The 71790-nt window shown below is 45.2% G+C and overlaps 1 protein-coding gene across 1 annotated transcript; it reads left to right on the forward strand.

The window, feature by feature from the left end:
• Positions 1-28484: 28484 nt before the first annotated feature.
• On the forward strand, positions 28485-58136 carry LOC127222640 (histo-blood group ABO system transferase 1). The gene is made up of 6 exons (XM_051184914.1): positions 28485-28563; positions 47553-47622; positions 48183-48242; positions 50835-50870; positions 51373-51507; positions 57180-58136. Exons 1-6 carry the CDS (start codon positions 28551-28553, stop codon positions 57868-57870), a joined length of 1005 nt encoding a protein of 334 aa, XP_051040871.1. The 5' UTR covers positions 28485-28550; the 3' UTR covers positions 57871-58136.
• The last annotated feature ends 13654 nt before the right edge of the window (positions 58137-71790 follow it).

Raw genomic sequence — 71790 nt, forward strand, 5'->3', positions numbered from 1 at the left:
GCTGAGATTGTTAATTGGGAGCAGTCTTGTAGTTCCCTCGACCTTTCTTTGTGTTCAACTTTATCTTCAAACCAATATTGGCTCCCTCTTTTATGTTCTCTCTCTCTGTCTCTGTCTCTCTCTCTCTTTCCTATTTTCCATTCCTAACCAGGCTCAATCCTCCTGGTCGCACATGCCTTCCCTCTCCTCCCTCTCATTTTCTCCTACTTCTCTCTCCATTAGCTGTCCTCCCCCACTATACCTGAGGTCTGGGGGACTTGTCCCTTCCCAGTTCTGTGAGGGACTTTATATGAATCTCTTAGAATACAACTTGTATCCTAGTTCCTCTGGTGATGTGAATTATAGGCTGGTGATCATTTGATCTAGGTCTAAAATCCATATATGAGTGAGTACATACTGTGTTCCTCTTTTTGTGACTGGGTTACCTCATTCAGGATGGTTTCTTCAAGTGCCATCCACTTGCCTGCGAATTTCAAGATACCATTATTTTTTTCTGCAGAGTAGTATTCCATTGTGTAGATGTGCCACATCTTCATTAACCATTCTTCAATTGAAGGGCATCTAGGTTGCTTCCAGGTTCTTGCTATTACAAATAGTGCTGCTATGAACATAGTTGAACAGATGTCTTTGTTGCATTGATGTGAATCCTTTGGGTATATGCCTAAGAGGGGGATTGCCGGGTCCTGTGGTAAACTAATTCCCATTTTCCTGAGGAACCGCCATACTGATCTCCAAAGTGGCTGTATGAGTTTGCACTCCCACCAGCAGTGGAGGAGTGTTCCACTTTCTCCACATCCTCTCCAACATAAGTCATCACTGGTGTTTCTAATTTTAGCCATTCTGGCAGGGGTAAGATGGTATCTCAAAGTTGTTTTGATTTGCATTTCCCTGATAGCTAAGGATGTGGAGCATTTTCTTAAGTGTCTTTCAGCCTTTTTGATTTCCTCCATTGAGAATTCTTTCTTCAGTTCTGTACCCCATTTTTTAATAGGGTTATTTGGTGTTTTGTTGACTAGTTTCTTGAGTTCTTTGTATATTTTGGAGATCAGCCCTTTGTCGGATATAGGATTAGTGAAAATCTTTTCCCAGTCAGTGGGCTGCCGTTTGGTCTTGTCAACTGTGTCCTTTGCCTTACAGAAGCTTCTAAGTTTGAAGAGGTCCCATTTATTAATTGTTTCTTTCAGTGTCTGTGCCCCTGGAGTTATGTTCAAGAAGCGGTCTCCTATACCAATTTGTTCAAGGGTACCTCCTACTTTCTCTTCTAAGAGGTTCAATGTGGCTGGATTGATGTTGAGGTCTTTGATCCATTTGGACTTGAGTTTTGTGCATGGCGACAGACATGGGTCTATCTGCAGTCTTCTACACACCCTCATCCAATTGTGCCAGCACCATTTGTTGAAGATGCTGTCTTTGCCCCATTGTATAATTTTAGCTGTTTTGTCGAAAATCAGGTGTTCATAGGTGCGTGGATTAATATCAGGATTTTCAATTCGATTCCATTGGTCTACCTGTCTATTTTTATGCTAATACCAGGCTGTTTTCAGAACTATAGCTCTGTAGTAGAGCTTAAAGTCAGGAATGGTGATGCCTCCTGATGTTCTTTTATTGTATAGGGTTGTTTTGGCTATCCTGGGTCTTTTGTTTTTCCATATAAAGTTGATTATTATCCTTTCAAGGTCGGTGAAGAATTGTGGTGGGATTTTAATGGGGATTGCATTGAATCTGTAGATTGCTTTTGGTAAGATTGCCATTTTTACTATGTTTATCCTACCTATCCAAGAGCATGGGAGGTCTTTCCATTTTCTGGTATCTTCTTTAATTTCTTTCTTTAGAGTCACAAAGTTCTTATTATATAGATCTTTTACTTGTTTGGTAAGCGTTACACCAAGATACTTTATGTTGCTTGTGGCTATTGTAAAGGGTGATGTTTCTCTGATTTCTTTCTCTGCCTCTTTGTCGTCTGAAAAAAATAGGGCTACTGATTTTTTTGAGTTTATCTTGTATCCTGCTAGTTTGCTGAAGGTGTTTATCAGCTGTAGGAGTTCCCTGGTAGAGTTTATTGGGTCGCTTATGTAAACTATCATATCATCTGCAAATAGAGACAGTTTGACTTCTTCCTTTCCAATTTGGATGCCCTTGATCTCCTTTTGTTGTCTTATAGCATTAGCTAGAACTTCTAGTACGATATTGAAGAGATATGGAGAGAGAGGACAGCCTTGTCTTGTTCCTGATTTTAGAGGAATTGGCTTAAGTTTCTCTCCATTCAGTTTGATGTTGGCAGTTGGTTTGCTGTATATTGCTCTTATTATGTTTAGGTATGTTCCTGTTATCCCTGACCTCTCTAATACCTTTATCATGAAAGGGTGTTGAATTTTATCGAAGGCTTTTTCTGCATCTAGGGAGATAATCATATGGTTTTTCTTTTTCAGTTTGTTTATATGGTGGATCACGTTGATAGATTTTCGTATGTTAAACCATCCCTGCAATCCAGGTATGAAGCCTACTTGATCATGGTGGATGATTTCTCTGATGTATTTTTGAATTCGGTTTGCCATTATTTTATTGAGTATTTTTGCATCGATGTTCATCAGGGATATTGGTCTGTAGTTTTCTTTCTTAGTTGTGTCTTTGTGAGGTTTGGGTACCAAAGTTATTGTGGCCTCATAAAAAGAGATTGGCAATAAACCTTCTGTTTCTATCTTGTGGAACAGTTTGAGGAGTAGTGGTATTAGTTCTTCCTTGTATGTCTGGTAGAATTCTGCACTGAATCCATCTGGCCCTGGACTTTTTTTCGTTGGAAGGCTTTCGATGACTACTTCTATTTCATTTCGGGTTATAGGTCTATTTAAGTTGTTTGTCTGTTCTTGATTTAATTTTGGTAAGTGATAGTTATCAAGAAACTTGTCCATTTCCTTTGAATTTTCAATTTTTGTGGAATACAGATTTTCGAAGTATGACCTGAAAATTGTCTGGATTTCCTCTGTGTCTGTTGTTATGTTCCCCATTTCGTTTCTGATTTTGTTAATTTGCATGTTCTGTCTCTGCTTTTTCGTTAATTTGGATAAAGGTTTATCAATCTTGTTGATTTTCTCAAAAAACCAACTCTTTGTTGCATTGATTTTTTGTATTGTTTTCCTGGTTTCTATTTTGTTGATTTCAGCCCTCAAGTTGATTATTTCCTGGCGTCTGCTCCTGTGGGGTGAATTCGCTTCTCTCTGTTCTAAGGTTTTCAGTTGCGCTGTTAATTCATTTATGTGACTATCCTCTGTTTTCTTCATATGGGCACTTAGTGCAATGAACTTCCCTCGTAGCACTGCTTTCAAGGTGTCCCATAAGTTCGGGTATGTTGTATCCTCATTCTCGTTGAATATTAGAAAGTCTTTAATTTCTTTCTTTATTTCTTCTTTGACCCAGGAGTGGTGCAATTGCACATTGTTAAGTTTCCATGAGTTTGCAGGTTTTCTGCTATTTGTATTGTTGTTGAATTCCAATTTTAAAGCATGGTGGTCCGATAAGATACAGGGGACTATTTCTATTCTCTTGTATCTGTTGAGGTTTGTTATGTCTCCTAGTATGTGGTCGATTTTAGAGAAGGTTCCATGTGGAGCAGAGAAGAAGGTATATTCTTTTGTCTTTGGATGGAATGTTCTATAGATGTCTGTTAGCCCCAGTTGAGACATAACTTCTGTTAATTCTTTTGTTTCTTTGTTGAGTTTCTGATTTGTGGTCCTGTCTAGTGTTGAGAGTGGTGTATTGAAGTCTCCCACTATAAGTGTGTGAGGTTTTATATGAGCTTTGAGTTTTAGTAGTGTTTCTTTTACGAATGTGGGTGGCTTTGTATTAGGGGCATAGATGTTCAGAATTGAGACTTTGTGTTGATGGATTTCTCCTGAGATGAATATGAAATGACCGTCTTCATCTCTTTTGACTAGTTTTGGTTTGAAGTCTAGCTTGTTAGATATTAGGATAGCTACGCCTGCTTGCTTCTTATTTCCATTTGATTGGAAAATCTTTTCCCAACCCTTTACCCTGAGGTAATGTCTATCTTTGGAGCTAAGATGTGTTTCTTGTATGCAGCAGAAGGATGGATTCTGTCTTCGTATCCATTCTGTTAATCTGTGTCTTTTTATAGGTGAGTTAAGACCATTAATGTTGAGGGTGAGTAAGGTCCATTGATTGTTGATGCTTGTTTGGTTTAGGTTTGTTGTTGGCAGTGGTATTGTGAATATATTTGTTCTGCTTCACCCTAGGTTTCTGGTGTAGTTGGATTATCTGTTGCCTACATTTTTGTGGGCGTAGTTACCTTCCTTGGGTTGGAATTTTCCTTCCAATACTTTCTGTAGGGCTGGATTTGTAGATACATATTGGGAAAATCTGGTTTTGTCATTGAATATCTTGTTCTCTCCATCTATATTGACTGAGAGTTTTGCTGGATATAGTAGCCTAGGCTGGCATCCGTGTTCTCTTAATACTTTTAGAACATCTATCCAGGACCTTCTGGCCTTGAGGGTTTCCATGGAGAAGTCAGGTGTAATTTTGATAGGTCTGCCTTTATATGTTACCTGTCCTTTTTCCTTCGCTGCTCTTAATATTTTTTCTTTATTCTGTATGCTAGGTGTTTTGATTATTATATGTCGAGGGGTCTTTTTTCTTTGGTCCAGCCTATTTGGGGTTCGGTATGCTTCTTGTACTTTCATGGGCATGTCCTTCTTCAGATTTGGAAAGTTTTCCTCGATGATTTTGTTGAATATGTTTTCAGCACCTTTGAGCTGGGCTTCCTCACCTTCCTCTATGCCTATTATTCTTAGGTTTGGCCTTTTCATGGTGTCCCACATTTCCTGGATATTGTGTGTTAAGTATTTGTTGGATTTATGGTTTTCTTTGGTCGATGAATCTATTTCTCCTAGTTTATCTTCTGCGCCTGAGATTCTCTCTTCCATCTCTTGAATTCTATTGGTTATGCTTGTGTCAGTGGTTTCCGATTTTTTGCCCAGCTTTTCAATTTCCAGCTTTCCTTCCATTTGTGTTGCCTTTATTTTCTCAATTTCGGTTTTCAAATCTTGAACCGTTTCCTTCACCTGGTTAATTGTTTTTTCTTGGCTTTCTGTACTTTCCTTAAGGAATTTGTTCATTTCTTCCACTTTTTTGTTTGTTTTTTCCTCTATTTCTTTAAGGGATTTTCTCATATCTTCTTTGAGGGCCTCTATCATTTTTATGATGGTGATTTTTAAGTCGTACCCTTCTGCTTCCTCTGCTTTGTTGTTGTGTTCCATTCTAGTTGGTGTAGATTCCCTAGATTCTGGTGGTGTCATGTTTGTCTTTCTGTTGTTAGGTGTTCTCTTGTATTGCCTTCTTCCCATAGTTTCTTCCTGTAGGTGTTGGTGGTGTCTCTTCCCTCTCTCTATGGTCCTTCCCAGATGGGCTTATGTGGATCAAAGATTCAATGTCTGTATCTCTGTGTGGTCCAAGCTCTCTAGGAGGCTTCTCTCTGGCCAATAGCCGGCAGAAGAGGACGAGGGCTGGACTGGAACTTGAGAAGGTTTTGCAGGGTAGTGGGATCTCACTGGAAACTGGCGCTCTCCAGCTGAGACCTCGTTCTTTGGCAGGGGCCCGGATTTGGGGGTCAAGGATCTTGCCTGCAGGAACTCCAAGTGGACCCGCAGAGATAGGCGGATCTCTGGGAGGGGCCTGGGACTCCAGCAGAGGGCTGGAGGCGGGGTCAGGGACCAAGCCGGTGGAAATTACAGGTGGTCCCACGTGGATAGTCAGGTCTCCTTTGTTCAGAGTTGCTCCGAGAGGTCTCCGAAGTAGGGTGGACTGTTGGCTCCACCCTCTGTCCCAGTGCTCAACCAGAGCGTCAGGACCGTAGGTGGGGTAGGGCACCCATAAGTGACCTTTTTAAATTTTTTTTTTTCTGATGTAATTTTGAGAGCAACCTTTCCAAGACAACTAATAGCACACTGGAAATCTTTGAACAGTGGGATTTTTGTTTTATAAGTAAAAAGAATACCATTCATGTAATTTATAATATAAGCTTGAAATAGTTTTTGTTTCCCTGGCAACAAGGCTTCTGCCACAAAATATTGACACATGTGGGAGCTGTTATTATTCCCTGAGGAAGAAATTTCCACTGATTTCCCTGTAGAGGTTCCTTATTGTTCAGTACAGATATAGAAATGGCAAACTTTTCTTTATCCTGGTAGGCTAAATAGCAAATATAACAATTATTTAAATTTCTCACAGTAAAGGGCTAATCTGTAGGAATGTCTGTGGTTGAGTGCAAACCTGGTTGCAAAGGCCCCAGGGACTGCATGTAAGTCTTGTAGCAACTGCCATTTTTCTTGTCTTACTGTTATACCGAAAGTAGGAGTATTTCAAGGACCATTGGAGTGTCATATATTCCCCACATCCAATTGTTGCTACAGCAATATTTTAAGATGTTCCATTTGCTCCTTTGTTGGTGAAACCAATCAACCATATGATAGGAAAAGCAAACATCTAGGTTGGTGCATTATCAGTGACCATTCTTAAAATTTTGGATATCCTAAGCAAATTGACCATTTTAAACAAAAGTCTCAAGCTATGACACTAAACCACCTTTATTTATTCCAATCTTAGGGGCATAGGTACCTTAATTCTATTAGAAGAGACAGTAACTTCTTTTTGAGACAACAAATCTCATTTTTATTTGTATTAGTCAGAGTTCTTCAGAGCAATGGCTCTTAACTTGTGGTTCATGACCTCTTTGGGAGTTGCATAGCAGATATCCTGCATATCAGATATTTACATTACAATTCACAGCACTATCAAAGTTTCAGTTATGAAGTAGAAATACAATAATTTTATGCTTGGGGGGGCACTACAACATGAGGAACAGTATTAAAGGGACACAGGAAGGTGACCCCTGCTTTGGAATAACAGAATTTATAGAATGAATATAATAAATAAATAAAATAAATAAAATAAATAAAAGGGGGATTTAGTAGAATGACTTACAGACTGTGGTCCAGCTAATCCAGCAATGGTTAGCTGTGAGTGGATAGTTAAAGAATCCCATAATTGCTCAGTCCACAAGGCTGGATTCTCATCCAGTCTTCAGTTCACGCTGGTTTCCCAAAGATAGGCTCAAATGTCAGTGAAAGAGTGGACTTGCTAGCAACTTGAGAGCAATCTGACAAAGGACAAAAGATTTCTTCTATGTTCTTTTATAGGCTTCCAGAAGAAGACATTGTCCAGATTACATCTATCTCAAAGATCTGGATTAGAAGTGGATCTTCCTACTTCAAATTAAACAAAACTCCCTCACAAGTATGCCCTCCATTTTGGAGTTTTAGTTACAGATGTAGTCAAGTTGACAACCAAAAGTAGCCATCACAAGTCCACCCCTTATTAACCTGACACATAATCTTATATCTATATGCCACGATTAATTTCCAAATGGAAGTAATACCCATGCTATAACTATGCCTAACATGATACAACCAACCCCTGTATAATTATAAACACATTTATATTTAACCAGGTCATAATTACACCCACTATGACATAATTATGTTGCATATAACAAAAAACATTATAAGTTTAGAATATGTCCCTTTATGGACATAATTTAGTATCTCAAGCTCAACTATAAAAATTATTGTTATTCTCTTAATTGATGTCATGTCACATGAAAAGAAATTGAAAATAGAAAATACAAAAATAGATACAAAAGCATTCTTGTTTTTTGTTTGCTTGCTTGTTTGGCTTTGGGTGTTGGCTTTTCTAGACAGGGTTTCTTTGTAGCCTGGTTGTACTGAAACTCACTCTGTTGAGCAGGCTGGCCTCACACTCAGAGATCTACACTCCTCTGTACCTCAATACTTGAATTAAAGGCATGCACCACCACTGCTCAGTCTGCTTTCTTATGAAACCTAGGACCACCTGCTCAGGGGTGGCACAACTGACAATTGGCTAATAAATTACTAATTAAGAAAATGGGCCAGATATAGTGGTACACACCTTTAATCCCATCACTTGGGAGGCATTGGCAGGTGGATCTCTGTGAGTTTGACGACAGCCTGGTCTATATAGTGAGTTACAGGACAGCCAGGTCAATATAGTGAGTCTCAGAGGAAAGGGGGAAAAAAAAAAAGGAAAATTCCCTAGAGGCTTCTCTATAGCCTGATCTCCTGATCTAATGGAGGCATTTTCTCAGTTGAGATTCTGTCATTAAAAGGATGAAAAAATACAGCCTAACTCTCCAATGACCCCAGGAATCTAGAAGTTTAAACCTTAAATTCAAGACCCTGCTCTCAGCCAGTAAATAGGCGAAAGGTCACATTCTTTGCTGTTTAAGGCAGGGACTGTGAGTAGGTGAGTACAGTAAATGAACTTTGTCACCCCACCCAGGAGCTGGAGCATGGGTCTATAGAAAACTGATTGATCTATACTGGGGTTTGGATGGTTTAAATTAATTGGTCCATACCACACAGGCTCTGGATGCTATGAGATGATTGGTTTACGATGAGCAGGCTTTGTTGTAACCCTATAAAAACTCCCTCAATTCTGTACTCTTGGTCCTCAGTCTTCTACCCCTGCGTGGTACATGACTGTGAACCCCAGTGCACTTGGAATATAAAAGACCTCATGCTTTTACATCAAGACCGCTGCTTGTGAGTGATTTTGGGGGTGGACTTTGGGGGGTGTGAGGGTTCATACTCTGCGGGTCTTTCATCATGAAGTATGAAGGAAAATTAATAACTAAAAGGTATGGGACTTAATTGCAAGAAGGGAAAACTAGAAAGAGCAAGAGTTTCTGCCAGTACACAACTCCCTAACTGGAGAGTACAGAGCCCACATGCTGTTCTCAGGAGGTAAAAGAATAAAGCAGGAGCTCACCACCAACTATGCAGACATTCTCCCTGCCCACCTCATTATCTTAAGGACAAGGGCACTGAACTCATAGGTCCTAGAAAAAAATAACCTTGCAGGTGCACTAAACAATTCTGCTTTGTAAAAACTTGTAGTCTATGAAATCTCTGTAAGGTTGGAAACCTTTGCTTTGCAATTGTAAGTGCTCACCTTATTCTTCCCATAGAGTGAGGTCCCAGTGGGTTTGGTTCTTAGCAATAAAAAAGCCTTGCTTTTGCAGTCAGCAGTCACTTCCTTGGAAGCTGAGGAAACCCTGTAGGCACAACACTCAGATGACTTTAGCTTGTGCCAGCTAACATAAAATTAACCAGGACAAATGTCTACATATCCCTACCTCAAGGTACAGGATCCGTTCTTTACCAATTTTAGTACCCTTACCTTAACCACTGACAACCTCTGTGGCAGGCATGTAATTCAGCCTCCTTATAATGAGTACTTTGGTTTGATTTTCCACAACTTGAGCTCTGTGGTTTCAGGAGAGAAGTTTCTCTTCCAGGGCACACTTAGAAACCTTTAGACTGTGTACATCTGGGACCAATCAAGTTTACTTACCACTGAGTTCATTGTTGTCTTTCACTAAATTATGAGTTGCTAGAAGTTGGTTTGAAAGACCCGTGGAGGGCATGGACCCTCACGCCCCGACTCAGGAAAGGTGCCCCCCACCCAAATCAATCACAAGAAGTGGTCTTGATGCAAAAGCATGAGGTCTTTTATATTCCAGTGCACTGGGGTTCACAGCCATACTTCACATGGAGTAAATGGGAACCCTGGGTACAGGGTTCAGACAGCTTTTATAGGGTTACAACAAAGCCCACACATCACAAACCAATCATCTCATAACATCCAGTGCAGACCAATCAATTTGAACTATCCAAGCTGGCTCTTAGCCCAGGAAGTCTGCTTTAGCCAGGGCGTCTGGGTAGTGTGGCACGGCTCATTTCCTGTTCTCATTTACTCACAGGTGCTGTCAGTAAACCGCCCTGTCATTAACAGTCAAGAATGACCTTTTGCCTACTCACTGCTAGGGGGCAGAGTCTAGGGAGAATTAGGCTAAATTTTTCCACCCTTACAGGTTGATTTTTATCTTTAACATAATCATTTTCCTTCTTTTCCCCAAACTACCCAAACTTTCAAATACAGGATCATCAAATCCATTGCTGTGAATCAGGATAATTAAATGGATTCATTTCCTTAAATTTGTATTATCATTCACATCACAAACTTTCAGTATTACCAGAGATCTCAGGAGTGGCTATAGTAATTGGAGAGGCTTTTGTAACTGTAGGTGTTGGAGAACTGCCAGATTCTTAAAGGATCCATCCTTATACTTTTGTTGCTCTAGAAGCACACTGGTACCAAAATCTGCATGTCAGGGTTCTCTAGAGTAACTGGATTTATATAAATAATTTTTCTCTATGTATAGAAAGGGGATTTAGTAGAATGATTTATAGGCTGCAGTTCCGCTAATCCAACAATGACTGGCTGTGGATGGAAAGCCCTAGAATCCCATAGTTGTTCAGTCCATGAGGATGGATGTCTCACCTGGTCTTCAATAGATGCTGGGAATCCTAAAAAGTAGGTCTGATGCTAATGAATGAATGGGCTTGCTAGCAATTTGAGGGCAAATGGGCAAAAAGCAAAAGGTTTCTGTTTCTGTGTCCTTATATAAGCTTCCAGCAGAAGGCATGAGCCAGATTCGATCTTCGTTAAAAGTCTGCCTTTTCCCAGATCAAATCATCTGGATTTAAATTGTCTTTCCATCTCAAGGTCTAGATTAGAAGTGGATCTCCCTGCTCCAAATTAAGCAAAAATTCCTCACATGTGTGCCTTCAATTGTGGGTTTTAGTTCCAAATGTAGTCACATTGGCAACCGAGGATAGCCAACATACCATATATTCATGGGAATATCTGCCACAAAAGGCTCTTTGGATTTGGGATGTCCTTTATGACTTCTGTATTTTAGTATCTCAGAACTCCTTGTTTTCACCCCAAGAGGAACCAAAACTAATCAAAATGGAGGATGGTGTCAGAGTAGGCAATTTTCATAGACAAAAAGGAGAAGCAATTATAGTAACATTAGCATCAGAATGGATAAGACCAGAACAGGTTTTTATCATCTAAGTAAAGAGGTAAAGGCCATTGTTCCCTATAATACACTATGACCACATGGTATGACATTTTCCTACACTTCCAGCCCCTTGGTTTCCAAGGCAAAGGCAGTTATTTTGTTAAGGCTTAAGGGTCTAAGGGACATGATTAGCAGTAGGCTTATTAGAGGTCCTAATAATGGTAGTAAATAGGGTAAGACTCCATTTCAGGCACTCCCCCGGGGGTTCAAATCCCCCATGAACATTAGGTTGCCTGCACCACAGTACCAGTTGGATGGCCAGAAGGAGAATCTTCATGTTGATTTGAGTTTCCTGGTGATCTTGAGCTTGAGCGGGTTCCCAGAGGTCTGGGTTACTGGTGGTCTGGACTTGCCAATGGGGAAACATCAGTGGAGCTGGTTTTACATGAGAAGTGTGAACCCAGGATGAGATCCCCTCTACTTTGACTGCAATCAGGGTAGGGAGCAGGACCAGGTAGGAACTTTTCCATTGGGGTTCGAGAGTCTGAACCCTATGTCTCCTTATGTATACAGAGTCTCCAACCTGGAACTGGTGAGGTTCTTGTAGGTCTCCAGGCTTGTAGGCCTTGGTGAGTTGCATCCATACCTCCTTCTGTATGGTCTTAAGGCATAAAGGGAGGTGTTAGAATAACATCCCTGCTCCGTCAGACCTACTAAGGGAGCCACAGGAAGGGATGTCCCCAAAAGAATCTTATAGTGTGTGAGGTCCAACTGGCCAGGGTTATTTCTAACCCTAAATAGGGCTAGGGGCAGGAGGACTGTCCAATCTGTGCCCTTGTCTCCAAGGATATGTTAGTCATGGTCTCTTCTAGGGTTCTAGTCATCCTCTCTACCTGACCTGAGCTTGGGGGTCTACAGGTGCAATATAGATTCCAAGTGATTCCCAATATCTTGGCCACACCCTGACTTACCTGGGCAACAAAGGCAGATCCATTATCAGACCTGATTACCTTGGATATGCCAAATTGAGGCAGAATTTCTTCTAGTGTTTTTTTGGCCATGACAGTTGGAGTCTCATTCTTGGTGGGGAACGCCTCTACCCATCCTGAGAAGGTGTCTATAAACACCAGAAGATATCTGTTACCATACCGAGCCAGTTTAACTTCAGTGAAATTGACCTCCCAGTAGACACCTGGACGATCATCCTGGAGGCGTTTGATGGGCCCCAGCTCTTTGGGGACCACATTAACCTTTTGGCATTGGATACAGCCCATGGTGATATCAGTGGCCAGGTCCTGTAGGCTGATTATATAGTATTCTGTGGACTTTATTAACTGAATTAACATTTTAGTCCCTAAATGGGTGAGTTGGTGGAAGTGTTTGATGAACTCGATGGCTCCTTTCCTGGGGAGCACTAATTTCCCTTCCATAGTCTCCCTGGCCTCATATGGGGAATCTAGTTGAATACCCAATTGATTCATGAGTTTATGGTCTTCTTCTGAATACTGGAATGGGGGTGATGACATCCCCTGTGTAACCAAGGCCATTAGATTAATACCCTGGGGCTCCCTCTTGGCTTCTGTGTCTGCTCGCTGGTTTCCTAGAGCTATGGGTGAGTTTCTTTTCTGATGGCCTGGGCAATGGATGATAGCAACCTTCTGCAGCTGGTGAATGGCCTCTAATAGGGCTCCAGGATTTCTTCTTTATTTTTAATGTCTTTGCCTGCCGAGTTCAGCAATCCCTGCTGCCGATAGATGGCTCCATGAATGTGGGCAGTCGAAAAGGCATATCTGCTATCAGTATAAATGTTTACCTTTTATTCTTCCACCAGACGCAAGGCCTGGGTGAGAGCAACCAATTCTGCCTTTTGGGCTGAAATTCCCTCTGGGAGGCTGCTGGCCCATACAGTGTGTTCTAGATCCACAACCGCCGCCCCTTGACACCCTTTTACCCTGAACGATGTAGCTGCTCCCGTGGGTGAACCATGTCAGCTGCGCATCCAGCCATGCCTGGTCCCTCAAGTCCCGTGGTCCCCCGTCTCTTCAGCTAGGACCACTTGACAGTCATGGGAGACCGTGGATTGGGGGTCCGTATCTGGCAGTAGGTGGCAGGGTTGATCACGGTGGGGCGTCAAACTGGATACGATCCCCATTTAATAGCAGGATCTGGTAGTGGGTCATGTGGGCATTGGATGGCCAGTGTTCGGGTGGCTGCCTGACCTCGCTCTCAAGAGCATGAGAGGCCACGATGGTCAAATTTTGACCCAGTGTCAGTTTATCAGTGTCCTTGACAAGCATTGCCACTGCAGTAATGGATCAGACAGGCTGGCCATCTGCTGGCTACAGGGTTTAGTTTTTTTTTTTTTTTTTTTTTTTTTTTTTTAATAGGTATGCCACCAGTCTCTTCTGTGGCCCCAGGGGCTGACTGAGCACTCCCTTAGCAATCGTTTCTTTTCGTCCACAAAGAGGACTAATGGCTTGTTGACATCAGAGAGAGCCAGGCTGGGGCACAGCAAGGCTCGCTTGATGTTGTCAAAAGCCTGTTGTTGCTCTTGATCCCAATTAAGAGGGGGCACTAGTGTTGGTCAGTGGGTAGAGGGGAGACGCCAGTGAAGCAAACCTCGGGATCCATAACCTGCAGTGACCGGCAGTCCCCAGGAATTCTTGCACTGGGCAAGCCATCCCTGGTACCAGTATCTGAGTCACAGCTTGTTTTCTTGCCTTCATTAACTATCTTTTTCCCCCTTTGAGCAAGTATCCTAGGTAGGTTACCTGCTGTTGGCAAATCTGTGCCTTCTTAGCAGAGGCTTGATACCCCAGCTGAGCCAGCTCTTCTAGTAAACGTCTTGTTCCCTGGCAGAAAATTTCTTTGGTGGCATCCGCAAGGAGAAAATCTTTTACATATTGAAGCAGAGTTACCTGTGAGTTGGTGGCTCAAAAATGAGCTAAATCTTGATGTAAGGCCCCATCAAAAAGAGTTGGAGAGTTTTGAAACCCTGTGGTAATCTGGTCCAGGTTAGTTGTCCAATGGACTTAGTGTCCAGGCCCCTCCATTCAAAGGCAAAGATGTTCTGACTGGAAGGATGGAGCCTCAGGCAGAAAATGCATCTTTTAAATCTAGGATAGTATACCAGATATGATTAGATGGCAGGGAGCACAGAAGGTTGTAAGGATTAGGCATGGTAGGGTGTATGTCCTGCACCTGCCTATTCACCTCCTGTGGACAGGTGGTTTGTGGACAGGCAGCAGAGGGGGGTTCAAAGGTGACTGGCACTTAATCAGGATTCCCTATTGGAGGAGATGTTGAATGTGGGGGATCTGAGACCCTCTCTAGCACGTTTATAGTGAAAGACCAAAAAGTAAAGTTAATAAAGGACCATCTGACCTGGAAAGCTAACCAATATCTGTTCCTTGGAATTTGCTAGCTTCCTCTCACCAGGCCCTGAGATGACAAAAATTCACACTGCCCCTCCTTTCTGCCCCTCCTTTCCTGTGAGTCAGCAGGTGGTAAATAGGGTCCTTAGGAAACAAAGAGATAGCTGCAACTCTGGTTTGCCCAGACAAAATTAATTAGCACACCCTGAGGCTCTAAGGTCTGTTGACCCTAATAGCAGACCATCTGGCCTCCAAGGGTCACATACTCAATGGACAGAGGGTCCCACCCCCTCCCTAAGCTTGTGGGTTTGCCTTTAAAAACACCTGGGCCGGGGGAGAGGGCTTCTCTCTAACCTGCATACTGGAGGAGCCCGTTTGCGCAAACGTTTCCTGTTCATTAAAGCCTCTTGAGTTTTGCAGCAACTGGACTGGACATTGAGTTCTTGGGGTATCAACCGAATCTGGAAGACTCCTCATCCTGAGGGTCTTACATTTTGGGGGCTCGTCTGGGATTTGGTGAACCCCCCGCCAGACTCAATTCCATTGCTAGTTGGAGGTAAGAAAGAGCTCGCAACGTATATGTTTGATGTATGTCTGATGCGTCTGATGTTACGTGTTTTTGACTCGAGTACTTGAATCTGTGCCTGGCCTGCACAGGACTTGTATAGGACCACAGGGGGAGACAGACGTGTCCTGAGACCCTTGGTCCCGTCCTGAACGAAAGTCCCGGGTTGTTTGGAGGAGGGAAGAAGACGAAGTTTCTCTTCTCCAGGGGACGGTTGGCCTCTGGACTTGCTTCCCTCCCGCTTTGTAACTTTGGTTTGGGTGCCGTTTGTCTACCGTGCAAATTTGTCCTCTTTATCGGATTGTTCTGTGTTTTTTGTGTCCTTCTGTTCCTACTGTTTGTGTCCATTTCTACTCTCCCCATGGGTGAACAACTAACTACCCCACCTAAGTTTGACTTTAGATCAGCAGGAGAGCAGGGCTGGGAGACCCAGCTAGACAATGAGCACACTTGTCCCCTGCCCTCAGGATTGTGGCAGGGCAGCCAGAGCCCCTGGGGCTGAGCTTCAGCAGAATGGCTGAATAGCCATGGGCTGGGCGCAGCCTGGGCAGAGCCATGCCGGAATGGAGGGACAGGGTTATGACTTATGGCCCTGCCACCGCACATGTTTGGCTCCCCAACACCAGCCTCCAGGGCTGACCCTTCTCCCCAGATCTTTGTAATTGGAAAACTAACCACCCCCTTTTTGGAGTTCCTTATGTTCTCTCTCCAGGCTATTTGAGATGATTATCAACAGTTTCTGCTTGAGGCTAGAAAAATATCCCTGGGGCCGATGGGTGGCCAGCGCAGATGAAAAAACAAGATTCCTTTTTGACTCACCCTAGTTGGGACTTCAACACTGCTGAAGGTAGGGAGAGCTTAAAAATCTATCGCCAGGCTCTGGTGGCAGGTCTCCGAGGTGCCATGAGACGGCCCACCAATTTGGCTAGGTAAAGAGAGCACTTTTTGACCCTACTTCAGAAGCCCAGAGAGCTTTGGTGGCTCTGGTCTTCATGGGGAAATTGGGCCCCAGATATTAGGAAGAAACTCCAGAGACTGGAAGGGTTAAGAGACAGAGAAAGTGTATTGAAGGGACAGAGAAGAGAAGGAGAGGAAGTTAGCAAATTCCAAGGAACAGATATTGGTTAGCTTTCCAGGTCAGACCGTCCTTTATTAACTTTACTTTTTGGTCTTTCAATAGCAGCCTCAAGGAGAATCCTTTCCCTCTCTTCAGTGGTGAAGAGAGTCTGGAACAGCTGTTGGCAATCGTCCCAAGTTGGCTGATGAGAGAACATCGAGGGCTCCACAAGGCCTGTTAGCCTCTGTGAGTCCTCAGAAAAAGGAAGGTGATTAGTTTTCCAATTGTATGCAGAGGAAAAGGGCCAGTACTACAGCAGTTGGAGAGGCGCCTGGCCATTGGGCCATAGCTCAGTGTGTGTGTGGGGTATAGGCAAGTCCCGTGAGGCTTCAGGAGTGCCACCTCATCTACTGTCCCCTGTGTCGGCCCTGGGGCTGGCTCAGGGTCCTCTTGGGTTGGAGGGGCAGAGGATCTCATCTCCTCTTGGGCTTCTGCCAGGATTGGTTGTGAAGTCAAGGTTGGCAGATATGGAGGGGAAGGATCTAGGAGGAGGAGGTCCTCCTGGATTGGAGTGTAAATATTCTTTGGAGGGGCCAAATGGGAAGGCCCCTTCAATTGATCATGAGTCTGGAATGCCAAAACTCGGGAGCCTGGATGGCCATAGGGCCAATGAACCCATGGCTTAACCCAAGGGGGGTGGGTTCTGGGCTAGGTCCTACAAACCACAATGTAGGGTTCTTGGTCTGGGTGTTCTCCTGGGCCTGCCTGAAAAACAATGTCCTTAACAGCAAGAATAATGGTCAGGTCAAGTGTCCCCACAGGGGGCCATCCTACATTGAAAGTGGACCATTCTGAGGTGCAGAAAATTTGCCACAGTCTCTTTCAGACCTCAACGAACAGGTTGTGGGCCCTGCATTTAATTTCAGTCCAATGGTTGATAATCAGACTAAGGGGTGGCTATTGAAAGACCCCTGTAGGGAGACCCTCACTCAAATCTCGGGAATAGCGCGCACCCAGTGAGACACCAAGACCGAACTTGCTACAATCACAAGAGGAAGTTTATTGAAAACGGGATTGAATGAGATCTCAGGCCAGCATGCTGGGGTCGAGACTCATACACCACGCAGGGGTAGAGGAGTTCGACCCCGACCCAAACTTGTGACAAGCTTATAAAGGCAAAAACCACAAAAGAAAGGAGGGGGACTGGGGAGGAAATAGGGGAATTCCAAAGTTACACATTTACTCAACAGTTAAACTATGTGTTAGATTAAGCAACACACCTGGGGCGCTGGAACATTCCACAGAGGTCATTGGGACATCCTGTGGTCACTCCGGGAACTGTTTTTCTCAAGAGAGTTCTGGGAGCGGCCACCTGAGGGGGATGGGGGCCCCAGGGTGACGAGTCTATGCCCTTACAGACAGCTAGTAATTTTTTCTACTCTTCATTCCCCACTTCTTCTTGTAAATGGCTCTAATCTTAGAGCGATCCCTCAGTTTCTTGTAGTATCTGGTACTGCTGCCTTAAAACCATTACCTGGACAGCACTCATCCTTTCCTTTATAAATGTCACCAGCCTATTGAGGATACATGGCCTGAAGGTTAGGATCAGCATCAAAATGATTATAGGTCCGGCCAAGGTGGAGACCAGAGTAGAGAACCATGGTGACCGATTAAACCAATTTTCATACCATCCTTGGTATGCTTCTCTTTCTCTTTTTCTGTTTTCTAGCCTTTCTCTTAGCTTTGCCATGGAATCTCTGATGACACCGGAATGATCTACATAAAAGCAACATTCTTCCTTTAAGGCCGCACAGAGCCCTCCCTCTTTAAGAAAAAGCAGATCTAATCCCCTTCTGTTTTGCAGCACTACCTCTGATAATGAAGTTAATGACTCTTCTAGTTTAGTTACAGACTGCTCCAACGCTCCCAGGTCAGCATCCATAGCCGCTCTAAGCTCATTATAGTAGTAGGGCTGCTGGATAAGAGTGGCCACTCCAGTTCCAATCCCTGCTGCTACTCCTAGTCCTAACAAGACAGCTAAGGTCAGGGTTACAGGTTCCCTCTTGTAACGAGTACGCTGATCAAATTCATCTATGAATGAACTATCATCATGATAGATGACCCTAGGCACCAGTTGGACCAAAATACAAAAGTCCCTAGTACTGTTAAAAAGTGAAGTACGCAGGCAGAGGGTCAGGCCGGTGCCAAAGGCCCACCAAGTGTCTGCGGGGGGGGGGGGGGGTACTAGATATTGATTTGGGCCATCAGTCAGGGTGTTGATAGTTACGTTACAGAGGGGCTGGTGTCTGGTAGGCCCTTTGCCTATGCATAGTCCAGTGCCTGATACCGCTGAAAGGGTCAACTTTCGTTGGCTCCCCCAGGGGCAATGCGAATGATCAGAAGTAACATTATAGCTCTGCATTTGAGCTATTCCCTCATAATAAGGGGGAATTAGAAGCAAAGCACAGCCAGCAAGATTGGGTAGCAGTGGGGTTTGTGCAGTTTAAAACAACAAACGCACTATGGAGCAGATTGAACAGGCGATCCTCGGTCCTCATAGGTGGGTGGGAGGATGGGATCAAAGGAGGGAATGGATTAAGGCTGGAAGAGGAACTTTCCCTTGGTGATGGGGTGAGACTAGGAAGTCTCTCAGGCTTGGGTAGGGGGTTATCAAGCACCGGATTGGGGCTTACTGGTCGTGCGGGCGGACTCTCTATCTTCATCCTGATAGCGAAAATGAACCCTGGGTCTCCCCCTCCAGTATAGAATCTCCACCCCCAGCGGTTACCTTTTACCCATTGGCGATCTTGATTTCCCTGTGTTGTGAAACTAATATTCAGAGGGTTGCAATAGTTGCCTTTGCATGGCCCCTGAGGGCCACCCGAGGCCCCAGGAGCACATCCAGTCTTATAAGACGGGTACTTAGATGTGTCTCTCTCTCCTTTTTCTGGCTCTTCTGGCTTATGACCCTTTTTTACTATAATCAGATCCCAGGAGGAGGAAGGATTGCAGTAGGCTTCTCCTGTGGTCTCACATCCCCATTTACCACAAAAGTAACCTGATGCCCCTCCACATCGTCTCTTCAACTCTCTGTTATGTCCCTGCCTGGGGCAGACGTAGAAGTCTGCTGCCTGGAGGTTGGCTCGGAAAAATTGTCCTGAACATCCCAATGTGTTCCCTATACCATGAGGGACACATTGTTCCTCCGGGGGTGGTTTATCTAAATTGTCATAATTAGAAAGATCCCAAGCCAGGGAACCCGCAGCTAACTTACAGATATCAGGTGCAAGAGCAGGCCACCAAGTCCAAGGGGTGTGCACTGCAGTTTTTGACCACACGACATCGCCCTCTTCATTAAGCACTTCCCATGTCAGTTTTTGAGGGGCATGAGGGTTATCCCCCAAGGTTAGAGCTACGGCGAAGGCGCAGCTTAAGAGGATAGTCACTGGCTGCCACTGTCCAATTATCTTCGCGGTTGTCTTCATTTTGACTGGGTGTCTTTTTTATGTGAGAAGCGTGGATCCAGGCAGCAATTCCGTCTACCTTTACTGCCGTGGGGGGTAGTCAACAGCACTAGAAAGGGTCCTTTCCACTGAGGCTCAAGCGTGCCAGCGCGATGTTGTCTGACCAGGACTGAGTCTCCGACTTGGAACCCGTGGGGCACCGCGGTGGTCCCTGGAGTATAGGCTTCTTTGATCTGATTCCAGATCTGTGTTCTGACAACTTCTAAGGCCTTTAAGTGGGTAAACAGAGCAGAGGAGGAGGGTGAGTCAGTGCAAGGATCCAATATCCCGCCTGACTCAGTCAAGGGGGGCGGTCCCCCATGTAGGATTTCATAAGGGGTAAGGCCGAAACGTTCAGGTGTGTTTTGGACCCTAAGAAGCGCAAAGGGGAGGAGGGTCACCCAGTCTTTGCCGCCGGCCTCAATAGCCAATTTAGTAAGGGTCTCTTTTAGGGTTCTATTCATTCTTTCTACCTGTCCTGAGCTCTGGGGGTCTGTAAGCACAATGTAATTTCCAATTAGTCCCCAGTTGGGTGGCCAACTCCTGACTTACCTGGGCAACAAAAGCTGGCCCGTTGTCCGAACCGATTACCTTGGGGATCCCGAACCGGGGCAGGATTTCTTCCAGTATCTTCTTGGTTACTACTTGAGCAGTTTCAGACTTGGTGGGAAAGGCTTCTACCCATCCTGAAAAAATGTCTATAAAAACTAGAAGGTACTTATTACCATATTTTCCTGGCTTAATTTCAGTGAAGTCTACCTCCCAATAAACTCCCGGCTGATCTCCCCTTGTCCTTTTTCCAGGTTCTTAGATCAGCCATTTGGTTCCCCTTTGTGACTGGGTCAGCCCCCTTCTGGTGTCCCAGGCAGTGGACGATGGCTAATTTTTTTGGAAGATGTATGGCTTCTAGGAGGGCCAGGATTTCCTCTTTATTTTTAATGTCTCTTCCTGCTGAGGTGAGTAGGCCCCTCTGTCTGTAGATGGCCCCATGAACGTGGGCTGTGGCAAAAGCATAATGGCTGTCGGTGTAAATGTTGATAGCCTTACCTTCTGCCAGACGCAGAGCTTGAGTCAGTGCCAGGAGCTCAGCTCTTTGAGTGGAGGTTCCTTCTGGTAGACTGCTAGCCCAAATTACCTGCTTTCCATCCACCACCGCTGCTCCCGCCCTTATTTTACCTTCTACCACAAAACTGCTGCCATCCGTATACCAGTTAGGCACACCTGGCCAAGGTTGGTCAGTCAGGTCTTTCCTGGTCCCGATTTCTTCAGCCAGGACATCAGTGCATCGGTGCACCGGGGTAGAGTCATCTGCTTCGGGGAGCAGGGTGGCCGGGTTGAGAATAGCAAGAGGAGCAAAGGTTATCCGATCATTTAACAGCAAGCTCTGGTAATGTGTCATCCGGGCGTTTGTCATCCAGCGGTCGTGGGGCTGCCGCACAATACTTTCTAAAGCATGGGGAGCAATTACAGTTACGTGCTGACCCAGAGTGAGCTTATCTGCATCTCTGACAAGTAGGGCTACTGCCGCAATGGCTTTCAAGCAAGAGGGCCACCTGCTGGCGACTGGGTCTAGCTTTTTAGATAGGTAGGCTACTGGCCGCTTCCAGGGCCCCAGGGTCTGAGTCAGAACTCCATGGGCTACTCCAGCCCACTCATCAACATATAGAGTGAAAGGCTTAGTCAGATCTGGCAGGGCCAAAGCAGGAGCTGTGAGTAGGGCAGTCTTTATATTATCAAAGGCTCTTTGGTGCTCCTCTGTCCAGGTGGATGGGACTTTTTCTTTAGTAAGTGGGTACAGAGGGGCCGCCAGCTTGGCGAACCCGGGTATTCAGAGTCTACAAAAACCCACATTTCCCAAAATCTCACGTACTTGTCGTGGAGTAGTGGGGGTCGGGATTTGCATCACAGTCTTTTTTCGTGCTTCAGTGAGCCACCGCTTCCCTTCTCGGAGGGTGTATCCTAGGTAGGTCACCTCCGAGCGGCATAACTGGGCTTTCTTGGCGGACACCCGGTACCCCAAACTCACTTAATTCCTTTAGGAGCTTTCTGGTCCCGTCGAGGCACAGTTCCTGGGTCGAGGCTGCGAGCAGTAAATCATCTACCTACTGCAAGAGAGAAATCTGAGGGTTCCGGGCCCTGAAGGGCACAAGGTCACGGTGGAGTGCTTCATCGAAAAGTCAGTGAATTCTTGAATCCCTGTGGCAACCTAGTCCAGGTCAGTTGACCCGTATGTCCTCCTTCGGGATCTCGCCACTCAAAAGCGAACAGGGGTTGGCTACTCGGATGCAATCTGAGACAGAAAAAGGCATCTTTCAAATCCAGAACGGTGTACCAGGATCGTTCAGGCCGTAAGGAACTCAGCAAGTTGTAAGGGTTGGGCACAGTTGGGTGAATGTCTTGTACCCATTTATTGACTTTTCTTAAGTCCTGGACAGGTCGATAATCATTGGTACTGGCAAAAGGGGAGTATTCCAAGGGGACCGGCAGGGAATCAGTATACCTTGTTGTAACAGTCTCTGGATATGTGGTCGAATTCCTTCTTTAGCCCCTTGAGTCATGGGGTACTGTCTGACTGAGACGGGGGTGGAAGCCGCTTTCAGCTCGACTACGACAGGTGGCACTTGTTTGGCCAGTCCGATTCCAGTCTGCTCTGCCCAAACCTCTGGAAAAGCTGTCAGCCATTCTTTAGGGGGCAAAATCCCAGTCTTCTTCTTCTAGATATTCTTCTTCTAGACTTAGAACTAAGCATGTTATAGGGGCCTCTCCCCAGGTGACTTCTGGTCCCTCCGGGGTGAACTGGACCTGAGCCTTTAGTTTGGTCAACAAGTCCCTCCCCAGAAGGGGCGCAGGGCACTCAGGAATCACAAGAAAAGAGTGGGTTACTTGGCTTTTTCCTGTTTCCAAACTTCTTTTGGTTGTCCAGGGGTAAAGTTTACTTCCAGTGGCTCCCATCACGAGTTCTTTTTGATCCTAATTGTCCTAATGGTTTAGTCAAAACTGAGTGTTCAGCTCCTGTATCCACTAAGAAATTAACGGGGTTCCCCTCCACAGAGAGAGTTACCCTAGGCTCGGGGAGGGGAACTGAGCCCCGACTCCCCTAATCTTCCTCAAGGGCCAGTATTTTGGGGCCCTTTTGTTTCTTTCGGGGGCACTCTCTGGCCCAGTGTCCTTTTTCTTTACAGTATGCACATTGGTCTTTCTCAAGTTGTAGCCTCCGTCCTCCCGGGGGTCTCCTTGTCCTGTTGCCCAGGTGTCCTGACTGTCCTTTCTCTGACCTTTCTCCACCTACTACTATGGCCAAAATCTTAGTCAAATTCCTCTCTTGGTGGCGATCCTGCCGATTTTCCCTCTCTTCTGCCTCCTTTTTTTTCTCTTTCTTGTTTTTCTTCTTCAGTCTCTCTCTTGTGATACACTTTCTCTGCCTCTTTTACTAAATCCTGCAAAGTATAATCCTGGAGCCCCTCTAGTCTCTGCAACTTTTTCTTGATATCAGAGGCCGACTGCCCTATAAAAGCCATGGCTACGGCTGCCTGCTGTCCCCCCGAGGAGGGATCAAATGGGGTATATCTCCTATAAGCCTCCATCAGTCGTTCCAAGAAGACAGAGGGTGGCTCCACCGGACCCTGTAGGATTTCTCTTACCTTTGCCAAATTGGTGGGTCGCCGTGTGGCCCCCTTGAGACCTGCCACTAGAGCCCATGCTGGGGTCGAGACTCATACACCACGCAGGGGTAGAGGAGTTCGACCCCGACCCAAACTTGTGACAAGCTTATAAAGGCAAAAACCACAAAAGAAAGGAAGGGGACTGGGGAGGAAATAGGGGAATTCCAAAGTTACACATTTACTCATCAGTTAAACTATGTGTTAGATTAAGCAACACACCTGGGGCGCTGGAACATTCCACAGAGGTCATTGGGACATCCTGTGGTCACTCCGGGAACTGTTTTTCTCAAGAGAGTTCTGGGAGCGGCCACCTGCGGGGGATGGGGGTCCCAGGGTGACGAGTCTATGCCCTTACAGACAGCTAGTAATTTTTTCTACTCTTCACTATCATCTGTCCCATCATCAGTCAGAAAGTCAGATACAAGCAGAGAGACAAGAACATGAAAACAACATTCAACAGACAAAAGTAGCCACACGTGTGGTGCCACAAAAATGAAAGCGTTTCAGAGTGTGGAGCGATCTGATGAGCAGAGAGCCAACCAGGAGGACCCGATTAGACAGATCGGGGTCCTCTTCACAGGAGACCACCAAGCGTCCTTGGTTCTCCGTTCTTCCCAGGGCGTCCCCCAGGGTGCAAACCTGTGGTCCCCTGGGCACGTTTCCCGACCACCGCCAGATTGTTCTCACGAATGATCCGGCGGCTGCAAACCGAAAATAAAGCAGAATCAGACAACATCAACAGATAGAGAAGACAGAGTAGGTGCCTTTCTTACCTCCAAGGTCAAGTTCGTGGATAGGAGGTGACCACTGAATCCAGGACAAGTCAAATATTGGACCCCAACACTGAGGGGACACCCACTCGAATTCCGGGATGCAGTGATCGACCCAGAAACCATGGAAATTAGCACTTGATGCAAAACAGCAAGAGCCTTTATTCGGGTTCCAGCTGTCTGGGGCTCAATTCATATCTCACAAAGCGGGAGGGGAGAAGAGCCCTGGGCCCAATTTTACATGAGCTTATTATAAAGGCAAAAACTGCAAGCAGAAAGGGGGTCTGGGGTTAGGGACTTTCTAGCAAGCTCCTGATTGGTTGGGCCCAGGTGGCCTCATCATGGCAGGTTGTTGGCCAGGCTCATTTTCCTTATCTGGCACCTGCATGGTGTTTCTGGGAAATGTTTTGCAAGCCCATCCCTGGGAGTCCTTCCTGGTAAGGTCAGAAGTGCATGTTCTCAGGCTATTCTGGAAGCCAGGGCAACTGAAAAATTTCCATTTTAACGCCTTGTCATGAAAAATCCTGTGGGAAAGCACCCGACTGTTCTGGAAACTCAGGGTCAAAATGTCCCAGCTAACTTCGTGTTCTTGGCTCTTGTTCAACTGCTTGCTTGCTTCTCCATACAACTGCCAGTCTAGATGCAGATGTTCTGTGTTCTTTGTCTTTAAAAAAATTCCTGTAATATGCATTTGGGTTGCTTTGTAAGAAGATTTTCTCCACAGGCAATCGCTGGTCTGCTTAATAGAGATCTCACCCAGAAATTTGGTGGTGCTGAATGGTCTTTGGGTCCTTATCCTATAACAGGCATATCCACTGAATTGTTGATAGCTCCCGTTATTTCTGGTGTCACAAGAAGACAGCAAGGGGTTGTCCATCCATTGATAAGCCCAACAAGTGCAGACTCTGGCATGTTAAAGTTAGCATTAGCCAGTCTGGGAACAACTGAGCCATTTCTACAGTCCTGTAGGTGTCCTGGCTTCCCACATCTAAAGCAAACAGGCCTACCTAGTCTCAGTGCTTGTCTCTAATGAACAAAAACACCTGTGTCTTTTCTGATTTTGTGAAGCAACCAAGAAATCAGCAAAAAATTTATGAAAGTCTCAGGGATATCTTGAGGAAGGTCTGGGTAGGTTTCAGGCAGTTTTTGTCATGTTCACAGTGCAGTCCGTGAAATGAATTCTACCCCGCTCCTCGGGTGAGGCCAGGACAGTAGCAGTAATTAGAAAGACACACTTACCAGCAAGAAGCCAAGGGAGGCAACTGTGCAACAATGCTCTTTCCTTGTCCCTCCTGTATCTGGACCATTGCAAGAAGGTGCTGTCCACTCAGTTAATACTTCTTGGAAATGCCTACCCTACCCAGAGGTGTGTCTTAGTTGATTCTAGATCTTAACAAGTTGACAGTTAAGTTTAACCACTACAGCTGTTTTTATATGGTTGGATTTTATGAATTCTTTATGTAAGTTGGATGATTGTCCATCATCAGGCAATGTGTTTTTCAGTCAGTTTATGGCTTGTCTGTTCTTTGTGCCTTTGTTAGAGTAGAATATTTAATTGTAAGGAACTTTTAATCATTTCTTTTATGTACCCTGCCTTTGGTGTTGTATCTAAAAGATCATCACCAAAACTCTTATCGTGTCCATTTCCTCATGAGCAATCCTCTGAAAACTGTATTTGCATTTAAGTCTGTGAGCTTCACTGGATTGGCTTCTATGAAGGCTGGGTTTTGTGTGTGTGAGTTCAGTCAACCCAGCACTGTCCTTCTCTACTGTATTGGCCTTGTTCTTTTGCTAAGGATCTGTGGGTCTATTTCTGGGCTCCACCCTGCTCCACTCATCAATTTAGTTGTTCAAATATCATGCTGCCTCAGGTAGTGTGAGTCCTCTGGCTTTATCTGTATCACTGTCAGCTGTCCTGGGGGCTTTGCTTTCCCACATTCATTTTAAAGTCAGTCTTTTTTTTTTTCCTTGGACACAGAGTTTGGACTCACTGTGTAGCCAAGAATGACCTTGAAATCTTGATTCTCCTACCTCCACCTCTGGCCACTGTACCTTCTGAGACAAATTCCTAGCTCTGAATCATCCTTTTGATACTTCCAAAGTATTGCTAGGATTCTGATGATGCTCTCTTGACTCCATATAGCTGGTTGGGAAAAAGATCATGTATCTCCAAGGTTTTGTTTCTTCTTGTATATAACTGTGCTCTCTCTCTCTGTCTCTCTCTGTCTCTCTCTCTCTCTCTCTTTCTCTCTCCTAATGAGTAGGCCATTTGGGTGGGAGATCCCTAGACTGAGCCTTGGGAGAAAGGGTTGAAGCACTAGCTAGGGCTTCCAATGACAGCTACCTTGGGTTCTATTGGCAGTAACCACCAGAATGTAGATGGTGTCTGTACATTATTGCGATAAATAAGGATCAGGATAAACAAATAGGCCGAATAGATCTTTATTCAGGGAGAAATAACTTACAACCTAGACAGATGAACACCAGGAAATTCAACCCGATCCTCTCCTGTCCGAGTCGCCAGCAAAAGAGAGCGCCTTCCTGGCCCCCTCTGACCTCCTTCCTCAGGTCACCTCCGCCCATCGCTCCACCCCCCAATGGGCGTGGTCAGTGCTACAGAAGGACTATCTCACTACAGTACATGATATTTCAATCTCTTGCCAGGCATAACACAGGGGATCCTGAACTGGCTACAAAAAAATAGACTGTCACCAAGGCCTGGGAAGATTCACTAATGATAAGACAGAAGCAGGTTGTAGCCTAATACCGTTGTTTTGCTTGACTCTGTCTCCCAGCTCTCAGCCATCATGTGGTCAGGTAGACAATCCTTCCTTCCTTAAAACTGGTTTGCATGTGCTGACAGTTTGCACCTTTGCTTGCCTATTTGGCTGATGGGGGATGTCCTGTACGCTGTGAATGCATTTCTCTTATTGGTTGATGAGTAAAGCTGTTTTAGCCAATGGCCAAGCAGGAAGTATAGGTGGAGCTCTCCGACTAGAAGGATTCTGGGAAGACGAACACAGAAGGGAGTCATGGAGAGACACCATGTAGCTGACTAGAGAGAGCAATAGATCTGGCCGTCTCTAGTAAGCCAAGACTATTTGGAGATATACAGATTAATAAAAATGGGTTAATACTTCAGAGAGAGCTAAACAATAAGAAGCCTGAGCCATCTGCCACATAATTTGTAATTAATATAAGCCTCTGTCTGTTTATTTGAGACTAAATGGCAGCAGGACCAGGTGGGATAGAATTATCCATCAACATTTGGCAGATGTGTCAGTCCCTGATATCCTGTATATTGGCATCGCTCTTCCTCAGGGTATATGATTATGATGGCTCAGTAGGGAGAAAACACAATATGCACAGACACAGGCCTTTCCAGCCTCTGTGTTCAGGACAGAGCATGCACTTCCCCTCCTCAGACCCTCATAATAAGCTTAGATTTGGAATAGCAAGAGCCACTCTTGGCGTCACTGGCACAGCAATGGCTGACATTAACTTCAAAAACCTAGGATGACAGATAACTCAGGATTTGTCTATAGTATAAAAACCATTGCCACGCTAGAGAAACAGGAGGATCTATTACTCAGGGTGGGTTTACAGCATGGGAGAGTGACCTACTCTATTAAGCACAAGGAGGTCACTGTGTAGCTTTAGGGGAAAGTTGTTTCTATGAAAACCATTTAGATACATTAGTGATAACTCAATGTGCTTCAGAAAAGCCCCACCTCACAAAAAGGCAGGAGGCCTTTAAAGGAAGAAACCCTTGTCATTCTCAGGCTCTTCCTGGCTAGTGAATGTGCTATCAGCCAGTACAGGGCTCATAGTTCTCTTGTACCTGCTGACTATGGGTGGTGCCTGCATCATCAATGCCAGTTGTACAAATTCCCACTTAGCATCTATTAAGTGGATGGTCATTAACTCCTAATATGAAGAGATACACAGCACAGAGGCAAGGATTTGACTCAGGGTATAACTCAAAGGGGAATGTGATGACTAATGTTATGTTCAAAAGTTTAAAATTTCTGAGAGTAAGAGAACTTCAAAACAAAATTAGACTTCCAAATGCTAAGGACTGTTAAGGTTTATAATTACCTGGTCTTGTACAATTTTAACAAAACTCTTTATTACGCAAGGTAGTAGGTCTTAAGGCCAAACTCTGTTTCTGTTTCTGTAAACAAAAACTTGCTTTTCAGGAGAGAGGAGGGAGAAGACAGTAAAGGAAGGGAGAGAAAGAGATGAGAGGAGAGAAGGAGAGGGAGAAAGATGAGAGTGTTCTAAAACAAAGATCAGAAGAGGAGAGTTTGGGGGTGGGGTTGATAGAGTAGGAAGTGGGGGCAGATTTGGGGGACCACAGGCTAGAGCCTGACCTGAGGAGGAAGCATCCACAGTCCCTGGCATATGAGGTGTGGGTGGCATACCCCCTGTGTCCATGGTACATCTGGCTGAGGACACCTGTTTCCTGCAGACACACCTGGACTAATCAGAAGTCTGCCAGAGTTCTTCCCCACCCACAGGTAGTCAGGACTGGGTTTTCTCCCTGCTGGGGGTTGGTCCTGCTGGGGGTTGGTGCATGAAGTCTCAGCTGTGCCCAACTACTTGCTGCTCAGAAACTGAACCATCCAGGGTCCTGTCATGGACCTCAGAGGTGAGTTGAGGGATGAGGAAGGAGGTTGTGGGTACCCTCAATTGATTGCTCACCATCTGGTTGGAGATTCACTGCTTCTGGGACATGGGGCTCAGAGGTGGCAGGGCCAGGTCTGCAGTCTGGCAGGAACCCTGTGGATCCCCGGATCTGTATGGGAGTGCATGTGTACTGGTGAGGGGAAGGTAAGGCGGACCCAGGTCTAGGTCATATTAGAAAGTTCTGATCTGAGTGGGCAAGGCTGCTGTGGAAGGACACCGAGCACAAGTGACCTGTCTGTCTCTTTATGGGGCATCCTCTTCTGTACCTGCCCAGACAATCCAGCACAGAGGTGGTAGCCAGGGCCCATGAAGCTGGCCTTCCAGGATTAGAGGAGTCCATATTTCCTGTGGAAAAGCAGAAGGTGGAAGCCAAGGGGAGGCCAGTAATCCTTCATGGCTAGAGAAGGGCTGGAGAAGAGGTATGATGGAAGGAAGGCTGGGGCTGGCTCCGCAACCCTCACCTGGTCAAGTTAGAGTTATTTTTATAGAAAAGATTGTTTGTGTTTCACAAAGAAAAACAGGAACAAAGCAAACTTAATCTAGGAAGGGAATATCTTTTTGCAAAAAGGGTGTGCTATGTGTGATGAACACAAAGCACTTAGTTTTTATTCTCTTGCAAGTGGTGCCTGTGTCTCACCCCATTGGTGGGAGCAGGATCTTACAATCTGGTGCTATTGTCTCATTATTAATCAGAACAAAGGGCAAGGGTATGATAGAATCAACGGGCATGTATACCAGAGTTTTACTAGTTGGGGAAGGTTATTGAGTTTAGTCCTTGATGGGCTATACCTTAAATAGGAAAACTTATTTTCAGTACTTCATTCTGTCCCTGTGGTAAAATATATATAGCAAAATTACCATCTTAATTGTCTTCCCCAAAGCAAAGAAGACTGTTTTCCAATGATTTCTGTGTGAATTGTATACGTGTGTGTGTGTGTGTGTGTGTGTGTGTGTGTGTGTGTGTGTGTATGTGGTGATTACAGGACAACAATGTGGAGATGCTTCTCTTCTACTGTTACACCTAGTTTGCAAGACCCCAGAAGACCACCAAGAACTGGCTCACCAATGCCAAAACACTAGGTTTACTGTCAAGTTACAAGCCCCAGCAGGGACCCTGTAGAGCAAAATGACAAAGCAGCTGCAGGAGGAGGGTCCCTTGCCTCTATCATAAGGGTTCTTAAAGGGAAAAACCACAAGGCTGAAAGTCACAAGATTACAAAGTTTCCATGGTTACTTAAGGTTATTACACAAAGTACAAAGTAAAGCAATTACATACATTTGAGCAGAATAAAGCAGGGACATGGTGTCACAAGTTTGTCAATTATCCTGTGGGCCAGAGGATTATACAACCAGCAGTTACAGGTTATCTGCTTTTCTTCAGAACAAAGGAATGTTGATACAGCTTGTAGTGAACTCCCTTTTTCTGAGAACTGGAGTCAGGCCTGTAGTCACTTCCTCCTGGTCAAATTCTTCTGCCCAGTTCCCTTTCCTTTTGTGTTAGCTCAGGGGTCCAAGATGTTTTACACTTTTATTAATTTTTGGACTCTCATCTCACTATCTCATAGGTTCCAGAGCTCACACTCAGGTTGTCAAGCTTATGCTGAAAGGCTCTTCGTACTGAGCATCTTCCGGGACCATCTTAGCAATTTTAACGGAAACTCCAGTGTCTTTAAACACATTCACAGTAAGGACAGGGAGGAAGCTCAGTGCTGCCTGCACCCCTTCCCCAGCAAAAGACACCGAGGCCTGACAAGCACCCTGTGCAGTGTGGGAGCTGCAGATCTGCCATATTTTTGTGGCAGGGCCCAGGATGCTTCTGTTTCTGGGATGCAAGTTGGGATATGGGTGAAGCTGGGTGAAAAAACAAGTTGTGGTTGAACCTGTAGCTCAGGGGCCAGGCTCTCTCAGGGGTGGGGGTGTGGTTTAGGGGGCTGGGAGGTGGGGGAGTGGGCAGTGTGGGGAAAGGGTGCTCCAGGAGAGAGGCAGGGGAGTTAAGATGATGCAATGCAGTGACCAGGGCAGCAAAACCAGGTGTGTGTGCTGGAGCCTCAAGGGAGCCAGGGTTTCCTTCATCGGGCCAGCCATGTCTAGAGGGTAAGTCAGGGCTGCCCAGGTGCAAGGGAAGCTGGTTCGAGGTGGGAGTGGGGGTGAGCAGGTGGGAGAAAGCCTGGGGGCTCCTGACCTGGACCTATTCCTCAAGATTTTGTACAAAGGTCAGGCCAGGCATGGGTTGGGGTGGATTAGGTGGGTGGTGGAGGAAATGTCTCCATTTGTTGTCACAGAGTATAGTTGACTTCCTGCAGTAATTTACATCCTATTCAGCTCTGGCATTTCTCATTGTTCTGGGTCCCCACCCACCACTTCCTGGTGCTTTAATATGCCAAGTGCCTGCTCTTTTACCTGTTTTATGTATCTTGGTGCAGGCAAAGCCAAAATAAGCACAGTGAAGCTGTGAAAGGGAAAATCTTAACTGCCCACAGCAGCAGTGGAAGGATGGGAGCTGTTCACAAGGCAGTGATCTCCCTGAATAAGCTTTCAGTAAGGGCGCCTGTACACAGTCATGCGGGGGCTGGCCAGTTCCTGAGAGTAAGTACACATGCTGACACAGACCATTGTTTGCTTGAGCTATGTTTAAATGGGCAGCATTTGAGTTGTATTTTAATGATAATCTCCACATTGTTATCTCCCCCAACCTCAAGAGATGGTCCTGCAATAGGTCCAAATCCCATCCTAAGAGTGGATGATGGGGAAATACACTCATAGCCCACTTCATAGTGTCCCAGTGAGTGAATCACTGTGTGATAACAGTGATTACATTGCATCGTGAGTTCCATTTCCCAATTCTCTGTGTGGTCCTCAGTCTATCACCACACTGATAGCTACGTTTATATAACAAGAATGTTTGCTAACACACCCAGACTGTCTTAAAAGCTTACCTGTGGGGTCCTATTGCCAACTCTTGTTTCAGTTACTGATAGATGTAACATGGACCAGGAGACTCAACAAAGCCATGTTTTATTGGGGGGAGTGGGGAGGGGACCAAGGGAAAGGGAAGAAGGAAAGGGGAGATGGGGAGAGGGGGAAGAAGTAGAGAAGGGGCGAATGGGTGAAGAGGTGGAGGTCCTCCCTTAAAAAAGGGGAAGCCTGCACATGGGTACTTAGTCCTCAAGCAGCCCCATAATGTGTGATGTAGCCATGAAATGGCTACATAACACAGGGTCCTTTGAGCTGCTTCCTGCCCATTGTCAGGAGCGGAGTCAGCATAATGCTGTGGTTTCAACACTATCCTTCAGCAATAGAAGGTCTATTTTGAGTTTAAATGATATTGGTAAGAATCCCATATTCAGATTTCCAAGCTGTTACATATTTTAGGGTGACCTTTGGATCTTTCTTGGGTACTCAGACGAGCTAAGTCTGGTATCCTGGGTGATAACAAAATAACTTAATAGCAGCAACACACACTGGGTGGAGGGGAATTGAACCAATGTAGTTGTAAGGAAACCATGGAGACTGTGGGAAGTTAGGGTTGGGGTAGATATGCAGTAGTATTTAAAAACACATTTGAGAAGCATCAAAACAAGTGACAGGATGAATGATAGTGTGCTTGGGAATATGTGCCCAGTGAGTCTGCCCATAAGCAGAACTCACTGATCTGATAATGAAGATACTCACAATGAACAGATTTGCAGGGAAAAGGCTGGCCCAGATCTCCTAATTCTTGAACCCTTTTATCAGATGTCTCTTTACCTTGCTCCCAGGCCAGGGGCAGAGTACTCAGCCAATGACATTTTAAAGCCTCTGTGGGAGGCTCTTCTGGACCAGAGTTGAACATTTTTTTTCCTTAATTATGAAGACTATTAAATTCATGACTTACTAGGCATACTCTACACCCCAAGTAAGAAAGTCTTGAGGGGCTTTCCTGTGTGCCATCCTTTGTGTCTTCCTGGAAAACCTGTAGGCAAGCATTGGAATGAGAGAATTCTGCACAGTGCCTTTAGAGAAGAATATGCATCATCACCTATAGAAAGAATTAGGGTTTATTTATCACTAGGGCTAATAAATCAAGGGGTTTGAGTGTTTACTCTCCCTCTTTTTTTATGAAGTTGTAGTTTTAGTAATTTTTTTTTTTAGCCAGCTCAGCAATAGCTTGTCCTGCAGGATTGCAAGGAATGCCAGTTTTATGCAGAATTCCCCAAAAGGAAAAAAAATTTGGAAAGCTTGTGAGGAATATATAGGCTAGCTACTTGTTTTGATCATGTGATAAAATCCTAGAACATCAAGTGTAGCAAGACACAGTGACCCAGCATTTGTAGAACTGTAGCCCAGGTAAATAAAAAGTGTGAGGGCACCAGGCAGAGGGTAGGAGGAAGGAACCATAGGGACAACAAAAGAGGTATGCTGTGGGAACTGTAGAATGTTGTCACTGGGGTAATGATAACCGTTTTGTAAAAGAGGATAATTGTGTTTGTTATGGAAGACCAAAAGCATATAAAGGAGTAAATTGGGACAATAGAATCTGGTTTCCATAATGACTTTACCATAAAGAATAGAATATAAGGGACCATAGAATCTGGTTTTCCTAATGAATTGATCATTTACAACTTTTTCTTTGAGATATGAAATTAGGTTAATATAAGTGGGTAACAGACCTTTGTGGTTGTGATGTCAATTTTGTTCCTTTATGATGCTAAGGGCAGGAGTCAGTTGTGCCAGAATGACTATAGGTAGTGAATGCAAATGAGGAAATGAGTGTTCCTAGGTATTGTTGAGGAGGAATTTCTCATTAGAGATACGAAGATTGAAGAAGAGTTCAGCCAGAGGTATCTGGAAGAGTCCAGATTGAACATGGTCTGTAGAACAGTTCATGATATTGCAAGGATGGAAAATTACAGCCTAACTCTCCAATGACTCCAGGAAGTTAGAAGTTTAAAAATGCTATCTAAAAAGCCCCAAATACCTATAATTCCAGACCTATCAATAGGCAAAAGACCTCTGCCTGTCAATAGGCAAAAGGTCTACGAGCCACACAAATGCAGACCACTGAAGCTATAGAAAACTGATTCGTCTATAAACTTGGGCTTGCATGATTTAAAGTTTGGTCTAAAAACTGTAAAATTGTTTAAATTGATTGGCACGCATTGCGCGGGCTGTTGATGCTATGAGATGATTGGTTTACAATATGCGGGGTAGGGGTCCTCAGTGCTCTACCCCTGCATGGCTTATTACTGTGGACCCCAGTGCACTTGGAATAAAAAGCCCTCATGCAGTTTTCATCAAAACTGCTTCTCGTGAGTGATTTTGGGTGCTCTATGGGTCTTTCATTTGGTGCATTGGCTGGGAATCAGCGACCACCCCTCACACCCAAGAACCAACTTGGAGGCTCCCTGGTGTGTGTGTGTGTGTGTGTGTGTGTGTGTGTGTGTGTGTGTATGAGCCAGCATCTCTGTTCTGAGTGTTTTCTTGCATTTGTTTTCTGGAACACGCATTTTCGGTTTCAGTTTGCAGCTGTCCTCTTGGGACATGCTAGGAAGATCACAGGCTGCCACCCTGATGGATACCCTGGAAGGTGAGGAGGCTGATGGCCTCTGTCTGTGGGTTGGTCAGAGTACCAACTTCTGTTGTTGAAGCAGAAGGTTCCTCCGTGGCCGTCCAATTTTTTGCCTGATTGTGGAAGATGTGAATGGGTTGTTTGTGTCTGGATCTGTTAGTTTCTGTTAGTTTTTGTATCATGCATTTTCGTTCTGTGTGTCTTTGTCTATAGACAGTGATGACTGATAACTCCCCTTAGTTTGACTCTTGACCACTGGACTGAAGTTAAGTCTAGCAGACTTTGTAAGTACCTCTGAGCAGCCAGAGGGAATCCTTTTAATTCTGAGATTATCTAAGCTTTTAAGGCAACTGTTTTTCAGAGTGGGCCTGGCTCTCATCCTGACCCACCACCCACGAGCACTTGTGCGGGGCCATTTCAGGGCCAGGAGACCCAGGGAGAGGCAAGTGCGCCAGGGCCACTGGGGCCCAGCCACAGACGAACGGCCATGGGCTGGGGCAACGGGCAGATACCCAGCTCCCTCCCTGCTCTGGCCCCCATGAGGTGACCAGCCAGAGGCTACCACTATCCTTCCTCAGTGTCTCTCAAAGTCATTCTTGATACAGTTCTGATCCTTCACCTGGATGGATGACCTTCCACCCCCACTGAAGCTCAGGCTCCAGAGTTGGGAAAGGAGCCACGCTGGAGTTGGCCCCCTAATGTCGGGTGGCTGGATTGCAGCCTCTCCAGTACTGGCCCTTTTCCTCCTCAGATCTTTATAATTGGGAAACTAATACTGTTAAAGGTGAGAAAACATGTCCCTGGGGCTGATGGGTCCATGCAGCTGCAAAACGAGATTGACTTGGGATCCCCCTTGACTCGCCCCAGTTGGGACTTCAACGCTGCTAAAGGTAGGGAGAGCTTGAAAGTCTATTGCCAGGCTTTGGTGGTGGGTGTCTGAGGTGCCGCGAGACGACCCACCAATTTGGCTAAGGTAAAGAGAGGACTCCTTTTGACCCTACCTCAGAAGCCCAGAGAGCTTCGATGGTTCTGGCCTTCATAGGGCAAGGATATTAAAAAGAAACCCCAGAGACTGAAGGGGTTACAGGAAGCTGAGTTACGTGATTTAATGAAAGAGGCAGAGAAGGTGTATTACAAAAGGAAGACCAAGGAAGAGAAAGAGAAGAGAAAGAGTCAGGAGAGAGAGAGAGAGAGAGAGAGAGAGAGAGAGAGAGAGAGAGAGAGAGAGAGACAGAGAGAGACAGAGAGAGAGACAGAGAAAAGAGAAAGAAGAGAGAGACAGAGAAAAGAGAGATAGACAAGAGAGAGAGAGAGAGAGAGAGAGAGAGAGAGAGAGAGAGAGAGAGAAAGTGACAGAGAAAAGAGAAGGAGAGAGAGGAAAGGCATGATAGAAGACAGGAAAATAATTTGACTAAAATCTTGGCCACAGTGGCTAAAGGAAAAAATAGTAAAGAGGGAGAAAAAAAAAAGTTAAAAAATTTAAAACAGGCCCTAGACAGCCAGGAAATCTGGACAACAGAACCCCACTGGACAAGGACCAATGTGCATATTATATAAAGAAAAGGACACTGGGCAAAGGACTGCCCCAAGAAGAGAAACAAGGGATCAAAGGTCTTAACCATGGGGAAAGATAAAGATTAAGGGAGATGGGGTTCGGATCCCCTCCCTGAACCCAAGGTAACTTTAAAAGTGGAGGAGCAACCAGTTAAACTTTTGGTGGATACCAGAGTGGAGCATTCTGTGCTGATACAGCCATTAGAAAAATTAAAAGACAAAAATCTTGGGTAATGGGTGCCACAGGGCAACGGCAGTATTCATGGACTACCCAAAGAACAGTGGTTATGGGCCAGGTATCCCACTCATTCCTGGTTATCCCTTTGTTAGGAAGAGACATTCTGTCAAAAGTAGGAGCCAAGATTCATTTTGACTCTGAGCAGTTATCAGTAACTGATAAAACAGGGAAATCAATTGCAAGTTCTCACTGTTAGACTAGAAGATGAGTACAAACTCCACCAGGAGCCCAGGCTTGACCTAGACTGTTCAGATGGGCCTGGAACCTCCAATATGGACTGGTGATTAGCCAAAATTCCCTCAGCTTGGGCTGAAGTATCCGGAGTGGGTCTGGTGAAACAAGTGCCCCCACAGGTTATTCAACTGAAAGCTAGTGCTACAGCAGTATCAGTCAAACAGTTCCCCATGAGAAGAGAGGCTTGGGAAGGAATTCGACCCCATTTCCAAAGATTAACCCAGCAAGGCATCCTGGTTCCTGTTCAATCTCCCTGGATAGGAAGCCTGGGACCAATGATTATCAGCCAGTGCAGGACTTGAGAGAGGACAATAAAAGGGTGCAGGACATACACCCAACTGTCCCAAACCCTTATAACCTGCTGAGTGCCCTCCCACCTGAGCGGAGCAGAAACATCCCCTTAGACCTAAAAAACACCTTTTTCTGCCGGAGGTTACATCCCACCAGCCAACCACTTTTTGTCTTTGAATGGAGGGACCCTGGCATGGGCAGAACTGGGCAGCTCACCTCCCCGACCATCTTTGATGAGGCTCTTCATAAAGATCTGGCCAGCTTCAGGATCCAACACCCCCAGGTGACCCTCCTCCAATATGTAGATGACCTACTTCTGGCAGGGGCCACCCAGCAGGGCTGCTTGGAAGGAACAAAAGCACTGCTGCTGGAATTATCTGACCTAAGATATCGAGCCTCAGCCAAAAAGGCCCAGATTTGCAGTAAAGAGGTAACGTACCTGGGGTTCAATCTACAGGATGGGCAAAGATGGCTGATGGAGGCTTGGAAGAGAACTTTAGTTCACACACTGGCCACAACCACGGCCAGGCAAGTAAGAGAATTTCTGGTGACAGCTGGGTTTTGCAGGCTATGGATCTTGGGATTTGTGTCCTTAGCAGCTCCACTCTACCTGCTGACTAAAGAAAATAAAATATTCACCTGGGCCCCAGAGCATCAGGAGGCATTTGATGCCATTAAAAAGGCCCTGCTGAGCGCAACTGCTCTAGCCCTCCCTGATATAACTAAACCTCTTATCGTTTATGTGGATGAGCATAAGGGATTAGCCCGGGGAGTTTTGACCAAATCCCTAGGGCCATGGAAAAGACCCATTGCTTATCTGTCAAAGAAGCTTGATCCTGTAGCCAGTGGATGGCCTGGCTTTCTAAACGCTATCGCAGCTGTGGTTGTACTGGTCAAAGACACTGAGAAGTTGACTTTGGGGCAGAAAGTAACTATAATAGCCCTTCATGCATTGGAGAACATTGTCTGGCATCCTCCGGACCAATGGATGACCAACGCCTGCATGACTCACTACCAAAGCCTGCTTCTCACTGAGAGGATTGTGTTCGCTCTACCAGCCACCCTCAACCCCGCCACTCTTCTGCCTGAGGAGACTGATGAACCAGTGACTCACTATTGCTGTCAACTGTTGGTTGAAGAGTCTGGGATTCACAAAGATCTTATGGACATCCTGCTGGCCGGGGAGGCATTGACCTGAGAGCAGTTACATGGTAAAAGGTAAAAGATGGGCTGGGGCAGTGGTGGTGGATGGAACCTGCATAGTCTGGGCCAGCAGCCTGCTGGAAGGAAACTCAACACAAAATGCTGAGCTCATGGCCCTTACGCAAGCTTTACAGATAGCCGAAGGGAAATCCATAAACATCTACATGAACAGCAGGTATGCTTTTGAGACTGCACATATGCACAGGGCTACCTATAAACAAAGGGGGCTGCTTACTTCAGCAGGGAAGGAAGTAAAAAACAAAAACAAAAAAATTCTAAGCTTGCTGGAAGCCTTATATTTGCCAAAAGACTGGCCATTATACATTGTCTTGGACACCAGAAAGCCAAAGATTTCATCTCGAAAGGGTATCAGATGGCTGACCAGGTAGCCAAGCAGGCAGCCCAGGATGTCAACCTGCTGCCTGCAGTAGAGAAGTCTAAAACCCCAGAACTCAGATGACAGTATATTCTAGAAGACTGGCAGGAGATAAAGACATTGTGTGCCTTGTCATCTGGTTAATGCTAATCCTTCAAGAATGCCTCCTGAGAAGAGACTGAGGGGAAGCAACCCAGGTGCTCACTGGGAAATGGACTTCATGGAGGTAAAGCCAGCCAAGTAAGGTAACAAGTATTTATTAGTTTGTATAGACACCTTTTCAGGATGGGTAAAGGCTTACCCTACCAAGAAGGAGAACTCAATCGTGGTGGCTAAAAAAAAATACTGAAGGAAATTTTCCAAAGATTTGGAATACCTAAGGTAGTACGATCAGACAATTGTTCAGTTTTTGTTGCCCAGGTAAGTCAGGGACTGGCCAAGATGTTGGAGATTGATGGGAAATTACATTGTGCATACAGACCCCAAAGCTCAGGTAGAAAGGATAAATAGAACCATTAAAGAGACCTTCAATAAATTGACCATGGAGATTGACGTTAATGATTGGATAGCTCTCCTACCCTTTGTGATTTTCAGGGTTAGAACACCCCTGAACCATTTGGGCTGACCCCCTATAAATGGCTCTATGGGGGGCCCCTTCCACTGGTGGAAATTGCCTCTGTACATAGCTGATGTGATGTTCTCCCAGCCTCTGTTCACAAGGCTCAAGGTGCTTGAGTTGGTGAGAGAGCTAATGTGAAAATTATATTACAAAAGTCCTACTCTTCCTATCACAACATCCTAAAAAAAGTGTTTGCATGCAGCATGGGTTCACTATTTGGCTCTGGGCCTCCTCTTGTGTTGTTTTCATTCTTGATTTGTTTACTAATTTGTTTTGACACAGGGTCTCTCTAGGTAGCCTGACTGGCCTGGAAATCTGTAGATCAGACTGACCTCAAGTTCATAGAGACTGGCCTGGCTGTGCTTGGGGGCAACTTTATTTATTTATTTGTTTGTTTATTATTTATTTATTTTCTATCATGGCTGTATGTTTGAAGCTTTCAGGCCTGTGGTCCTGGTATTTGGGGGAAGGGAAGAAGTGTAAAGTTCAGAGGAAGGTGTAAATCCCACCCTCAAGTACAACCATCTGGGGAAAGATAAGCTGTTGAATGATAGGAGTACTAATCTGGAACCTAGAAGTTTCAGATGACTCCCTGTAAGCTTACATGATTTTTTTAAAGTTTACAAAAAGAGATAAAGGTTTTAGATACATTAGCATTACCACTGTTTGCAGAGAAAGTAGTGGGTTCATTTCTTTGAGTCACAGAGGAAAAGTCTGAGGACCCAAAGGAATGATTCTGAGCTAAAAGCCTTAACACCCTCTTCTCTGTGCAGGAGGATGGATGTGTAGATTGGACAGAGATGTCTCCAGCATGATAAGATGCAGTTTTAAATCAATACTCAGAAGACAACCAAAGGAGATTTAATTTTTTTTTTTGCGCTGGTGACTATGATAATAGCAATCAGTGTTTTACCAGGATTAGACTGAAAACTTATGAGAATTCCATTGAACTTTTGAAGTTTGAATATAACAATAGTATACCAAGAAGGCAAGGAATCTGAAACATTTTTTTCATTTTTCTCCTACCTTAAATCACTCTTTTAGACCTTTACAACTTGCATTGATACACTTTAAATCTCTTTCTTAGACCTTCAGAACTTATTTAAGCTTTTACATCCTAGCACCATATATATAGCTTAAAACATTTTACAAAAAGAAACAAGGCCTGATTGTTCTGTCTTTACCTTCAGCTCTAGCACCTATGGGAAGGAAATCAAGTACTCTGGGCACACCAGAGTTATTTGTTATATTTAGAGGAGAGGTAGGCTACAGGGACAAAGGTCAATTTTAGAAAGTGCTTATGTGTTTTAGATGTATAAGGATGGGAAGGTTTGTTTATATCTGGGAGGAGATGGCTTGGAGTAGAAAGGACAATGTTTTAAGGTTTGTTTAATTACTTAATTAATAATTATTAGAAGGGAGGAATGAGAATATGAGGAGGTTCAGAAGTGGCTTGGTATAAGGAATGTATCAAGAATGAGTATTTAGGGGTCTATGACTGGAGGAAGTTGTCCACAAGGGCAGAGATAAGAAGTGCAGATATACTAGGTGATCTACGTTGAGGTGCTTATAGGTTGGGGTAAGAGAGAATCCAAGATATGTGGTTTGGGGATAGGACTATCAGGGTGGGGAGGCCTACAGAGGAGGAGGTCATCTAGATACTGAAACAGGTGGGAAGAAGAATGGAGAGGCAGTCCAAGTCAGTAGGCGTGGCTGGCCAAAATGATGGGGACTGTCTCGGAATCACTGGGGAAGAGCAGTCTAGGGCAGTTGTTGATTGTTGAGTATCAGGGTCCATCTGCGTGAAGGCGAAAGTCTTGGAAGTGGACATTCAGCAGTATTAAGGAAGATTTAGGAATGAACGCTGAATGGTGACAGGATGGTGTAAAGGTTAGATATTTAAGGGTGTGAAGGGAAAGCAGTTAATGAAGGAAAGGTCCTGGACTATGTGGAAGGTTCTATTCATTATTTTGACTGTTAACATAGCATATTGTATCGTGAGGAGGTGTGGCATGGGAACGATGGGTTTGAGGTCTAGGCAGGGGGTTGCTTAAGGGTAGGGAGTATTAGAGTTTGGAAATGTAGGCAGAAGCGCCTTTGGGTATGTTCAGGAGAAGTTTATGTTGTGCAGGAAGGGGAGGAGAGGTGGTATCCCATATCATGGGGTTGACTACAGAAGTGGGTGGAGAATAAGAGGGGTTGGGGTTTGGCGAGTGGAGAGCGTACAAACGGAGGCCGAGGAAGTGAGGAGTGTCCTGAGAGCAGTTGTTGGGGTGAAAGACAAACTTTGTTTTAGTTCTGGAGAGGGCATTCTTTCCTAGTAAGATTAGGACACGAGGGAATGGGGAGAAATAAAAACCTTAAAAGGAACAAGTCAAGGGAGGAGTATGGAGGGCTGGTTGTGTATTTTGACAATGGGTGAGGGAGAGGGGTGAGTGGGACCACAAACAATAACACAGAGAGAAGGAAAAAAATGAAACAACTTCATATATCTTAAATTACTTCCTCTGACCATAAATGACTTACTTAAGCTTACATTTCTTCAGACCTTAACACATTTTCTTGGACTGTCATAACTATATATATATATATATACACACACACACGCGCACACACACACATATATGTATATGCATATGCATATGTAGTGTGTGTGTCTGTGTATCTGTGTGTGTATCCTCTTAGACCTGTATAACTTACATCATTAATTTTCCCTTGATCTACGTAACTTACTTGTCTGTTTCTCATAACCTTTAGAGACTCCAAATCTTTCTCAGTGTGATGCCTGTCAGAAAGGCAAGCCATACTTATGAAATTGACTGACCAAGCATCTGGGTGTTTGCTGTTGTTAAAGCTACAGTTAGCTGTCAATATCATTACAGATCTGAGAAGGATAAATTTGAGTAGGAAGTATAATTTAAATGGTTTTACATAAATTAAAATACTTTGTCATTTGAGGCTTACGTAGTTCTTTGCAGAAGCAATAGTGGGTCTTTGGATGTCAGAAAAGATCAGCTCTTAATCTTCAGTTGTCACATAGCCTTGGCTGTCAGACTTAGGTTTGGGAGTTTTTTTCTGTAGAGAATGATCTTGGAAAAAATTGACCTTACAGTGATGAGGCTGAGTACAGTCATTAACCCAAAATATCCACAGTTTGTGCAGATTCCAGAGGCAGATGGGGCAGGGAAGAGTTTTCCCCAGTGGTTAGCATTACCACAGTCCCTGTAGAGTCATTGGCACAGTGGTCTGTTTTCGTTGGAGATCTTAAAGCTTTCTTGTTAGGAGAGGATCTCTGTTTACTGTGAGGAGTTTTTAAATGAAGATTCTATATTCAGCAAATGTCTGAGGAGTTTGAGGAACAAGTATTTGTTAAGGATACCTGATATTTATGCTTAACATACAGGAGGCTAAATGAAGCTTATTTTGGTAATTAATCATAAATATAAGTATAGTTCTAAACACACTAAGTCAACACAGTGTTTATAAGATTAGGGCTTGTAGCTTTATCCTTATTAAGTTTGAGTTGAAGATTTCATTGGAGATCTTCCAGCATAAAAACAAACCAAAACTACAAGTGTACTGAACACTTCTCATTGTAGAATATTACAGTTTTTCTTTGTGTGACTTAGTGTAAGTTATAGGCAGTGTTAGGACAAGAAAGGGTAAAGATGAGAAAGTGTCAGGCCACTTTCTTGGTGGAGGCTATAACTTATATTTTAGCTTACTTGTCATGGTTGCGTGAAGTCACCCATGGTGCTGGAAAATCAGCTTAGTGTTGTAGCTCTTGACACAGGCAACAAGAACTGGTCATGGCTTGAGAATACAGGAGACCTCAAAGTTCATCCCCACAGTGATACACTTCCTCCAACAAAGCCACATCTTTGAATAGTGCCTCTCCCTATGAGAATACGGGGGCCAATTATTTTCAAACTACTACATATCCCTTTTGTATTTCATCAATTTTGGTTTGTGTGTGTGTGTGTGTGTGTGTGTGTGTGTGTGTGTGTGTGTGTGTGGCGGAGAGAGCAGGCAAATGGTCAAGTGGCTAAGAGCATTGGCTACTTCCCGAGGATCTGGATTCAATACCCAGCACCAACCACATGGTTCTCTAACCACAGCTTCAGAGGATCTGACATCCTTTTGTGTTCTCTTTGGGCAATAGGCATGCATGTGCTTCAAACACACACATGGCAGTAACACCCCTAGCCACCATACAAAACAGACAGACAAACAGACAGATAAACCTCCCAAACAAAGGCAAACAACTTAATATGAGGTAAAATAGAAAAGAAATCACAAGGATCAAAAGAAATGGCTAGGAGCCAGAGAGTTGTCTCAGTGGTTAAGAGCACTTGTTGCTCTTGTAAAGGACCTGGTTTTATTTCCAGAAACCCCAATGGCGCCTAACAAGCACTTGTTGCTTTAATCCCAAAGGACCTGAATCACTCTGATCTTCCTGGGGTATCAGGCATGCATTTGTACATCCATATACATACTGTTGTGAAGTAATCACCAGAGAAAGACAGCTAAGACATTGGTATAACCTAATAAAATCTTTATTAGCTGGCCAGCAACTACACTGGTTGTTGTGGATTCCAGTGTAGCACTGAGCCTTCCTCAGGGTGAGTGTTTAAGCACAAAAACCATGTTCTGGGATGACATACTTCAGTTTACAAGACCATTTAGCCAGAAGCAGAACTACAGGGACAAAAATCAAGGTTACTACATTTAGAGACTTTCCCACATCTATGGAATTTGATGGATCATGTCTTTATTTCAGTTTTGGCAAGTGGTGTGTGCTGAGTTTTACAGTGTGAATGGTTCAGTGGATTTGGTTGTGGTGAGGTCTGGGGCCATGTTATATTACTCACTTGGGGCTTAATTTTCTCCATTTTCTGTTTGTAGTGCCATCAGACTGGAGCTTATATGTTTTTTGGAGAATTTTGTTTTCTTGATTCCAAGTCTTGTTCCATTTTTGGCCTTTTAACTTGGATATAGCCATCCATATCCATTTTTTTTTTAGTTGTGTGCATCCATTTGTACTTTCCTCACTAATGTTACCTTAAATCTTTATTTATGATCTTAGTGTCATGAATGTTTTAATTATATATGTGAATCTGTGCTATTAGTACTTTTCAAATCAGTTTATTTTCAATTTATTAGGACATATTAGGAAAATAGATATCCCTCTAGTCTTAAATTAAAACAAGCACCCACTGTTTCCTTTTTGGGATTTTTTTCTTTAGGTTCCTGACTGCTATTTTCCATTTCTGAGCTGTGGCCTCACTTTCTTCTGATCCTTTGTCCTTCTTTTTCCTGACTTTTCCCTTTACATGTTACAGGCTCAGCAGTGAAGTCAGCTGAACAAGGTTTCAGGAACCAAAGGCAATGCCTAAATTGGTTTTATTACTTTAGTACTTTTAGGAATCCATTAAATGTCAAAATTTATCATTTTCAGTAATATCCAATTAATACTAAAACCTATACAGTCAAATATTGCTTATAGAAATGAAGACATAGCTGCCACATGCATGGTCAGAAAGACCTCACGTTGTAAAGCTGTTCTCTGTCTAAGCTGGTCAGTGAAGTGTGCATAAAACCAAGTATAAGTCCAGAAGATTTTTTTTTTATAGAAATCAAACAGCAGATTCTAAAATTTCAATGGAAATCCAAAAGTCACAGAACAAGCTAGAACAGCTTAGTAAAGTAAAAACACAGTTTGAGTACTTGCCTTCCCAATATGCATTACATAGCCACTGCTGTCAGTGAAGGTTGGAGTTAGGGTAAACCAGACCCACAGCTCCATAGATAGACGCACACATGTGTAGCTATGCATTTTTAACATTTTATTATTTTAAAATTGCATGAATATATATATACATACATATATGTGTGTGTATATATGTATGTATGTATGTTTGTGTGTGGGTATGTACACTGGTTTTGGGGGGAGAATGGTGGTATCAGCAGGGATTCTTGGAGACAGGAGGTTGTGAGCCACCAATGGGAGTGTTGGAATTGAGGTCTGATCCTCTGAACTGCTGAGCCGTCTTTCCAGCTGGCTTTAAAATATATTTTGTTTTATTTAGATTTACTTTTATTTTCTTGAGAATTTTATACACACATACATAGGTTTTGATTAAATCTACTCTATATCCTTCTCCTCTTCTATCCCTCCCCACACATTTCCCTCATAATTTCATGTGATTTTTTAAAAACTCACTGAATCCGCTTAATGCCACCTGCATGTGGTTGGGTGTGGGGTCATCTGCTGGAGCATGAGTGGTTTCTCAGGGGCTGCGTTCCTGAAGAAAGTAGACTCTTCCCTTCCCAGCAGCTGAGAGTTATCAATAGCTCTTTAGACAGGAGTGGGACTTTGCCAGCCCCTTCACCATCCATGCTGAGACTCTCAGCCAATGGCTTTCAAAAAATGATGTGAGCATACAGAGGCCAGGGGAGGGCATCAGGCACACTAGTTTATCACTCTTTACCGCTGCCTTTGAATCAGGGTCTCTCTGAGCCTGAGGCTCAATTTTTCAGCCAGGCTGGACGCCAACAAACCCCTTTCCTCCTCCACCACTGCACAGCAGACACAGCAGGGGGGGGTGTTACTTTTTCAAAGTTTATCAAGCAGCATATAAAATGGGCACATTTTATTAGATATGAAATTAACATTAAAAGAAGTTTTTTAGCTGCGTGTTGGTGGCACTCAAAGGCAGAGGTGGGCAGATCTCCAAGTTCTAGGTTAGTCTGATCTACAGACCAAGTCCCAGGTCAGCCAGAGCTACAGAGAAGAATAAAACAAAGCAAAAAACAAAAACACAATAAATAACAAAGTAAGAAAAGAAAAGACAAATGTACATTCCGTTCTGTTTTTGCCTTTAAAAAATCTTGAAATTTCCCTTTTCAGTGCATCAGGTGTTCTGTCTTTTTAAATTATTTATTTTTATGTGTATGGACATTTTGCCTCCATGTATGCATGTACCACTTGTATGCTTGGTGCCTGAAGCAGTCAGAGAGCATATTAGATTCCTTGAAACTGGAGTTAATAATGGTTTTGAGTTGTCATCTGGGTAATGTTCTGGAAGAACAGTCAGTATTCTCACCTGGTAAGCCATCTCTTCATGCCCAAAGAAATTGCTTTTAAAAAGTTAAAAAGGAGCAACTCATGGGGAATGTCCTTCTGTTTATTTGTTTCTCTTATTGGTTGATGAATAAAACACTGGCCAATAGCCATTAGAGGCAGGAAAACAGGCAGGACTAGGAGACGAGGACAATTCTGGGAAAGGAAGGCAGAGGGGGCATATGGCAGATGCCATTTAAGCTGCCAAAGGAGTATCAGCTCCAGGCATTCTCCAGTAAGCCAAGACCATGTGGAAACATATAGATTTATAGAAATGGGTTAATAATTAAGACAGAGCTACCCAATAGGTAGCCCTAGCCATTGGCCAACAGTTTAATATTTAATAGGTCTTTGTGTGTTTATTTGGGACTGAAGCAGCAGAGGGAACTGGAGGGACAAGAAGAAACTCCCCAACAAACAATAATTTCACAATTGCACAAATATTACTTTCCGTTATATTTCCCTATAGCTATACTACTAACTCCCAAAAGGGGGAGAACTCAAAAAGGACAAATGAAGTTCAAATGTTACTTTGTCTTTGTTTCTGAGGCTTTTAGAAATCAGTTGCTCCATTGTGGAGGATTGGGAGATGTGGAGAGAAAACTTAAGAAGTGAAAAATGAGCTGGCTCAGTGGATAAAGGCGCTTGCAGCCAAACTGGATGACCTGAGCTCAATCCCTGGAACTCACATTGTGGAAAGAGAATCAGTGTTTGCAGGTTGTCCTCTGACCTCCACTAGTGCCCTGTGGCATGCACAGGCACACACATGCAAATAAATAAGCAAATGAAATAAGAAACAAAGTACCAGCTCAAGTGATTTAAAGGGGAAGTAGCGGACTGGGACAGGGAGGGTAAGCCGTTTTAGATGTGAACCTGTGTAAACACCCTGTGAGTGTGGCTGTGCATGTGAGGGTCACAGGGCCACCTGGTGTCAGTCCTTGCCTTTCACCCTGTTTGAGACAGTGCTCCTTTTGTTGCTCCTCACTGTATGCCTGGCTGACCGGCCTGTGAGCTTCTAGGGATTCTCCCATCTCCATGTCCCATCTCATCACAGGTGTGCTGGGATTTCAGATGCCTGGCTTTTACCTAGGCCCTGGGGGTCTGAACTGAGGTCCTTATGCTTGTGTGGCTATGACAAACGCTTTACCCACTGAGCTCTCTCTCCAGAGCACACATGTGAGTCTATTTAGATCTGTGTCTTTTAGGTCTATTTGGGCTTCATTATGAAAACACATACCTTCCAGAGACACGAAAATCATCTGAGGTATTAGGGACATAGCTCAGTGATGGAGCACTTGTCTCAGCCCTGGCCTTCAACCCCAGCATGAGAAAAGTCACTAGAACAGACTCATTGCTGTCCCCGTGTATGTAAGCATACAGGGGCCTGGGGTGGGGGGTGGGGAGAGCTGTTCCTAGCCTTCTTGATGGAGCCAGCTGGTTCCTGGATGCTTACATACACGGGCCAGCAGTGACCCCAAGGCATTCATTGTGTTTCATTTCAGCAACCACAGGAAGGGGTACTCAGTGGCATGATCACATGGGGACCCTAGGGGATCTTGAGGGCCCAAGGGAGTCATGAGCTGGAAGTAATAACTTTCTTTCCTCTGTCTGCTCAGTGGGGCTGGAGCTCCCTCAAGGATTGGGGCTGCCTGAGATAGGGCAGAGCCACAGTCCTGAGGATGACCTCTGAGTCTCAGGAGAGGCGTGGAGGGGAGTCATGTCTGGGAAGGGGTGAGTAACTGGATCCTGCGCTCCTGTTTTTCAGGGAGACCAAAATGCTGCTCGCTTCACCTTGGAATCCTTCCCCTCATAGTGCTTGCCTTGGTCTTCCTTGGGTAAGAATCCAGTCTGGTGAGGAACAGCTCATGAGACCCTGATGGGGACCCTGAGCCATGAGCATCCCCACTGCTATGGCAGTGATGAGGGTGCTGATGGCCCCTCACACACAGATGCCCAGCTTTTGCATGTCTCCATAGTGAAGCCTCTCTTGATGCCACAAAAGGGGTTTTGGCATTGGCCCTAGCAATGTGGTGGGTATAGGGAAGGAGAGGAAGGGCTTGGAGGCTGTTCTCTCTAGGTGCAGATGTTCTGTGACCCGTCATACGGCAAAGGCACTGCCATGTCTACTGGGGCTTCTGTAGAATACTCCCTGGTGTGGCCTTGTGGTGTAGGCATCTGGCATTGAGAAGGGGCTGTCTGCAACTGTCACAGGTGTCCAAGTGCAGGCTTTGTCCCCAGGGACCTTCCTGTCACCACCTCTTCTAGTGTGGTAGGCATGGTTATTCCTGTCATGTGGCCCTGCATCCCCTCTGGGAGCTTCTGTGCTCACTCTGCTGGATACAGTGGTGCATTCTGGAGGAGGCACAGACAGCCAGTCTCCATGTCCTTCCCACAGCTATGGGTTCGTGAGCCACAGAAGCCAGAAGGAATTGAGAGACTCTGGAGCTATGACTAGGTGAGTGTGTGTGTGTGTGTGTGTGTGTGTGTGTGTGTGTTACTGGATGAGTGAACTTCCTGTTGAATGTTGCCTTGTAGTCTCTGCCCGTGCCTCTACATGAATGGGTCCAGTCCTTCTCTAGGCTTCTCAGAGCAGCCCCAGCTGCCCCCTGCTCTTTAAAGGGTTTTTTGGGAAGCACTTGTCTTTCCTGTCTTCAGCCTCATCCTCCCATTTGTACCTACCTGCCAGCCTTAAGGACACTTCCTGTTCCCCACCCACCTCTCCAGACCCAAGTTGGAGGTCTGTACAACCCCCAGTCAGCAGATCCTATCAGCCTGCCTTTTGGGAAGGCATCCCTTGGCTTGGCTCTGTTTCCTGAGCCTCCTGTGGTCTTGCATGAGCCCCATGCTTGTCTGTCTGTCTCATCCCTACTTTGCTCACAGTAGCAAAAGTTACTTCAGCACAGAGGGTAGGAGGCTTCCTGAAATTGGATCCTTTCCACTGACCCTCTCCAGCAGCCTGCAGCTCTGCATTCCTGCACAAGCCATGCATGCCCTTCAGTGGGACTGGCCTTGGTCTTTGTCTATGCTGAGCCTCCCACTAGTCTCCACTGCCTCCCACCTGCTCTTTGTTCCCACCAGTTCCTCTTGTGTCAGTTTTCCAGTGCTGCAAAGCTGTCTGTCCCACCCTCATTTGTGTTGGGAGGCAGTCACTCCTTTGATGACTGTCTCTCCAGAGGTGCCTGGGGTCACTATGCAGAGCTAGGTGGGTCTCCCCGATGGCTCACATTTGTGGAGGTTGAGGGTGGCCCTCAGCTGAAGTGTCCATCCCTGGGACCGACTGGGCTTCCTCTCAGCCTGCCTGGATGGTTCTGGGCAAGTGACATATTAAAATGTTGTCCAGCCTCCGAGAAGCCGGGCTTGAAGTCACCCAGGCACTGTAGCCTCAATTTATCTCTTCAAGGACAGACTAGACTTCACTTCTTGATGGGTGGGGGCTGGACTCTTCTGTGTTCTGGAACTCCCTTTTGCTCAGGTTCCACTCAAGAGTGGCTGGTAGTGTGAGGCAGAACCTTGACTACAGTGTTTGACCTTAGAATCTATGGCATTACAGTGTTTGATTTCATGTTGATGGCATAGTGCCTGGGGTGACCACCATGTTGCTGTTCTTTTACTGTGACAGACCCACTGTACCCTCAGGTACCACTCCCCTTCCTCCAGGCTCTATACCTGATCCCTAAACCCTCCTGGTTTAACCCTGTCTACTGTGTTGTCCTCTGTAGCTTCAGCGTGTCCCATGGAGAGCTGGATGTCCGGGAAGTTGTAGCCCTGTCAAGGTATCCTGCCCTCATATGATGCTCTCTAGCCATGGACTGTGGGGGGTATGGATGGAGGGGTGTGTGTGTATGTGTAAGTGTGGGCAGCTGGGAAGTCCCTTCCTGCACCAGAAGTGGAGAACAGAGCCCTACACTTTGTGTTGACTACCTGCATGTCATTTGCTTTTAAAGAGCCAGGCTGGCTCATCTGGTACAGAGCTGAGTTTATAGCTGTGCACCCCATTCTCAGGGCAACATTTATAACACATGAGTTTACCATCCTCACCATTGCAACAGTTCAGTTGCAGTAAGCACATTCATGCTGTGGTGCAGCCATCACCACTGTCCATCTCCAGAACATTCCATCTTGTAAACTGTGTCCATCAAACACCGACTTCCCATTGCCCTGCCCTGCTGCAGATCCACGCACTCACCTTGTCCGTTCTGTGTTGTTTCTCTGAGCATGGCCACTCTGTGGTATTGCATGCTATGGCTGGGGTCCTGTGGGGTTTCTTTTATGTGATTGGCCAGATTCATTCAATAAGGTGCTATCAATCCTCATCCCTGTGCAGAAATTTCCTGGGTTTTTTTTTTTTTTTTAAAAGACGCATTCACTTACTTAAGGAAAGATTCATTTTTGATTTATGAGTGAGAGTGTTTTGCCTCCATGTATGTCTGAGCACTACATTCTTGCCCAAAGAGGCCAGAAGAGGAATTTGGGTACCTAGGAACTGCAGTTACAGACTGTGGTGGTCTCTATGTTTGTGCTGGGAACCTAATCCAGTTGCTCTGCAAGAGTAACCAGTGCTCTTACTGCTGAGCATCTGTCCTGCCCTGATCTCTGCTTTATAAGCCATCACAGGGCATGCAGCTTCTGAGCAGAGATGGCTCCTGGCCCTTGGGGCTTGACCTTTTGATGGAGCTTTAGTATTGAGCTAGTCTCTGACACAGATAGAGAGCTGGGACTCTGTTGTGACATCAGCCAGGAGAGGAGCAAGGCAGGTTGGTAGGCTTCTACCATGGACAAAAGTGTTGAGTCTCATGTGACTTGTGAATTAAAGTAGTCCTTAGCTCACCCAGCCTTAAGGAGGGTGTCATGCTTTCCTCTCCCTACCTTATGTAAAGTAAGTCTGTGATCTTGCTTTGGCCCATCCTTGGCTCCCAGGATCATGGACAGACACAGTAGGTTGGTTGCCACCACACTTTCAGGTCTGTTTGCCTGGTCCGTGGCTGCTAGTGACATGCTTCTCATTGAACTTTTTGTCATCTTGGACTACTGTGTTTTCTGTTTGCAGGATGGCCTATGCCCAGCCAAAGGTGCTAACACCCAGGTGAGTATTTAGTCAGTGCATGAGTAGTGCAGGAGTCATACAGGTATTCAAGGACAATTTGCTTGCAGTGGGGAAAAGTTCAGTAGCACAGCTGAAGCCCTGGGTCAGTCTCCAGCACTGGAAAACACGAAACTCAGGAAAAACCAAAAGCTTGATTGTGATTGTCATCGCCCTCACTCCACCAACTCTTTCAGAGTCTTAGGGTTGTCTGATTCAGGTCTGGAGCCCAGAGCATCTTCTTTCCCATCTGGGCTTCTGCTCTTTGTTTCCTGTCTCTGTCATCAAGGCTTCAGAGATGTGGTGTGTGCAGTGGGAGTTAAACTCAGGTGCTTCTGGAGCTTGGTAGAGTGGGGTGGGCATAACCAGTGAGAGCTGATGCTGAGTGCCTCAGGCTCCCTCAGGGAGGGTGGGCAGCCCTGGGGGAAGCTGAAGGTATGGAATCTGAGCAGGTTCCTGCAGGCATGTTTGGTCACATGTTGCCTGTGGCCCTCTCCCCATGCAGTAGGAAAGATGTTCTTGTCTTGACTCCTTGGCTGGCTCCCATCATCTGGGAAGGGACCTTCAACATCGACATTCTGAATGAGCAGTTCAGGCTTCAGAACATCACAGTTGGACTGACCGTGTTTGCCATCAAAAAGTAAGCAGTGGGTGCTGGCCATGGCTAGTGTGTAAAGCACTTTCTTCAGGGGCAGGAGGACCTGATTTGATCCCGGACACTCATGTAAAGGTGGGCATGGTGGCACACCCCTTAGTTCCAGAACTGTGGGTGGAGGGGAGAGACAATGGATCAGGCAGCTTTCTGCATGGCTTAGCCAAACTGTGAGCTGTAGAGTCAGAGAAGGGACCCTGTCTGAAGAACAAAAAAGGTGAATGCCACAAGAAGACACCCAAAGTCAACTTCTGGTTTCCACACAGGCACACAGGAAGTAAACTTGAATACATACAATGGGTGTACACACACACACACACACACACACACACACACACACACACACACACACAGAGGTCAAGGTGGACACCAGGCAGACCAAGCTCCATTCTTGTATTTAGTTATTTAGTATGCAGTGTGGTTGCTGCTGGTTCACTCTGACACCTTCCTGAGGTCTCATGGGCTTGCAGGTGAGTGATCCCAGCTCTGCCTCCTTCCAGAGCCCCAGGCCAGCTGCCCCTCCCTCTGTGCTCTTAGCCAGGTGCCATTTGCATCCCTTAACACACTTAAGGTGGGTATCCTCATTCTTAGGGCTGGCAGCAAGGGACAGAATGCAAAGGACAGAGCTGTGGCCACTGGTGCATGTACCAGACTTTCTCTTTTTATCTGTCAACTAGCTCCTCAATCATAACAACAGAGACATATTATTAGTTTTGAAAGCTTGGTGTTGTTCTTTTGATATTATTATTGCCTATGAATCACAAACACAAGACTCAGAGCCCATGTGGATTTCATTGATAGAGGGGAGAGAAGTGGGGGACAGTAGCTGTTGGCCAATGGAAAGCAGGAGATAGAGAGAAGAGAGAAAGAGTGGAAGGAAGAGAGAGAGGGAAAGAGAAAGTGAGCAAGAGAATGAAGAGAGCAAGAGAGAGGCAAGCTTGGCATGCTTGCTTTAAAAGGGAAACTTGCGCATGCATAACTGAGTCCCCTGTGCAGCCAGGCAAAGCTTGAGCAGCCAGGTAAGTCATGACTTAAAGAAGACATGGCCATGAGCATCCCGCCCATCATCAGGATCTTAGCTTATGTCTTATTTTAATGTTTTCTCTTTATTTATGTTTTGCCTTGGAACTTTATTCCTTCCTTCCTCTCTCTCTGTCACTCTCTCTCTGTCTCTCTCTGTCTCTCTGTCTCTCTCTCTCTCTCTCTCTCTGTCTCTCTCTCTCTCACTCTTTCTGTATATCTTAATTTCCTCCTGCCTGGTCTCTGACTCTGGGCATGTCGTTCACCTTCTCCCTTGTTTTTTCCTCCTTCTCATGTTCTCTCCTATTTATTCTCTCTGGCTCCCAGCCCTATCCCTCTTTTGCCTATCTATGGGCCATTCAAGTTTTTATTAGACCAATCATGTTTTATAGGCAGACAATATGAAACAAATGTAAGACATCTTTACATAATTAAACATCTTTGCCTAGTTAAAATGCTATTCCACTACAGATGTATCCTCAGATACAGGACAAGGTGGACAGTAAGGGTTAAGTCATACCTTTAACTTTAGCCTTGGGGGCAGACTTTTGAAGCCTCGAGACCATGGGTCAGGCTGATTTTAGGCCACAGACCAAAAAAAAAAAAAAAAAAAGCCCTGTGGAAGTTTTTAGAAGCAGGACAGGAAGTATTACAGTGTGTAAGGCTGTGGGGGGCTGAGAAAGCCATTTGTGCTGCCTGCATATGAGAAAGGAGGGGCTTTATCCTTCCCTGCAGTGCTGGGTGAGATCCAATGATAGCTCTGAGTCCTTTGTACCAATCAGACTTGAGAGAGGTTTGGGGCTCAGCTGAGGGATCTTGGGCACCTTGAAAATGTCTGCAGCTCCTAGGAGAAAAGGACTTCATGGTAACAAGTCTCAAACACTACCTTGTGTGGATGCTGCTGGGTACATGAGCTGGGTACACCTCCAGGGGTGCTTGGTGGGAAGAAGGCCTTTGAGGGAAGGAGATGGGAACCCTATGGTCACATTTTCACTGGGAAAACAGACACTTGTCTGTTTCTGACTTCAGAGTGCAGAGGCTTGGCACCCTAGCCAGGTGATGAGGATTCGTGTTCCCATGGTGGGAGCATGTGGCGTCATCAAGGGAGGAGCAGTCATCTGAAGCAGGTGAAAACTTCTGGGGCTAGGAGATGGCAAAAGCCCGATTTGGAAGCTGTTGTGGTCTGAAAGAAAATGGGCCCCAAATTGAGTGGCACTGTTAGCAGGTGTGGCTTCATTTGAGTGGGATATGGCCTTGCTGGAGGATGTATGTCACTGTGGGGGTAGGTTTTGAAGTTTCCTAAATTCAGGATACTGCCCCGTATCTCGGTTGGCTTCCTGTTGCCTGCAAGATGTAGAGCTTTCAGCTCCAGCACCATGTCTGCCTATCCAATGGGGAAACTGACAGAAACATCTGATCCGAGTAAGTGGGTGCTCACTGACTCTGGACTGACAGCTGGAGAGCCTGCATAAAACAAAAATAGGCCCTCTGAAAGTGGGTGACAGTTGGGTGGCTTGGGCAGTTTGAGGAGCCACTAGCAGCGCAACCACTATTTATCCCTAGGGTATGACCTGGCTTTTTGGAGTCCATTTCCTATGGAGGGATACCTTGCTCAGCCTAGATATGGTAGTGGGGTTTGGTCCTACTCTGTTGATTCCCCATGGGAGGTCTCACCCTCTCTGAGGTGCGGATAGCTATGGAGTGGGGAGAAGGTGGAGGGAGCTAGAGAACAGGAGAGAGAGAGAACTTGGATTGGTATGTAAGATAAGATTTTTTTTTTAAAGTTCCTGTGTTCATAGTATTTCTTCATAGCTATACAAACTCTAATTAAGATAGAAGTTGGAACCAGGGACTGGTTTATTGCTATGATACAGTTGAAAAATGTTTCAGTTTGGAGTAATATGGACTTTGGGAGTTTGGGTTAGGAGAACAAAAGAATGTTTTAAGTGCTGTTTAATGAGCAACAATAGTAGCAGCACAGAAGATAGTGGTGCTGAATGTGATTTGATGAACTGTGGGGACCAGAGCAGAGGAATGCAGCATGTTGCCTAGAGACTGTTCTTGTCATATTTTGGTAAAGAAAGTGACTCTTTTTGCACTTTTCTGAAGGGTCTGCCTGAAGTGAAGAGTTTTGGATTAATTCTGTTGGCAGAAGAAGTCTCAAAACAGCAGCCTACCTAATATAGACTCTGTCGTGTGGTTACTAGTAGTAACTCTAATGAAGCTTTATAATGAAAAGGAACAATCTGAGCAGGATAAATTACAAAGAGAAACATTAGAGGAGAAAAGAATACCAATAAGTGGAATTGTGCTAAATCCCGTGTTCAAGGAGATGAACAGATTAAGAAATGGAATAGAGGGGGTATTGACCTCAGGGCAAGACCCCGCCCAGCTAAGTTTTCAACTTATGGAAAGAAAAGCTTAGAGCTGGGTGAGGTAGGGCACACCTTTAATCCCAGCATTGGAAAGCTAGAGGCTGGCTGATCTCTGAGATTAAGGACAGCCTGTTCTAGAGATGCAATTTCAGGACAGCCAGCTTAGGCAGTGAAAGACAGAAAGCTAGTGAAGATGTCTTTGAATGAGGAGGCCATGACCCAGCCAAGTAAGTGGTTCTGATTTTAGAGTTAAAGATAGAAGTGGATTATGGAATTTGTCTCTGTACCTAAAGAAAGCTGCTGAGGCCAGGCATATGTCAAGGGTGTCCCTGAATGGAGGCCTAGTAGAGAGGGCATTGTGTAAAACTATGAAGTTGAGCACCTACACTGTCTCAAGGTGCTTGAGATGTGAGTGTTTTAGGAGAGCTGATAACAGGGATTGGAACCAGCCTCGAGAAAGAAGTGTGTTCCAATCAACAAAGCTGAACCCAGTTGGAGATCTGAAGACCATTTTGATATCAGATATGGAAATGCAGAGCTTGGAGTTTGCCCAGCTGGTTTCTGGTCTTGTTTTGGTTCAGTTTTTCCTCACTATGCTCTCTTCTCTACCTTTTGGAACATATATCATGTGCCATTTTATGTTGGAAATATGTGATCTGTTGTTTGATTTTGATTTTATAGGAGATTACAGTTAAGAGATTGCCATGAGCCACAGAAGAGATTTTGGACTTTGAAAAAAGCTTGGGACTGTAATAGACTAGGGTTTTTTTGAAGATGAACTGAATGCATTTTTGTATTATGATGTAGCTACAAGAATTTGGGGGTTAGGGAGTGTAATGTGGTGGTTTGAAAGAAAATGTCCCCATATGAGTGGCACTATTTACAGGTGTGGCTCTGATAGAGTAGGATACTGTGGGATATGATCTTGCTGCAGGAATTGAATCACTGTGGGGGCAGGCTTTGAGGTTTCCTGTGCTCAGGAGACTATCTAGTGTCTTCATTGACTTCTTGTTGCCTGCAAAAGTAGGATACTCAGCTCTAGTACCATGTCTGCCTGTGTGCTGCCATGCTTCCCACCATGATGATAATGCACTGAATCTCTGAAACTGTAAGCTGCCTCCTCAATTAAAAATTGTCCTGTATAAATGTTGCCGTGGTCATGATGTCTCTCCACAACAATAAAAACACTAAGATGGAAGTCTTTTGCCCTTGGATCAGAAGGTTTGACTCTGGTGTGGCCTTCTTTCTAGGATGTCCATGTTCCCTTCTTTCCTACTCTGTGAGACTGACTCCTGCTCTGGTAAGAGCATGGGGAGATTTTTACTTAGGAACATGAGAGAGTTACCAAATAGTTGTCCCCAGGCACCTCAAGCTTCTGAGGTGGGGGATCTGAGATATAAAGACCCCTACCTTTCCTAAGATAGGGCCCTGGAGAGGGACACAAAGGAGGGATGCAGGTACCAGACACTTAGAAATCCATCTAGTTCCACCAGGGCTTAGAATGTGGGGACCTGTGAACACAGGCTCAGTTCAGGTCAATGCTAGGGTGTGGGGTATGGACTGTCTTGGGATAGAGCTGTCATTTTTGTGGGGGGAGGGTGACAGACTCATGGAGAGATTGCCTGCTGAGGGAACTGCCAAGATAGAGAGATATCTGAAGGGCATCTTCCTGGATGGCCAAGTCTTGGGTCATCCCTGATGCCTGGCTAAAGCTTCCAGGGCTCTACCTCAACATTTCTTGCTAAGATGTGGTGCTGATGTTGCACCCTTCTGCAGCAAAGGAGGGTGAGGTAAGATACAGCCTGCAGACTGGTCAGGATAACTGGTTGATGAATAAAATACTGTTTGACCAGTAGCCAGGCAGGCAGGACAGGCAGGGCTACAGGACCAGGAGAAGGCTGGGGAGAGGAAGGCAGAGAGAGGCAGCCAATAGACCCCTTGTAGCAGAGGAAGGAGTCACAACTCTGGACCCTTCTCTGGTAACATAAAACCACGTGGAAATACATAGATTAATAGAATTAATAATTAAAACAGAGCTAGCTAATAAGAAGCCTGAGCCATTGGCCAACACTTTAATAATATGTCTCTGTGTGTTTATTTGGGACAAAGTGGCTGTGGGACCAGGCAGGACAGAAACCTCCATCTTCAGGCTGCTGCTGCTTCAAGCATCTGAGTAGCCATGGTTTCTGCAGGTTAGTTTCTGCCCTGCTTAGTCTTTACCTAGCTGTGTTAAATCTCTCCATACCACTTTGTCCTCCCTCACAGGTACGTGGTGTTCCTGAAGCTGTTCCTGGAGACTGCAGAGCAGCACTTCATGGTGGGACACAAGGTCATCTACTATGTCTTCACTGACCGTCCAGCTGATGTGCCGCAGGTGCCCCTGGGAGCAGGACGGAAGCTGGTGGTGCTAACCGTGCGCAACTACAGCCGCTGGCAGGATGTGTCCATGCACAGGATGGAAATGATCAGCCGCTTCTCAGAGCAGCGCTTTCTGCATGAGGTGGATTACCTGGTGTGCGCAGATGTGGACATGAAGTTCAGTGACCACGTGGGTGTGGAGATTCTCTCAGCACTCTTCGGTACCCTGCACCCTGGCTTCTACAGAGGCAGCCGAGAGGCCTTTACCTATGAGCGCAGGCCAAAGTCCCAGGCCTACATTCCTCGGGATGAGGGCGATTTTTATTATGCAGGGGGATTTTTTGGGGGATCAGTGGTAGAGGTGTATCATCTCACCAAGGTCTGTCATCAGGCTATGGTGGAGGACAAGGCCAATGGCATCGAGGCTGTGTGGCATGATGAGAGCTACCTGAACAAGTACTTTCTATACCACAAGCCTACAAAGGTGCTGTCCCCAGAGTATGTGTGGGACCAGCAGCTGCTGGGCTGGCCCTCCATCATGAAGAAGCTGAGATACGTGGCTGTACCCAAGAACCATCAGGCAATCAGGAACCGATAGCTGAGTTCCTATGGAAAGGCCAGACCTATATCCAGGGGCACTCCAGGAACTGGAAGGATTTGAGAGACATTACTGAAGGGTCACCCTCTACCCCTCCTGAGACTCCAGCAGCCCTGGTACCAGCCACTTGGTTTACCACATGCTGAGCCCCAGAGTGATGGCCACCTTCAGCTCCCACTGTGTCCCTGTGCTCCTATTCAGTGAGATGGTAGCAGGAGCCTCCAGAACACCGGAGAAACTCAACTCTGTCATGCAGTTACCTGAGGTCCTGGGTATCCTCACTCAGCTTGTCCCTTCCTCTGCTAGGCAATTTGAAGATGGCCAGTGCCATTAGCAATGGGCATAAAGGCTCGGAGACTCACAGCCTGCTGGCCTCAATGGTTTTTAGCTCCTGTTCAGCCCAGCTGGCCAATCAGCTCCCTGTGACCATAACCTCTGCTCATTTTTGTTTCATTTGGGAATTAGCTAGTTATGCATCCTGGTAATAAATGTATTTCTGGATGATATGGGAAGTTTTTAATTATTTTCTTTTGTTTGTTTGTTCTGTGGGTTTTTTTTGTTTGTTTGTTTTGTTTTGGTATTGAACCCAGGGTCTCATGGATGCTAGTCAGAATTGAAGTCAAAGCTCTCTCCTGAAGACACACAACTCAACTTTCTCTGTGTTAGTTCCATTGTGTTATTTTTATAGTATAATTTCCATTTGAAATTTCCAATATAAAAAGATTTGTCTTTTCAGTGTTGGGATTAGACTCATTTCCCACCCTCAAATTTTATATTTTTGGGGTGGTGGTGGTAGGCATTGTTACTTGCTTTTTATTGAGGTAGAATCTCTAGTAGCTCCAGCTGGTTACAGCCTTATTATGTGGTCAAGGATGGTCTTGAACTCCTGATCCTCCTGCCTCTACCTCCAGAATTCTGGGGTTAAACAATGCAACCCCATTTACCTCTGATATTCTTAATTGTCTTAAAACCTCACTGATCTTTTTCCAAAATGGTTTCTGGTTCCTGAAGTCTTCTGTGTCTATGGATAGTTTTCTAATTCTCACATTATTATAAGTTTATTTATTTATTTATTTTTGAAACAGGATCCCTATAAATATCTGGCCTGGACTCTGCTGCTAGAACAGGGCGGCCTCAAACTTGTGTAGCTCTACCTTTCTCTGCCTGTCACAACATCTGGAGAGAGTTTTTTTTCTTCTAAAAACCCCAATGGCCAATATTCCATAAACCTCCCACATCTTGACACTCTATGTATGCTGTCTGGCAAGCCCTGGACTTGATTTCCTATCCCAGCCTTCCCTTTCTGAGCGATTATGAATTAGTCATGACCTAAGCTATCACACAAACGAGTGAACTTCCTGCCTGGAGTGCTTGCTCTCTGTCTGTGTGCAGGAGTACTCTGCCATGATAGGTCAATGTCAATTCTTTGTGTGTTTGTGAGACACTGAGAACATTCCCCAACAACACTCAAAGTAGAGCATGGGCTAATTACTCTCATAAAACAAACACATCAGGCTGCACATAATGTGGGTCTGCTTTTTCTGTTCCCTATTCTGTTCCATTATGCTCTGCATCTCTCTACCAATAGCAATACTCTTAATAAATAACTGTATAGTGTCTTAAAATCAGAAAGAGTATCCAGGTCCTTAAAATACTCAGGGTCAGGTGTTGGAGTTAGGAACTCTGAAAGTCTGGCACCCTCCCTAAGTCACAGTAAAAGGGAAAACTCTCTGAAATGACATTTCCAGTTGTGGCCTCAGTGTTCAGTGGAGCAAAGGGAGTCAGGCAAAAGACACCTAGGGTGACTGTGTATTCCAGTCACCACCCACAGGGACATTATCTTTATTATCCCAGAACCATATGAACAACATCCCAGTTGGGAGTACTTCCTCATGAGCTTATTCACATGATGCTGACCAAAAGCAGTTTGTCTGTGCCTCTGCTGGCAGGGATATAACTCAGAGCTGTATTACAGTGCTCTCTCCTATATCTGAAAATTCAGGACCCTTGGGAAGTATTGGGTGGTAAAGAGGAAAAACAGAAAGAAAAGTGACTGGTGTCAGAGGGCGAGGGAGAATGGTGTCCACTTCACCAGGCAAGCAGGTCTGCGTTAGCTAGAGTTGAGAAAGAGGTCATTTCAGCAGTGACATCAGGACCTGGGCAGAGCTCTAGTGGCTGTGATGAAAGCCACCATGCTGTTTGTGAAGGGAGACACTCTTATCAGTGGAGTCCACAACAGTCACTTCCCTGATGGCAAATTTAAGGATCTTCAGGTGAGGACCAGGCAGGCTGAGTCTTATGTTTAATTCCTGATATGTTGGTCTTTATCAATGTGAGAACTACCTGGCTGTGGATAAATGTGAGAGCCATGTGCAGTGGATTCTGGTGCTGTCCAGAAATGTCAGAGGCAATGAACTTCATCCCATAGAGTTGGAGATAGAGTGATTGCAAGTAAAAGTGATGAGTGTGACTGAAGGGAGGAAAATTTCTTCCCAGAATATGTCCTGTGTCTATCTGTTCTATGGGTGGAACACATTTGCCCAGTCAGGAGTCCTTTAGCAGCCTGGTATGGCTGATGGAGATGCATCTGGTGGCTGTAACTGCATGTATATGAGCACGGGAATCCTTGAAGTCCAAGCATGTAGGCACAGCAAGCTACCCTGTACCCCTATGGCCTTAGGCATGGCCATGCAACTTGAGCTGGCTTCACTGAGTTCATCAAGGATGGGGAAATACACAAAGGCCCCAAGGGAACAAACCCCTGGATAAAGAAGTGGAGCAGCTTGGAAAAGAATGCGTGTGAATTATAGAGAACTAATCATAGTGTGTGCCTACATATGCTACTGTAGTCAACACTGATATCCTGAGGGGGCAACTGAGAGAGCTGATGGGATCTTGCATAGGTTGTTACACCTTGCTAACATGGCACCCGAGTATCTACTTAGTTGCTGACTCCTGGTTGGAGTGGATTGCAATGCACTTTTAGACTGCTTGTCAGAGGTTATCCCCACAGCCCCACTCCTTGTGAATGGTGGCCCAAGGCCTTGCTTTCTTGCTTGTCTGCTCACTGGGTAGATGACATCATGCTAACCTTAAGTCTTTAACAGATTTGGAAATTCATTTGAGAGACACGCAGTTTTCCCTGGAGGTGCAAGGGTGGGAAAAGGAGACTGACCTTGAGGACAGGAGGGAACAGGATGACAGTTAGTGGCTGAACCACACAGTGCTCACTTATTCCTCTTGCAGGGCAATGGCTGCCTGCCACACAAGGCCTTATGTGTCAAGTGTCTCATTCCTAGAGTCCTTCAGAGCTGGCAGATTGGCCTGGGATTCTGGGGATTCTCGTGAATTTCTGCTTTGGAGACCTGCAGTGACTAAGTTTGCACAATGGTCAACAGAGGTCATAAGACAGCAGGAGAAGGCTTGCCAGGCTCCACATTGGCAGTGAGATCCTTTTGTGTGCTTACACATGTGACTTTGCTTCTGTGTACATCTCATGCCCTCATGACTTCCTATCATTTGACTTCCATTTATACAGCCTGGCTCTGTAAACTTGACATCTGAGGGAATCTCACACATACAGAGCTTATCAGTGTGGCATTTCACCTGTGTGGCTCCCACCTTGTGCTTTCCTATTAGCTTCCTTTCATGTGATTTGCATCATATCTGTATGATTCCCCAGCTCTATGACTCCTTTCTGTGCATATGACTCCTATATACTTCATATCTGTGCGGCTTCTCCTGTGCGATTCTGCCCGTGGTACTCGCATCTATGTATCTCCCACCTGGGTGACAGGACAGCGTCTGATCATGGAAGTGGATATTACAGCAACCACTGACCCTTGCCATGACTCCGTGTCCCTTTGTTCCCCACAATTACCAAACTGAAGCTTTCATCCTTGGGCCAGAAAACAGGGGACATGGTGCTGGTCAGAATATCTCCAGGGACAGAAAGCCTTCTGTAGAATACTTGTGCATGGTGAAGGTTAGTTAGTATGCAGGAGGACCACATTCTCAAACAGTGACTACATGTCAGGCAACCTGAGTTCTCTCTCTTGGGTGCAGGGTGCTTTGAGAGGGCAGTCATAGGTGTGACACAGAGCTCTGGCTGACAAGTGTGACTTGGATATTTCAGCTATGGCTATCTACGACATGCATAGAAGCCAGTTTGCCTTGAAACTATCCTGATATAGCATATGTAGGGCAAACACTGTGATTGCTCTGAGTGAGGGAGGCATGCTGTCAGGCAGTATTCTACATAGAACATCTGTGGTCGAGGATCTCAGGCCAATGGTGGGAGATGTATACTCACCTAAGCCCACAGATTCTCCTGGTGATGCACAGTGAAAATGGAGTCTGCCCAGGCTGCATCTCAGTAATCTACAGGAAAATGATGCTCAGTTGGCACTCTGTAGGGTGTCCTTGGGCCTGAGAATCTTATTGTACTTTTTGACCCCATTGTACATTTTCTGATTTATGGGTCATTGTTCTTTAAAGTTGGAAACAGTTGATACCAAATACTTATGTCCAGGAGGGACTGGCCTATCTAGTGCTGTCCTATAGCTAGGGACTGAGACCCTGACAGGGTCAGAAGCAGGGTTGAATAGCTGCTCCAGTTCTGTGAGTCTGACTCCTATAGCCCTTCTAGTGAGTCATGGATAGGGAAGGGCCACTTCTCAGGTGTATTGGGATCCTGAGAACTCATCTGAGAACTCTTACTGGTAGAGGAACCTTGTGAGGAGTTCTAAAGGTTGTGGAAACCAAGAGTTATCTAGGCTGGGTGCCACAGGTACAAGCACCTTACCCCCTCCCCCAACCAGGAAGTTCTAGAGAACTTTAAGAATGTTGAAAGAGCCAGAGTCCTTACATGGAGACCATCTTCATCCCTAAGCAGAGGTGAAGGAGGAGGTTGCTCTGCACACAGCACCACTCCATTCATGAGAGCCAGCAATTTACTCCAGGACAATGGGATGCCTTTCAATCTGGCTTTCTCCTTTAAGGGGCTGGGGCAATGATGGCTATTGGAGGGACACTGGCATCCTGATTGAATTTCCTGGCTTTCTGAATAGCTTTTGGGAAGAAGCACTCTCCAGGAGGCAATTAGTTCATGTGACCACGTTAAGAGGATTCTTGAGAAAACCCTGGTCTAGGGGATGGATGGATTTCAGCACATCTTGTGTTCTGTGTCCTGAGGAAGAGAGAATCTACTCACCACACAGGGATGCACCATTCTTCTGAAACTTTCTGTGCTTATAACAGTGTTCACATTTTTCTCATGGATGTCATTTCTGGGACATCATTTGTTTGTAACCCATTTCTGGAGATGATATTCCTCTGCCTATATCTCCCACTCTGCTTGACAGTAAGGGGGAAATTCCTTCTTATCATTTCCATCACCCCTCCATGCTCACGGTGACTCCATTTACTCATGAGTTTCTTTGCAGACTATTTCAGCCATGCCAGGGAACTTCACAGTTCCTGGGTCTTCTGCTGTGTGATGCTTTAGAGATGGAGGTCTCAAACCTGGCCATGGTCAGCTTGCCAGCATCAGGCAGATCCTTGTCTATCCTTGCTGTGCTTTTGTCCTGAGCTCATTTCTTTACTCTCACACATGGGCTTGGGGCTCTCTGGGCAGCCTGTGGCACCGGCATTCTCTCACCATCTGCTCTGCTGGCTGGAACCCCAGACATCCAGCATCACCCCTAGGTTTTCTCCCCCCACTGACCCTCCCTGCTGGCTTCAAAGACACTTCCTCTGTTCTGTATCATGAATTACTATGGCCCCAAACAGCTAGGGCACCCTGAATGGAGTTGCTTTCCTACTTGGCCCATCATACTTCATCCTCACTCCCCCATCCTCCTCCCAACATTTCTACAAAGAATTTCGGCACTCCCTTATGTCTCTATAGTGCATACGTCAGGTACCTCTGGATCCTGTGAAGATATTCCAAGAGTAGGAGGGTGGAGAAGAAAGCAGGAAGAGTAGGAAGACAGATCAGGACTCCTCCTGGCTTTCTAGGTGGTGCTCCCGGACAATATATGGGAGGTTCCAGATGCCAGGGGTCAGAAGTGGCCCAACCAGTGATACATGACTAAAGATGTGTTTGGGAGGATGGACTTCTTAGCTCTGCTATGGGGAATAAGACATATAACTCAGCTGGGGATAGAGGCAGAGCCTTTGACCATGGCCATTTCACTGGAAGACATTCTTGAAGAGCATCAGGTGACAGCCAGCATGCTGTCCAGCTCAAAGTTGGAGAGCTCCTTTTTTAGAACCCTGGATGAGTGGGTTCCTTCTGGAGCAGTTCACAAGGTCACATTTCTGGTGTTTCTGAGACAACCTGACATGACTTGGTGTCATTGTTGATTGTCACAACGAAATACTTCATCAGTTTGTGCCTCTAGCTGTGTTGGAAGAGGGGGGATGTTCACTTGTCTAAAAAAGATGCACATTACTGTTATTTTTCTCAAAATGGGGTAATTCAGGTCAAGGCAGTCACTTTGAAATAGAGAAGAAGCCCATCCTGAAAGTTGATGTTGCTGTATTATGGAGGACCCTGGAGCATCTGCCTGGTGTCATCACCAGGCTGCAGCCTGAATGCTGAGCTCTCTTGAAACCTTTGCCAGACAAGTGAGTTATGACCATTCAATTCAGCCTCACTCAAACTGCCAGGACAGCAGCCAGATGTACCTAGATTTTTTTCCATGGTGTGACATAAGGGCCCAATTTGGCCTCCTTAGTGTTGGGTTTGTAGGTGTGCTCCTCCACACCAGACTGCTTTATCTCATTAGGAACTGCTTTAATTAACTGTAGTAATGCATAGAACATCTGGGCTTTATCAGAGTATGTCACTGGAAAGACAAACAAGAAAGAGATGCAGGTTCCAGAAGTGGGAGCTATGATCATTATGACAGACACTGTCTTCAAAAACTGCAACAGGACCAAGAGGGTTGATCATTGGTCACTTCTTGTTCTGACACACTTATACTTAAAACTGAGTTTATTCTACAGCTGGGCATTCAGAGATATGAAAATAGAGCTTCGAAAGTAGTTAATGTTAGGTTAGAGAGATAACTCCTCTGTTAAAAGCATGTATAGTTCTTGTAGAGCTCTCTTCATGGTACACATATGGCAGCTCACAACAGATTGTAACTCCAGTTCCAGGGGGAGCCTGATGCTTTCTTTTGATCTCATCATATATTTGGCAACCATGTGGGGAACAAAAATACATATAGGAAAAAAAGACATACACATAAAATTAGTGTACCTAAAGTGTTTAAAATAATTAAGTTTAGGGAAACAGTCTTTTTTAAAACATCTGTTTTAGGGAAACAGGTGACATTCCTGATGTCATTGATATTCATATCAGACTACTCCCCAGGAGTTTTAGATACATCTTGTTCTAGCTAATTTTATATTTATTAGATACAAGCTAGAGTCATTTGGGAAGAAAAAACTTCAGTTGAGAAAATGATCTTCAAAATTGGCTTGAGGTGAAGCATGTGGTCTACTTTCTTAATTAGTGGTTGATATGAATTTGTCCAGCTCACTGTAGGCAATTCTACTACTGGATTGCTGGTCTCTGGTGCTTTAAGAAAACAGGCTGAGCAAACTATAAGGAGCAATCCTATGTCAGCACACTGACATAATATTTGCATGCTTGACTTCCCTGGATGATGGATTATGAACTGTAAACAGAAATAAACATGTTTCTTTGGGACATGTAACATTAATAATTAAAACTGGGCTTAAAACTGAAGATTAGAGAGGCAAAGTGGCCAGCCGCTAGAGAGTTCTCACCTCTACAATGCTCAGACCAAAGAGGTGATCCACTGAACCTCGTACATAACTGCTCCTCACCAAACCTCAGACTTCCTCAGCTCCCACCTTCTATTCCTTTCTAGTGCTGGGATTAACATCATGAAATTCCAAGTGCTGAGATCACCTTTGTTTATGAGCTCTGTTTCTCTTTTAGTATGTATGAATTTCATGTAGCTCTGGGTGGCTTTGAACTAACAGATCCATCTGCCTCTGTCTCCCAAGTGCTCAGATTAAAGATGTGTTCCACCACTGCCTGACCTCTATTGCTAGCTAATGTGGCTATCTTTGCACTCTGATCTTCAGGCAAGTATTAATTCTTATACCATAAACAAAATATCACCACAGGGACATGATGTTTTACCACATCAATAGAAACCTAAGTAAGATATACCTCAATTCCAGCCTTCTGCATGGTGTTAGGAGGTGATATCAAAAACCCTTCATCTGCAAATGCTGGGTAAAGTCCAGACTCTGCTCTGCAATAAGGTACCTAGAAATTAGAAAGATAGAGAAGGAGTGGCCAAACTGAGGCTAAAGTTCAAAGGACAGGAGCAAAATTAATGAAGGCAGTAACTGTGGAGTTGGCAATCCCTGCAAGAATTGCCACCAATAAAATGGGAAAGCATGAAGATAGATGCTTTAGATTCTAAGGGTTATAGTATGGGAACAACACAGGCCAGGAAAACTCTGCCTTCTATCATACAATCTCCATAAGGTGTAGACCTGACCACCACCAATTTTTCGATTGACTGCTGAGAGTATCTATCATGAATAGACCTCACCTTCCTGCTCTACCTCTTGTCCTGCCAGGGTTGCTTTTTCCCCCCTGTACTTCCACCTCCTCATGGCATCTGTTATCACCTTAACTTATAGGTGTCTATGAGCATAGTTGCAGAATTGATAGTATTCAGTCCACTGGCACACAGGGAAAGACTGTTAGATGACTGGAAGGAGATGTAGAGTGCATAAGTTGCCCTTCATAATGTACTCAAGACTCTTGTGGCAGACCTCATCTGTCAATCATCTGTGTGTGCCTCTCATGATTTTGCTAAGGGAAGAATTACACACATCTCTACCATAATTGCTAATATCAGTGATTTAAACAGTGATATGGAAGGTAGCTATGGTGTTGTCAGCAAGACAAAGTACACAAAGTCCCTGGCATCCTGGGTGCAGACTCCAGGTTGCTCACTAATCTGGCTCTAAAGAGCACTGGCCCTACCCTCTCCCACCTAGAATATCAGGCTTCCTGCTCAGCAGCAGGTTACAAGACTGAATTATGGCTACTGCTCAACGCAACCCAGGACTTTTCATAGAGGGATCATTAACATGGCTTATAGATGCTTGATACTGTTCAAGCTTGGTCTACAGAGGCACAAAAGTACTTTGCAGGAATAGAACCTTGATTGAAAGCTGGGTCAGATAGGTATCAGGGCACCAGGACGGGGAGGGATAAGACCTAATTCCTGCTGGAGAGGGATCTGGCCAGAAGATGAGATAGCCAAGGCAGCTCAGTTTTGGACTCTGTGCCCATTGGGTCTCTCTGACCATCATGTGGATCGTCTTATTTCCCCATTCAAATCAAACCGGACTTGAAGTTTCTTTGAGGGCTTCATGGTTGTCCAAATAACAAGGGAGGGAAACCCTTTGGTAAATCACAGATCTACTGTTTTAAGTTGGTTGAACAACTGTGGGTTTACATCAGGCTTTAATGGTCCCTATATCATCAGTCCAGCAGTTGTATAAAGAGGCTGAGTTGTACTACTGGAGAACAGGAGGTCCATATGTCCTATCATTGAGTCCTGAGATTATCAACATGGCAGTAGACCCAAGTCTCTTGTTGGAGATGAAATCCCTGAATTTACAGTGGGGACACCTCCTTTAGTGGACATTGATTGGTTACTGCTTTATATAATAAAGCATTGAGAAGATAGATGGATGGTGGTCACAGACGAGAAAGGGGAGGGATGAGGCACTGTAGAGTAAGAAGTGCTGTAAGAGAGCACAGCTGCCTGGTCACAGAGTGAAGCTCTTCAGGTGGCTGTGGTCTCTAATGTTGTTATGTGGTCTCTTCAGAGCTTTCAAATCCAGGAGCTCCAAAGCCATCCACTGGATCCGGACACAACAAATGTCTCCACACTCACATCTGGGGCAGGGCCATTGAGTAGCAGAAGCCAATATGGTGAGCTCCTAGTGCAGAGCTTGTGCCCAGGGTACTGACAGGATTGTGTGAAGCTAAGAAACTCAGTCATTTTCTCAGCTTCAGTGGGAGATAAGCCAGCTTCTAGATAAGATGGCCAAGGAAGCCAGGGGTGGCTGGAGTTCATGTACAGGGGTATAAGAGAAACAGGAGGAGGCTAGGGCCCTTCCATCCTGAGTGCTTGTTCTCTACTTCTGTCCCAGAGTCATTTACACACTGTAGTGGGTTCTTTGTACGTGGCACTCTTGGAAAGTGCAGACATTTCAGGGCATTGTATCTTTTTTCTGCAGTTAGCCTACAGAATGATCACCAGATCTCAACACAATAACCTTCACCACCATGATGGATAAGGATTTGTCTAGGAACGGAGTACTCACTGCCATTTGTGGCCATAAATGACATCCTCTGAAGAGTCATTATAGCATCATTGAGTCATTATAGCATCATTGAGTAACTCAGATGACCTACTTTGCCTAGAGGATAGAGCCTGAAGATGACAAGCCTGCTCTTTATTATCACACTGTTTTTTCTTGAGCTGTCCTACATGCCTAGTATGATATGTCTTCTCAGGAGACAAGAACATGAAGCAGGTTGGGATAGTAGACAGGGGTAAGGAGGAAGCTTGACTTGATCCAGTCCCTGAGGATCAGAGCTAGCAATCATGTGTTGTCAAGTCCTCTGAGTCTGGCCTCAGTCTTATCTTCTCTCTAGTGCTCTGCTATCTCTACTGCCTCTCTGCCTGCATGGGTCCTACTAGCTAGCATAGCTGGAACACTGAATGGTTTTATTTATTTTGACACTCAAGAACCAGAATGTTTGTTTGTGCCATGAACCTTCTTCATGCCTTCTCCTAGACCTAAGACTTTGGGTGTTTTGGAAACAGACACCTCTCTGCCTGATTGGAACATGGCTTTTAAGTCACACTTTAATGAACATAGGAGTGAGAAACGGGGCCATTCCATGTCAGGGACTGAAGCCTGGGACTTGGAATGTTTCTTCAGGTTCCTATCCATGTGCTAGAGCTTAGGGGAAAACTTGGCCTGAGATGGGATGTGCTCAGGGCTCTGTGTATTATGGGTCTTAGGGACCTGAATGACCTGAACATCACAGAGTTGAAGAGCCTTAGAGAAGAATTCCCTTGTGAGTGAGAGTCCCAGAAAAGGGAAACATGGAGATTATGATCATTTCTTTATGAGTGTCATCACTTATCCTTTCACCTATACTTTGAATATTGATGACAAACAGATTCTTCTTTTGAAGGGACAGCTTTCCAGCAACCATCCTAAATTGAAGCTGCTGTCAATATGGGATTTGGACGTCACTGATTCACCATTGACACTGAGCAGAGCACAGGTTTTGGCTCTGAAAGAGCTGTTGGTGTGCTTCCTGTTTTCTGTTTAATGGTGAGTACACACAGGCTGAATTCCTGATGAAGAAAATAGAGAAGCCTGGCCAACACATGTTTCTGGGCCCTGTTTGAATTTCTTCTCCTTTGCTGTGACAAAACACTCTGTCCAAAGTATTATGGAAAGGAAATTTATTTTAGTTCACAGTTCAAGGTATATTCTATCATAGCATGGAATTTAAGGCACATGACAGTTGAAGCAGCTGGTTATATTATATCTACAGCCAGAAGAGAATGAGGGATGTATGCATGCTAGTGCTAAGCTGGCTTTCTCCACATTACATATCCAGGGTCTGCTGCCCAGTGGATAGTTCCACCATAGGTAAGATGTGTCTTTCAATTTCAGTTATCACAGTCAAGATAATGAGTCACAGGCATGCCCAGATCACATCTCTCACATGCTTCTCTTAAGTTGCTGTTTAACCTTAATTGTCAGAGTCCAGTAGGCTACATGTGGTCCTACATTAAAGGGACTAACTCATGGCATTGGAACATCCCTGCTCTGCTTGTCTTGATGAGTTGCTCTTAAGTGACCTTAGATGTAATGGTTTAGTCCACAGAAGAGACCATCCTTCCATCCAGGTAGTTCTGCCCATAGGGACATAAGCTTATGATCTAGAAACTATGGCAGAGAGGTACTAAGGGGCCATGGCAAGCTCCAGCCTCCATCTTCCCTGCCAAACTTGGTACAGATTCTATTCTTGTGGCTGACACCCTTCCAGGAGAGACTCATGATGAGACCATAGAAATATTAGGCTCCATATTATTGGAAGTTCATGGGTCATTTCTGGCATCTTCTAGATTGTGCCTTAGTGTGGTCAAAATGATGTGTCTGGAATAAGACACTACAGACCTATTTTTTATGTTTGTAGCTCATATCTCAGGTATATCCATGAGCTGTCAGTGATGGACCACTACATCTTCTACAGTGAATGCAAATGATCTGAGTGGTAAGTCTTTGTTGGAGAACTCGTAGGTAGGATCTTCAGAACTGCATTTCCTTTATGGTCTCCACTACCATAAACCAGAGGGATGTGCAGCAACAGACTATAATACTTAGCATGGGAGATTTGACAGATATATATGTTCTGGACACATGGCGGTACCTCTACAGAGTTCAATATCTGAGTGAGAAGGTTCAGCTGCACAGTGACTGCCAGGGACAAATACAGGTATGGCTCCAACCACAGGACGGAAGCTCCAGGTACTGATCTGCAAAGTATCATTTCCTGGTGTCCTAGTTGTCATGAATAAGCATCAGTTTGAATGGCTTGGACCTAACAGAGACCTTAGTTGTTAAAGTTCCTCTAGAGGTGAAGAAGAGACTAGTGGCCCTAGAGTCCAGGGTCCTTCCTTGTTAGGGTGTGATCCTGAACAGTCATTCAGAATATATGTCACATATGTCATCTTGTACCTACCTGCAAGCTTGTGTCCATATTTTCCATCCATAACCCAATGCCATATCAACTCTAAATGTTCCCTCCCTCTTCTACTGTCTGCACCTGCCCCAGGGTGAAGCCCCTAGTGCTGGGCAGTGTTCCTGTCTTTTGGCCACTGGCTCCATGTAGAGCTATGTTTTTATGACCCCTCTACCTTTCTGTCCTCTGCCCACAGGGAAGGATATTAAAGAAACACCCTGGCCCTAAAATATTTACAAAATTCATACATCACAATGAATTTCTGCAAGAAAATGTCATTATTTTCTAAGCAGTGAGGTGAGAGAACATGGTGCCCATGCTCCTACCCCATGTCTTTTCTTTATTAGCATGACTGAGTGACTCTTTAGTTTCTCAGAGTCCTTGTTGTCTCTTTGTGTCACCATGTTCCCTCTGCCCTCTCAAGGACTGAAGAGCTCAGAAGCAGGCTCCTATCATGATGGCATTTAAGCTTCACATGTGATGGGGTCTGAGTCTTCACCCAGAGCACCTCCTCTTCAACCCTGGGCTTTTCATATTTTTCTACAGAAATATGCATCACTGAAGAAATCAATTTTAAGTGCCTGGAAAAATCTTAGGACAGCTCAGACTCCATAGTTTCTGAGGGGCTGTGATCCATCTGCCGGGGCCCTATTACCCAGGCAGGAGAGTTCCTGCTTGTCCAGGCACAAGCATCCACTCTAGGATGTGGCCCCAAGCAACTCCCAAGACACTTGAGTAGTGTGTCCTTCCCCCCCACCCCAGAATCCTTCCTATAATATGGACTCCACTTTGCCTCAGCTCCAACCCAACATACCCACCAAAGATATTTAGCAATCTTGCTGGTCAAGGTGAACCAGGTTTATGTTTGGGAACTAGCAAGTGACTTCACCAGAACTTTGAGAAGGAAGTTCTCTGATTGACAGCTGTCTCCCATGTTGCTACTCAACTACTGCTACTCTCATGGTAGAAGGAAATGTCCTGAAGTTCTGTTCCTCTTCCTGTCACAGCTGCCCCTCAGAATGGCAAGTTCTATGCCAACTCTGCCATCAACACATAGAACTGCCTTTCCTGGAGGA

This window comes from Phodopus roborovskii, unplaced genomic scaffold (assembly GCF_943737965.1).
Source record: "Phodopus roborovskii unplaced genomic scaffold, PHOROB, whole genome shotgun sequence".
NCBI classification, from domain to species: Eukaryota; Metazoa; Chordata; class Mammalia; order Rodentia; family Cricetidae; genus Phodopus; species Phodopus roborovskii.

Bases quoted from the DNA above. Each gene is read 5' to 3' on its own strand.
- LOC127222640 (XM_051184914.1), top strand. The intron at 47,623-48,182 runs GTAAGAATCCAG...TCCTTCCCACAG, and splicing joins CTTGCCTTGGTCTTCCTTGG to CTATGGGTTCGTGAGCCACA. The intron at 50,871-51,372 runs GTGAGTATTTAG...CTCCCCATGCAG, and splicing joins CCAAAGGTGCTAACACCCAG to TAGGAAAGATGTTCTTGTCT.